General features: G+C 33.3%; 5 protein-coding genes across 11 annotated transcripts; 3 read left to right on the top strand and 2 right to left on the bottom strand.

Moving 5' to 3' along the window:
- Positions 1-3,889: 3,889 nt before the first annotated feature.
- LOC112004028 (serine/threonine-protein kinase ZRK1-like) lies at positions 3,890-8,207 on the top strand. Of its 2 annotated transcripts, XR_010623463.1 has the most exons (3): positions 3,890-4,841; positions 5,463-5,701; positions 8,092-8,207. XR_010623463.1 is itself a non-coding variant. In XM_065759618.1 (2 exons), exons 1-2 carry the CDS (start codon positions 4,140-4,142, stop codon positions 5,478-5,480), a joined length of 720 nt encoding a protein of 239 aa, XP_065615690.1. In that variant the 5' UTR covers positions 3,890-4,139; the 3' UTR covers positions 5,481-5,929. The 2 variants fall into 2 exon arrangements, 1 of the variants encoding a protein (XP_065615690.1); XM_065759618.1 differs by lacking the exon at positions 8,092-8,207 and having other exon boundaries at positions 5,463-5,929.
- A 3,049-nt stretch (positions 8,208-11,256) lies between these two features.
- LOC112004027 (uncharacterized) lies at positions 11,257-12,452 on the top strand. The gene is made up of 3 exons (XM_024036252.1): positions 11,257-11,280; positions 11,400-11,475; positions 11,974-12,452. Exons 1-3 carry the CDS (start codon positions 11,257-11,259, stop codon positions 12,450-12,452), a joined length of 579 nt encoding a protein of 192 aa, XP_023892020.1.
- Positions 12,453-27,193: 14,741 nt separating this feature from the next.
- Positions 27,194-27,919, bottom strand: LOC136061614 (uncharacterized). Its single transcript, XM_065759603.1, has one exon. It carries the CDS (start codon positions 27,917-27,919, stop codon positions 27,194-27,196), a length of 726 nt encoding a protein of 241 aa, XP_065615675.1.
- Positions 27,920-53,177: 25,258 nt separating this feature from the next.
- LOC111999081 (uncharacterized) lies at positions 53,178-55,094 on the bottom strand. The gene is made up of 2 exons (XM_024031198.2): positions 54,920-55,094; positions 53,178-53,789 (listed from the first exon to the last, which is right to left on the bottom strand). Exons 1-2 carry the CDS (start codon positions 54,945-54,947, stop codon positions 53,443-53,445), a joined length of 375 nt encoding a protein of 124 aa, XP_023886966.1. The 5' UTR covers positions 54,948-55,094; the 3' UTR covers positions 53,178-53,442.
- Positions 55,095-55,240: 146 nt separating this feature from the next.
- LOC111999082 (mitochondrial import inner membrane translocase subunit TIM50) lies at positions 55,241-62,806 on the top strand. 6 transcript variants are annotated; one of them, XM_065759617.1, is made up of 11 exons: positions 55,241-55,569; positions 55,660-55,753; positions 56,740-56,828; positions 57,049-57,085; positions 58,234-58,295; positions 58,402-58,515; positions 58,810-58,914; positions 59,033-59,131; positions 61,203-61,362; positions 61,494-61,596; positions 61,723-62,363. In XM_065759617.1, the coding sequence occupies exons 1-11, from the start codon at positions 55,444-55,446 to the stop codon at positions 61,766-61,768; spliced, it is 1,035 nt and encodes a 344-aa protein (XP_065615689.1). In that variant the 5' UTR covers positions 55,241-55,443; the 3' UTR covers positions 61,769-62,363. The 6 variants fall into 6 exon arrangements, 1 of the variants encoding a protein (XP_065615689.1); XR_010623457.1 differs by lacking the exons at positions 55,241-55,569; positions 55,660-55,753 and adding an exon at positions 62,391-62,806 and having other exon boundaries at positions 56,756-56,828; positions 61,723-61,861; XR_010623458.1 differs by lacking the exons at positions 55,241-55,569; positions 55,660-55,753 and having other exon boundaries at positions 56,756-56,828; positions 61,723-61,861; positions 62,071-62,363.
- The last annotated feature ends 1,800 nt before the right edge of the window (positions 62,807-64,606 follow it).

Genomic DNA, 64,606 nt, shown 5'->3' with positions numbered 1-64,606 from the left:
GAAAGTAAAAGTAATACATACAAGGTAAAAATATCTTCTCCATTTCAAATGTTTACAAATCTAAAAGTGAATTTAGTAACATGTTATTTAAATGATGCGTGTTATGTTATGACACTTATTTTGTTGAAACACGGTTTTGATCACCATTGAATCCGAGACCATTCAGTTTTGAATGGCCTTGGATTCAATATGTTATAGACTTCTTCAAAGAAGTCCCCAAACCTCTAAATTAGACTGGCTAATAATTTGTAACTTAGAATATCATGAATGATATTTATTATTGTTCACATGTGTTAGAACTCTTTTTCCTCTCTCTTGTGTGTGTATGTTTGTTTCTAAAAAAAAAAAAAAGATAAAATATTAATACTAACTTTCTATAATCTATCAACAACTAATCATAATTCATACATTGAGAAAATAGTTAGATGCTCTTGTTAATCCGAAGAAAAAAAAAAAAAAAAAAATACCTAATCATAATTCATCATAATCTAAACAAATCTATATCTGTCAATATATATATATATATATCTAAAAACTAAAGCGTAGCATTTATTGTTGTTACAGTCCTGTTAAGCCACATCAACGACCACATCATCCACCAATTTTCAACATTCTTTCTCTTATTTTAATTCTTTTTTTTCTCTATTAATTTCTCAACTTATTGTTATACTTTTTCTAACTTTCTCCCCCCTTTTATCTTTTCATTTTCTCACTACTATCTACCTTAATATCACTTTTCCATTATCCATTTATCTTCCTTTATTTTTTGCATTTCTTATACCTCTCCTCTTACTATAAATTTACATGTCTCTTTTCCATTCTATTCATAGTTTTTCACACACAAAAGGTTATTTCTCTCTCTCTTTCTCTCTCTCATTTTCCACATACAAAAGTTATTTCTCTCTCTCTCTCTCTCTCTCTCTCTCTCTCTCTCTCTCTCTCTCTCTCTCTCTCTCATTTTCCACACACAAAAGGTAATTTCTCTCTCTTTCTCGCACTCATTTTCTTTCTTCATTTTCGGTGGACTTTTTTATATATTTTTCTTTCATCTCTACTTTAGCTTGATGGATTTTTGTATTATTTGGAACTTTACTTTGGGTTGATATGATTAAGTTTTGTGTTTTTAAGTTGTTATCTTTTTTATTCTCTTTGATTTCATAGATGTTATCATATTGCATTATAAAGATAGTATATAAGAATATAAAGTTTTTTATTACATAACACAACTTGGATAATTTGGTGTTTACTACTATATTTTTATTTTTACTTTTTTTTCTTCTCATATTATTTCTTCAAATTTCTTATTATTCTTATCACATTCTCTCTTGAAAAAATGGTTATTCTCTTTCTCTTGATTTTTTATTTTTCTTGCAACTCTACTTTATATTGATGAATCATTTTGACTTTTAAAACCCTATTTTGGGTTCATACATTTTGGTGTTGTATTTTTTTAGTTCCCCATCACAAATACTCTCTCTCTCTCTCTCTCTCTCTCTCTCTCTCTCTCTCTCTCTCATAATATTTAGAGAATAAATTATACATATTCAGTATAAGTTTGATATGAGTTTTGATTATCATGATTATCTCTTTTAAAAGAATGAATAATTTATTTAAATAAAAATTATACATACATACATATGAATGTATTTATTTATTTTGCTTAAATATATAATCAACCTCATGCAATTCATTTAAAAGTAATGACGTTAAAAAAATGAATAATTGCCTTAAAGATTACATTTGTATATTCATAACCTTTATATTTAGAAAGACTTTCATTTAAATTTAGCAGTAGAAGTGGACTGAAATGTTACATTAATGTAACTTAACAAAAACATAGTTACAATAAATGCTATGCATAAGATTTTAGATATTACGAATTTGAGATTTTTATTTTTTATTTTAATAAATTTTGATTTAGATAGGTGTTTTTAACCCAAACATGTCTTTTCCCATTATGTAAGTGCACAAAAATAAATCAAAGTGGACCAAAATGAGCTGAAGTGATCTGAATGGACCAAATGGAACAATGTGGACCAAATGGAGAGAATAAGACTGAATAGGAACAACCTAGACCGAATAGGAACAAATAAGAACAAATAGACTGAATAGGACCAAAGTGGATAGAATGGACCGAACAGAAACAAGTTGGATCGAATCGGACCGAAGTGGACCGAATAAGACCGAAGTGGACAGACTAGACCAAAGTAGACCGAATAGTAGAAATGTGGACTGAACAGGACCGAAGTGGACAGAATGGACTGAATAGAACCAAAGTGGACAAAATCGACCGAATGGGACTAAAGTGGACATACTGGCCCGAATAGGACTGAAGTGGATCAAAGTGGATAGAATGGACCGAATAGGACCAAATAGAACCAAAGTAGATATAATGGACTGAATAGGACCAAAGTGAACAAAATAAGACTAATGTGGACTGAATAGAGCTAATGTGGACTGAATGGACCAAGTTAGACCGAAGTGGACAAAATAAGGCCAATGTGGACTGAATAGACCGATTTAGACCGAAGTGGACTGAATAATACCGAATGGGCCGAATAAAACTTTAGTGGACATAACGAACTAAATAGAACCGAATGGACTAAATAGGACCAAATTGGACCGTATAGGAGAGAATGGACTGAATAGAACCAATGTAAATCGAATAAGACTTTTAAATATTTTAGATTGAAGTGAACTAATGTCTATTTTAGTACTTTTCTTTATATTTTTTAACTCAAGACTAAAGAGTTTAGCCAAAATATAATAAATTTTCATAATTTTCAACCTAAAAATATATGAAACAAAAAAACTTTTAGGCTAAACTTGAAAAGAAAACTTAAAAAAAGAATCAATTTAAAGCTCAATTAGTCTAAAATTGACTGAAGGGGACCGAAATTGACCAAGTGGACCTTATTGGACCGAAGTAGACCTAATTGAACAAAATAGAAATTGTTTCATTTTTGGGAAAAGCAAATTATCCTCAACAAAGTTTAGAGAAAAAATTATACATTATATTATAATACAAAATAATTATTTATTCTCACGTATCACGTGGGTCTGCGACTAGTATATCTAAAAGCTAAAGTATATCATTTATTGTTGCTATTCTCTCATTGTGCCACATCATCCACCTATTTCGCACCCTCTCTCATATTTTAACTCTTCTTCTTGTTATTACTTTCCCAACTTTTTGTTTCACTTTCTTTAACATTTCCTCCTCTCTTTTACCTTTTCATTTCCTCACTACTTTCTATCTTTAACATTTTCTCCTCCCTTTTACATTTTCATTTCCCCACTACTTTCTATCTTAATGTCACTCTTTTATTTTAGCTATTCTTATTCCCATCTTCTTACTATAAATTTGTCATTATCTCTCCCATTCTATTCATACTTTTTCCCAACAAAAAAAATGTTATCTCTCTCTCTCTCTCAAAATTTCTTTTTTCAATTTTTCATGGTCTTTTTTTTTTTCTTGAATCTCTACTTTAGGATGATGTCTTTTCTTTGATTGTTAAATGTTATCCTATTGCATAATAAATATATATATATATATATATAAGAATTCAATGTTTTTCTATTACATAACATGACTTGGATAATTTGGTGCTTATTTCTATATATTTTATTTTTACTATTTTTCTTCTCATCTTATATTCTAGAAATTTTCTTTTCTTTCCCATTCCCTCCTGAAAAAGTGATTATATTCTCTCTCTCTCTCTCTCTCTCTCTCTCTCGATTTTTTTATTCTTTCTTCCAACTCTACTTAATTTAGGTTGATGAATAATTGTGTTTTTAATAACTCTATTTTAGGTTAATACGTTCTGGTATAGTGTTTTTGTGTTCCTAAAATGTAGTCTCTTTCTCTCTCTTATAGCTTTGGTATGGATTGGCGTTGAACGGTTCATATGAAAAGCAAAAGCTACACTTTCCTTTTGAAATTCCGAATAAAGCTAATGAGGAGGAAAGATCCACTTTACTTTTACTTTACTTTCGATGAAATCTCCTGAATGAAATGAATTTACTTTTACTTTATCGTCATTCAGCTGAGCCTCCATCACTCGCTAGCAGAGTAGTAGTATTAGATTTAGAGCACAAACAAAAGAGAGCAAGGAAGGACGTTCCACATTCAAGCTATTATGCGCTGGAGTTGGTTCTTTATTAAGAGAAGACAGGAAAGAGAGGAAAGAGAGAGAGCGTTTTATGAGAATGGAAGCCTGTTACTTGAGAAGCTGATTGCCTCTTGCAATGCCAAGCCTATTCCCATCCCTACCTTCTCCCCTCAACAGCTCCTCCTAGCAACCAACAACTTTTCTTCTGAAAAGCTGGTAATGGAGTTCTCTATTAGGTACAAGGGTTCTCTTGAAGGACGAATTGTTCTCATTAAGTGTAATAATGGTTGGGCCGATTTAGTCATCAATGATTTAGTGATTTCTGCACAAATGAGTGGTCACAGCAATGTATTAAAGCCCATAGGCTGTTGTCTCCACACTCAAATTCCCATTTTGGTGTTTGAATATGCCGCCAATGGTGTCCTTGCAGATCGAATTTATGTCTTCCGTGTTACAGAACGACAACATCAGGCGATGGTGTGGGAGAGAAGGTTAAAGATTGCAAGGCAGATTGCTCATGCTCTTTCTTATCTCCATACTGCCTTCCCAAGACCTGTCATCCACATGTTTATGCATATGGGCAATATCTTATTAGATGAAAATGATGTTCCCAAATTATCCGGCTTTTATTTTTCTGTATCAATTCCCGAAGGTGAAGCTGAAGTGGAAGGTTTTCACGGCTTTCGACATTTTGGTTTCTGCGCCCCTGAGTTTAAAGCAACAGGCAAGGTAACTGAGAAAGCTGATGTATATGATTTTGGTCGGTTTCTTCTAGAACTTTTAACTGGAGAGAATTCTCGTAAAATATCCCCATTGACAATTGGTAAAGATTCTACTTTAGTAGCATACATACATAACCGTGCTCAATGTAGTTGCATAAACAAGATTGTCGATCCTGCAATCTTGGCTGAAGATGGGGAAGGAGGTGCTAGTTTAGAGCATCAATTACAAGCTGTGGTGGACCTTGCCTTGTATAGAGGAAGATCCACAAAGAAGGCCAACTATGGTAGATGTCACCAAACAACTCAGACAAATTGAGAGGCTCGTTCGATCGCTAATTATTTACTCACTTGATTTCATCCAATCATATGTTATAGATAAACAGATTCACATTATTGCATATCCAAATTTTTTAGGCATGACAACAACAAAAATTTACTTGATTTTAAAACTAATGGCCATGGATGGAATTTGGAAAAGTTAAAAAAGCTAATTTGATGGAGAGCCACTTAATGACATTATGAAATCCTCATTGCTACTAAGAAGCAGTCCTAAAAAACTGGTATGCATCTTAAGTAATAAAGGAGAATTCTCTATGAGATCAGCTAATGGTATTTCTCAATCACACAGATTCACACAAACGGGTGAAGTGCTTTTGGAAAATTTGCAGAATTTGAAGATTCATGAGAGTTTTGAAGAACATGCTTCTGCATCATTGAAAAGGAATGCTTCTAGCGATGAAATCCAAGCAGTGAACGAAGCCTCTGAAAGGCCTCTTGAAGTTTAATTGTGATGCAACTGAATGATGACAGAGCTTGTATGGCAGTTTTATTGTGATTGGGAAGTTATCATTATGGCAGACCCTTAAGGTATGTATTGATGCTATAAGAACTGGAGGATAGGTTGTTATTGGCAAAGGAGTTTGATAATTGTTCTTTTGTTTGAAAAAAAGGAAGGCAAACTAAGTAGTTCATGGTCTTAATAACTGACTATGTATAGTGGTTTGTTGAGGGAAAAAAAGACTTTTGTACTGTTTAGTTGGTTTGTAAATTTTCTTTTTCCAGAATATATGTGATTTCTCAGTTTAGTTTGGCAAACCTTTTTCTTTTTGCAAAGTAGTCTTAAATTTTAATCATTCATGTGAATTTGGGTTGAAAATTCGTTAAATAACTTATTGCTCCACAATTGATCTTCTAATTGGTCTAATTGCAGTTAACACCTTCCCTTTGAATGAGATAAATATTGTTGTCCTAAAAAAGTATGAAACAAAAATGTCAGTATCCTAATAGAGATCTGCTTAATCCTTCTCTACTTTTACTGCTCCAGTTCATTGTTATCCTCTTAAATTCAAAAGGCACCTTCTGATGGAACTCTGCTAGAGAAATATAGTTGCATAGGGTTGTTTGAACTGAGTACCCTAGTGGAGAGAAACATCAAAGACAAAACTCTAGGTCACACACCCACACTAACTCATTTGATGTGCAAAAACTCTAATCCAATTGCCTTAGGTATCAATCTATGATATTTGCCATTGTAAAGCATATCCAAATGCCTTGTCCCACAATCACAAAGGATAGTCACAATAACACCAATACAGTTTGCCAAAAAAGCGAGTGTTGTTGGTGCAAACACTAGGCCCCTTGATGATGGAGGATTGGTAATAGGTTTTATTTGATTTGAATTTGATTTCTGATTTGATTTCTGAATTATGGGTAATTGACTGTTTTGTTTCTTTCCTTCTTGATTCTTGCTTTGGAGGTCCTACTTCAAAAGGCTCAAAAAAAAAAAAAAAAAAAAAGAGGCAAGTCATTTTGGCATGGTGAATTTGATAATAGATAATATTGAATTGAAATTTTTCTCTAACTTGGTGGTGATTTCAAGCAGCCTTAAGTGGTGAAGCCCTAGGCTTTTTATGGTCTTTCTTTATAAATCCCTAGACAAGTTTACAAATCTTGTACTGCATCAAATATGGTAGCAGAGCAAAAAATTTGATCCATGTACTGAAATTCACAACCCAAAATGACTGCAACTTTATGCAGCTTTTGAAACCAAACTCATCGAAGCATTCTAACACTACCACCCTCCTCAGTCAATCATACTAATCCACATTAGGATCTCAACTAAAACACCATTGCCAAGTGCAAATCAAGTTGTATTGTTCCTTGCCTTGACATGTACTGAGGAAGATATAGAGAAAATGCTAGTAATGATAGATGTTACCAAAGATTTGGGGCAGATTGAGAGACTTGTTCCATGGTTGATTATTTCTAATTTGGTTCATCAAAGTACCTTTCCAACTAGAATAGCCTCTTAATTAAGCATTGAAAATTCAAATTTTACTACGAAATCAAAGTTTCCAAAAACATAATTTCAATGTAAAATGTGTTTATACTGAAGTTGAGTTTTCAATTTAGTTTGGCAAGCCTTGTTCTCTTTACAAAATGGTCTTAAATTTTAATCATTCATGTGAATTTGGGTCAAAAATTTGTTAAATAACTTATTACAATTGATCGTCTAACTAAAATAATTTTAGTCAACACCTTCCCTTTGAATGAGATAAATATTGTTGTCCTGAAAAATATGAAACCAAAATGTCATTATCCTAACAAACAGAGATTTGCTTTGTCCTTCTCTAGTGTTTCTGCTCTTGTTCATTGCTATCCTCTTAAATTTAGAAGGCACCTTCTAAGGGAACATTGCTGGAGAAATATAGCTGCATAGGGCTGCTTGAACATTGGATAGAAGTGGAGAGAAACAGCCAAGTCAAGACTCTAGATCACACTAACTCATTTGATGCCCAAAAGCTCTAATCCAACCTTGGGTATCAATCTACGCTACCTGAGACAGATATTTGGCATTGCAATACATACACAGATGTCTCATCCCACTATCACAGAGGACAGTCACAAACAATTTCATGAACACACACGCACACACGCAAAGAGTTTAGTTGTTGTGGATGCTAGGCCACTGGATGATGGAGAATCAAGGGTGGACATTAAGAGCCACAATAACAAGTTTTATTTTTAAATTATCATGTGTGTGGTTATAACAATATTCTCAATGTTGAAAAATTCAACTTGCTTTCGCCTGTTGCTTAATAACAACGGAAATTTTGGTTGGTATGTTCATTTAGCCATGCAAAGCATTGTGTCCTTTGTCTTGTCCATTAAAGATGATTTGCATTTGATGAATAATAGGAGAGTGGGACTAGTTAATAATAAACATATTCACATTATCACATATCCAAATGTTTCAGGCATGCCAACAGGTTGATTTCAAGTCTTCCTAGTTCACAATGACTCAAAATTTAAGAGATTAAAAGGAGGAGATTAAAGTTTAGAAGGCAAAGCCAAGGAAGATAAGTAGTATTCATTGTTAATATCCTTCTACAATGATGCTCTAAGAGTCTTATTCATAGTAAAATGAACTAACCACCCAAATTTGTCTGGCAAACTTATTTCCTCATGACATTACCACAGACAATAATAACTGGTACATTGGCATTAATTCATTCAACTTCTCTTGAAAAAATGATTTCAATCATCCTCGTACACAGCTCTAAATGAAATATATATTGTAAACCTCTTAAAGAAAATACATTTTGATGTCCCAATTAGAATGATACAGAAAATTGACAATATCCTAACATAGATGTGTCTTATCCTGCCCTAGTGTTGCTGCTCTAGTGTCTTTTTAACTACAAGAATTCAGATGGATAAACACCAATATGAATTAGAATTAAATACAGAATTTTCTTGGAGAGATATAGTCGCATAGGCCTGCTCAACTTTGGATGGAAGTAACAATAAACATCTAAGTCAAAGCTCTGGATCACACTAACTCATTCGATGTCCAAGAGGCTCTAATCCAGTAGCCTTGGGTGTCAATCCATGCTGAGACAGATATTAAGCACCGTAAAACTTACTCAAATGGCTCATCCCACCATCACAAATAATAGTCACAACTCACAATAGTGTGACCTGGGCCTATGGATTGTGTCATCAAACGTCTGACGGCTCTGACACAATTCATGGCCAATGAACTTCCAAGAAAGAGCCCATCATTCTTCAAAAGAAACCTGATAAAAGTTCAAGAAGCATAGCATTGAAACACACAGAAAGTATTTGTGTTCCAGCAAAGGAAAATGGGTGAAAGAATGGATTTTTATTTTTTATGTTTCATCATCTGACAAATATTATTGGTGGACCAAAAAGGGAAAAAATCCGCAGTAGAATCAACAAAACAACAAACTGGTAGAATTGGCAGAATCTTTTTCCCATTGGTTTCATTCTCATCCTATCAGAAAAATATATCACTTTTAGAAAAAACAAAGGCATGCTCTAACCAAGACATTTCAACACCTTTCAAATCTGTGCCTCTGAAAGTCCCATAAAGTTTTGCCATCATGAAATTCTGTGCTAACCTATATTTTCCAAGTCCTTCTGTTATTGTGTCAAATGGATTCTTCAATCTTCGTCCTTCAGCATCGTCTCTAGTGTGCATCGTCTCTAGTAGAAATTCCACTATAATTCTCATGTAATGGTTTTAAGTAATTTGATAAATATTAATTATAACTTATGACTGCTTTTGTTTACCTCAAAAAATGATTAAATTATAACAATTTACAACCATATAGATATAGAACTATTTATGCATCTAAAACCCTCGAGATTAGCTTGTAACCAATATCAAATTATTAATGCTATATTATTAACAAATTTTATTACAAAACACTCATTTTTATGAAAAATAATAAATTATTACCTAAACTATATGTGGTCTTTGCACTTTTTAAAGTTGACAATACTTTTTAAATATTTTTTCTATTCGATTAAAGCATTTGCTTCTTAATTTTTTTCTTTATTTCTTTTTTGTAGTTTTTGAATTTTTAAAAACATTGATAACATAAGATGAGGCATGACACACAATAAAGACATATATAAAAAATATAAAATGTAGTTAGAAAAGAAAAGAAAAGAATAAAACACCTATGATGGGGGTGGGGTTGTTTTGGGTGAGAGGGGTGTGCACAGGTTAAATTAAGTGGGTGGAGGGCAATATTTTTATAACCCCCTAATGGAAGGTTGGAAAAATTGCAATCGGTTGCCGACACCAATCTATAAATACTACGGATCAGTTGAACATCTTTAACAGTTTTAACTTGGCAGGTTGAGCAAATTAGGCGGGTTGACAAATACAATTATCTAAATGAAATTATTTCAATTAAATTGAATATTAGTTTCCCCCCTCAAATGAAAAAAGGAATGAAAATTTTTCAAATTTTATCAAAATATCACAAATACTACATTATTTTTATAAAAATGATTAAAATTTTATCACACTAAAAATAAAAACATCTAAGAATCTTAAATTGGACATGTACATAGATTAAGAATAATAACAAAATCTTAGAGAGAGCTACTAGAGTTTATTAGGGAAGATAAATGTGGAAATGAAAAAAATAAAAAGATAGAGATGAGAGAAATGAAGTGGATGTGTATGTGAGGTAGAAGTTTGCAACATAACAAAGTTTTATATATATAGGTGGGCGGGTGGGGTTGTGACAGGTTATTCAACCTGATCCACTAAATTATTTGTCAAACCCACGCAACCCGACCTGTCTCACTTAATAGACCTACATGGATTGAGTTGGGTTGGTTCAGGTTGGGCAAGTTAGAAGGTTTATTGCATGGACCTACTTAGAGAGTGCAAATTTTTTCACATACTTGGTTTGGATCCAATTCTCTTGTGCATAGGATTCGTCACATGTCATTATTTGGTCCAATACACGAGAATTGGACCCAATCTTAGCCAATTTCCAACCATTTTGGATTAATGGTCCGAGTATCATAGCCAATCGATGGTTTTGTAGCTAAATTGACATCTATCCATGTACTAAGTGCTTGAGAGTTTAGGACGAAAAATGTTCGAGCTACGATATTAGTAACATATTATAATTATCTCTATGGAGGAAAAAAAAAAAAAAAGTCACAACTGATTTGGCAAATAGATATTAAACGGTAATTAATAATTTTGGGGAAAAAAAAGAAAAAAGAAAAGAAGATTCTTTTGGTTGGATGGAAATGCCTCAATTCAAAATCTCCATGATCCTCACCTTATATAAGATCTCGAGCTCGTTATGGGATTTTAAAGATTCTGCTTAGGTGAATTTATAGAAAGATGAATATAATCATAACTTTTAATTTATAGAGGGAGAGATTTTAGGACAATCTCAACGCATGACAACTCAATATGGTATTGTATATTTAAGGAATATATTTTCATAGTAACCCTTTTTTTTAAGGTCAAGGCACACAATTTTTGAAGCTTAGTCATAGCTAAAAAAATCACTCTCGTTCTCCTTCATTCCAGAAAAACCCATTGGAAAAAAGTTGAAAAAACTCCAACAAAGTTGGTTACAATGGAATACTCCTCCGCAGAAGTGGTTAGATTGGAAACAAAAACCTTTTTCTCGTCTAATTGTTGTTTTATTTTAATAATTAATAATCTTTATTTTTGGTTTTTGTCTTTTTGTTTAAATTTCTTAGATTGTTGTCTTTGTAGACTTGTGTTCTGAAAGTGAATTCACAGTGTGAGACTTGCAAGAGAAAGGTGATGGAAGTCTTGCAGAATGTCGGTGGTATGTATTTTTTTGACGAATTTGTTGCATCTTTATTTGATAATTTATTTTTGATACTCATCTTGTTTAATTTCATAGGGTGTTTTTAAACTACAAGAAAATTGTGTATGAACTTACAATGACAATAATAACAACACTCATTGATATTAATGGGATGATGGGTGGCCATTTTTTTATAATTCCATAGTCAGAAAAAGGGGAATTTAATCCTTGAACTTTTTTTTTAAAATTTAAAAATAATTGGAAGTTTCAGTTTTTTATTTATTTATTTAAATATGAAAAGGAAGTGTCAGTTGAATAATAAAACGCGTGATGATAATATGGCTATTTTAGTTTAAATTACCAAGTTTGTATTAATTTTCAGAACAAATTCTTCACTCATATTTCAATGTTTCTTATTTTCTTTTTCATTAGAAATAAACTATAGGTTGGTTTGTTATTGCAGGACAAGTTGCACATTCCTATAACACTTTTCTTTTAAACCTTTTCTATTGTTAGGAGCGTATAATATTTCTATAGATGCTGAGGAAGGGACAGTGAAAGTTACTGGGAGAGTAAATCCGAATACACTATTGAGGGTGCTAGAAAGGTATGGGAGACATGCAGAGGTCAAATGGATTCGGTTTGATGGTGAGGTTAGGGAAAGAGGTTACTATTATTATGGTGAAAATGGATATGTTCCATCTCCATATGCTCCTGCTCCATATGGAGTGTCATACCATTATCCAGTATCAGGAGGGTATGAATACCCACCATATGGAGGCCTTGATTACCCATGGTATGACAGCTGCCGCCACATTCCGCCATTACCACCTCCAATGTATCCACCAGGGCCTCCACCTATGTTTCGGCCACCAGGGCCACCGCCTATGTTTCCACCACCTTTGTATCCACCAGGGCCACCACCACTACGGCCAATGGCCCCCCAACCAATGCCCAGAAATGGTGGTAATTATGAATCTTGTAGGATGATGTGAGTTACTGGACTATACGGTATATGTACATCATGTATGAATTTCATTGCACAAAAAGTTTACTTGCAAACCGATTTAAAGGAAAATTTCTCCAATTCACTACGTGATGGTTGAAAAAGCTATTCATATATACTTTGTCAAATGACATTTTAAATGTGTCATGTGACTTGTTTAATTAATACATGCCGATGGTCTTATGAATCGTCACATAGTTGGTTGGAGAAATCTTTATCCGACTTGAAAGAATTTCTAAAACAGGATTCTAGGTTAGTGAGAGTTCAAATACAATATGATACTTTGAATTGAATCTCTATGTTTGTTCTTTATTGTCTTTGATTTTTTTTTTTAAGGTCAGGGCCCTAAGTTTGAATTTCTGAAGGTTCAATGACATGCATTGTAATACAGGAATACAATACAAAGATACAATTGCATTTTTTTTGTTGCCTAATTTGACTTATAACTGAAGTAGTGAATTTTTAGTCTGTCTTAATTCTTACTGTAATCTCATTTCAGCGGCTCTTGGAATAGAACAAGTATAGCAGAATAATGTATTTCTTTTATTTTTTTTTATTTTTTTTTTTTGAGATAAGAATAATGTATTTCTATTTCTTAATTTTTCACATCTTTTGTTAGGTAAATAGCTATTATAGTCGATTTTGGACAGTTGAAGAAATTAGAAAATGCAAAATCATTGGACAGCCATTTACCCAGGCTGGTAATAGCAAATTGTGTTGGAGCAGTAGGTGTTAAAGGAGATAACACATTTAACACTTTAAAAAGTTTACAATAATCAGCAGTGTGCTTGAGTAATCACTGTTACGTGCATTTTAGTATAATAATTTGAATAGATTATTTGGCTTAATATCCAATGCCTTTACACACTGGACGTGATATGGATGTGTCATGTGTCCATTTCTTTATATGTGGCACATCTACGTTCAGTGCCTAAGATTTGGCTTGTATCCAATGCCATTGCATAATAGATGCAAGATAGATGGACCATGTATCCATCTCTGTATATGTAGCTCATATAATGTCCATGCAGTGATCAAGATTTGCCTTGAATAATGGACACCAGATGTGTCACATATATGTCCATATCTTTATATGTGGCACATCCAGTGCAGAATTTGGCTTGCTTGTAGTGCTTCTTCGAATTGGACACAATATAGATGTGTCACATATCCCCCCCTTTTTTTTTGTATGTGGCACATTAGTACACAGGATTTGTTTTATATCCAATGTATTTGCAGAGTTTGCACACTCAATCCTGTATCTAAAACGAAAGATTAGTGCCTGATTTTCCAAGAATTTGAGGATAATTTAGAAGGTATTGTAGGTAGGACTTGTCCAAGGTTGCATTGTGGCAACTTTTTCTTACCTGGGAAAAACAAAAGCAGCAAATATTAGGAACTTTTAAAGGTATCAATGAGACAATGACCCCGATTTATGTGGCTATAAAGCATAAATCACTGTGGCTTCATTTCCTACTTCTCACACTTCAAACGCATAAATTGGAAGTATGTCTTAAAAGTGCTAGTTCCCTGTTCCATTCTTTTATTTTTTTATTTTTTATCTTATTATGGTTCATTTCTTATTTACACCTTTCATTGATCTATATTTTTTTGAGTATGTCCACTTATTCTATTTCTCTCCTTGAGTTATAGTTGGAGACTTGCAGTAGTCTTCTCTGGACCATCTCTTCTTCAACTTACTAGAAATGTACATAAAAATACTGCAATTTGAGATGAACTCTGCTGTGACATTTTAATGATTCAAGTACATCATTGAATTCACTTGATGTTGCCCACTGCTCTCTCTATACCAATTCCAACTACGTACGTAATGTTCAGCATTTCGGTTCTTACTAGTGGTTCAGGTTTGAGAAGGCAGATCAAAGCTTTCAAGAATATACTAAGACTTGTACAGATATTTTAAGAACTGACCAGACACACCTTCACATTTGTGGTGTAGTTGTGAAGGATGAAATTGAATAAGCGGTTGCTACCATATCCTGGTCATAAATTTAATCATATGAAAGTGACCGCACATTTAGACAAATCCCTTTGTAGGAGGGTACTGGAAGCTCTGGTTTGAAAATGGTTGAACATATTTTGTATTTCATATCATCACAATTACCTAAACTTCCAAAAACTGCTGCATGTGACAAAGTTTTTTTTTTTTTTTTGTCTTCTTCTATAGAGATTTTCTTTTGGGTTCAGTCATAATACTACTCAGCTCCTTGTGACAAAGCTTTTTTGGCTTTCAATGTAAGAGGTTATGCTTTTATTGCTTTCGTTCCAAATAAAATAAAATAAAATATTTAAAAGAAAAAGGTATAAGGCAACCAGTTGATGGAATACTCTGTTTGAGTGTGATCATCATAGTTCCTACCATCATTTTTGTGACATAACAATGGTCATTCAAATTAAAAACTCTCTCTCTCCCTCTCTGGAAAAAAATAATCTCACTCTGTCTGTATTTTTTTAAAAAATGGTACTGTTGGATTTGGGATTTTTAAGATAAAGGTTAAGTTCAAGGGCTTTAGGTTTACCACTTTTTGGCGGTTGAACTAGTTTAAGATTTTAGGACCTTCTTAAGAGTCTTTAATTTTAAGTGAAAAAGAGCATATATTAAAATCAATATCACCTTCATGCATATGTGATATGTGCATTATAATTAACTTCTTGGTCCCATATCATAATTGACTCTAGAGAAGGGAATAGTAGCTATTGCGCACACACTAGTACAAACAACTTACACGCAAGCGTCACGCGTGTGTATTAGACAGCAATTTATGGAGAATGACTTGTTTTAACTAAATGAACCTTCTTTAATCTTTAGGTTTCTGTCATTGTAGGCATTATAAATACATGTATACGAAAGGGTAGCGTTTATTGGGAAGTGGGGGTGGGGGGTAGCGTTTATTACACATTGCCCAAAATAACTAAAAATGCGACTTTAAGTCGTGATTTCAAATTTGAAAATCACATTTTCAGTTGTTTTGGGCATGGTGTATGTGTGCAACGATTTTTTCTTATGCTAAATGGTTAGTTTCATTCCACCAATTTTATTTTTAGTGTTGTGCTCATTCATGGGTCACCAAAGCACAAATTTAAGCATACAATCAGTCACCTATTGATATCTTGAAAAAAATTAATTATAATGCTACCTAATTTGTGACACATCAATTTATAGCTTTTGTGCAATCATTCAAAGTGGAGAAAAAATTCAATTAGGTTTCAATTGTGGTCTAATTGTGCACCACATGTCTCATATAATATTTGTGCCAAGTGATTTATTAGTGCAAAAGCCGAAGAGTTAAAAAATAAAATAAAATAAAAAGGTTTGGTTTGACAAATAGAGGTTTATTATTATTATTATTATTATGTAAATAGTGGTTGGACAAACTAAAGTTAAGATTGTTTTAAGAAGAATATTGAGAATTTCATGGATAATATTTTAATTAATTTTTTTTTTTCATTTTAGAATTAGTTGTTTTAAATTTTCAAATATACAAACATTATATATATATATATGTATATTATGTATAAACTTAGTAAAATTTTTATAGTCATGTTAATGAGTGCCCTTAGAATAATTATTAATAAATCATATATATCAAGAAAGTTTTGACACTACTTTTTTGAAAAATATAAAAAGCTCTTAACAAAATTAATTGCTTTTTCATTTTCTTATAAAATGTTTCTAAAAATAATTCCTAAATCAATACTTTTAGGGCATTTGATAACATTTCCCAAATTTGAATTTTGTTTATAAATGTATCTTATGTATATGCTTACGGTTACAAGCTAGTAATATATACAGTACCTCTAACATCATTCTAATATCATATATGACACCCTCATGAAAACAATGGCTCATTCTTCTTCTCGGTCGTGGATTTTTTTTCTTTGTATGATTGATATCATATATATTATATGGTACCATCGTTAAAACAATGGCTCATTCTTCTTCTTTGTCGAGGATTTGTTTTCTTCGAATGATTGTTACCATATATGCATGGTACCCTCATCCTCATGAAAACAATGGCTCATTCTTCTTCTTCGTGGGGGATATTTGTTTTCTTTGAATGATTGCTGAACTGTCCAGTGTCCAGTACACAATAATGAAGATACATATAAGACTTAAGTATTTGCTTCCAATTCGAGGCATCTAGAGAGTTACTCCTTCCAATTATGTTATGTCTCTCTCCTCCATTAGTCCCACCAAGCTTAGAGGGGTCCTATTAGATCTCACCGACCCTATTCATTGATGTGCTAAGCCTAAGCCAACGGAGGGTGAGAAATCAACCATGCTTCATTTAAAATGAGACTGACTCTGAAGAAGAGGACCCATTTGGATGGAAGCTGTCTTCTGATGTAAATCTATACATATATGATTATGGGCGGTGAAATGTGAAAATGAAAGCTCCTAAGTTTCTAACCACAATTGTAGAAGGACTCGTGGATTCCTCAGCCATCTCTATTGACCAATGCTAGTAAATGCCAACTTTCATATCTAAGTAGTGAAAAATAAAATATCTAGATAAATGCTAAAATTATTATCAATTTTATTAATAAAGACTACACAAATTAACATGAAAAAAAATGTGATAGATCAATGTCATTTCATTAATATATAGTAATAAATAATATTCCAATTACTATTTTTTTCAATGATTTATGATACATTAATTAGTTTCGATCTCAATGTCTCATGCATTAAACCATGACGGTTCCCAAATCTTTTTCTTAAGAAACTACGTAGTGAAGGTTCTCTCTTTTAATTTTTGAATTGCAATGTCTTTCTAGGTGTTAACAATATAAAGAGAGAGAATGACTGAATAGTCAGTATATTAATATGTGTCAAACAATGTACAAAAGAGAGCCTTTATATAGGCTAGGTATGTGTGCAGTACAAGTAATATAAGTGTAGTACAAGTAATATACTAGGCTAAGCCCAATGGGCTAATTTATACACTAACATCCCCCCTCAAACTCGAGGTGGCAAGGAGGAAGCCAACTGGAGTTTGGATATAAGATCTCGAAGACGACCAGGCGGGTGAGACTTGGTGAAGATATCAGCAGGCTGGTCAGCAGATGAGATGGAGAACAACTTGAGATTGCCTTTCTTGAGATGCTGGCGAGTGATGTGGCAGTCGATCTCAATGTGCTTAGTGCGTTCGTGGAAGACATCATTATGAGCAATGTAGATAGCACTATGATTGTCACAATAAAGAGGAGTAGCAGTGGGCTGTGGAGCATCCATGTCAGCCAAGAGCCAGTGAAGCCAGACAAGCTCGCAGGTGGTGTCGACAAGGGCACGATACTCAGCCTCAGTACTGGAACGGGAAACAACGTCCTGCTTTTTGCTATGCCATGAGACAAGAGAAGTACCCAACAGGAAACAGAAACCTGTGATAGAGCATCGATCAGTCGGATCACCTGCCCAGTCTGCATCTGAATAAGCATGAAGCTCAAGAGAAGACTGAGAGGAGTAGTGTAGACCATGATAAAGTGTACTCTTGACATATCGGAGAATCCGAAGAACAGTAGCATAGTGGACAGAACGAGGGGCATCCATGAATTTACTAACCATACCCACAGCATGTGAAATATCTGGACGAGTAATAGTGAGATAGATCAGACTACCAACCAACTGACGATAGCGAGTAGCATCAGATATAGGTTCACCATCCAAGGGTGTGAGTTTTGCATTGTATTCCAAATGAGTGGAAACAGTCTTGTTGTCAGTGATACCGGCTTTAGAGAGAAGATCAGAAGCATATTTAGCTTAGGAAAGATAGTATCCATCAGAGGATGAGGTAACCTCAAGCCCAAGAAAATAGCTAAGAGTACCCAAATCTTTCATCTCAAAATGCTGACTAAGGAAGTGCTGGAAAGAGCGGATACCTGCAGAGGATCTTCGGACGAAGAGAGCAGTGTCATGAGGACTCGAAGTGAAACCCTGCTGAGCAACAACTGAGCTGAACTTTTCAAACCAAGCTCGAGGAGTCTACTTGAGGCCATAAAGAGCACGACGAAGGCGACAAACTTGACTGCCTGAATGTGGATAGCCAGGGGGTGGTTGCATGTACACTTCTTCTTGAAGGTCTCCATTGAGGAAAGCATTCTTCACATCCATTTGATAAAGAGGCCAACGGCGAACAGCAGCCACAGCAATGAGACATCTGACAGATGTAAGGTGAGCAACAGGAGCAAATGTTTCCTCATAGTCAATGCCATACTCTTGGGTAAAGCCCTTGGCAACTAGGCGAGCCTTGTATCGTTCAACAGATCCATCAGCCTTGGTCTTGATCTTGTAAACCCACCTACAACCTACTACAGACTGACCAGGAGGCAAATCAACCATATCCCAAGTGTGATTTTTATGAAGGGCATCTAGTTCATCATTCATAGCTTGCTGCCAAAGAGGGTCAGTATGGCCTCACGATAGGTGTGAGGTTCATAGAGGGTGGCAAGGGCAAAAGAGCAGTGATAATCAGAGAGATAAGGGGGAGGAATGCTTACCCGAGTGGAACGACGAAGTTCAGGACCATCAGGAGACTCAGGAGAGGGTGGTGCCACAGGATCCAAGACAGGCAGGTCATATGCCGGGACAGAACGGAGATGAGTCGTCTGGAGAGGCAGCCGATGTTGAAGAATCCTCCACAAGTTCAGGATAGAGAGGGAGGAAAAGATCAGTAAAAATGGGAGACTCAGAGGAAGAGGATGTAGGAAACTGCTGAAGACTCGTGAAAGGACGATGTTCCCAAAACTCAACATACGGGAGACACGAAGACGATGAGAAATGGGATCATAGCAGCGAAACCCCTTTTGAGATACACCATAACCAAGGAAACAACAGAGACGAGCACGAGGTTGGAGCTTTGTTCGTTCATGAGGAGGAAGAGAGACAAAGCAAGCACAACCAAAAACCCGAAGAGAGGAGTAGTCAGGGTTTGACCATAGAGAAGCTCAAATGGTGATTTGTTGTGTGTAGTTGGTGAAGGATACGATTAATGGTGTATACAGCAGTGAGTGCAGCCTCACCCCAAAAGCGCTCAGAAGAGAGGCAGAAATGAGAAGGGTGCGGACAACATCAAGAATGTGACGATGTTTTGTTCTGCACGACCATTTTGTTGAGAGGTGTAAGGACAAGACCGCTGAGTAAGTGTACCATGATTGTCTAAAAAGGATAGGAAAGATTTATCATTATATTCTTGAGCATTATCTGATCGAAAAACTTTGACGGTGCGATTGAACTGTGTTTCAATCATTTTATGAAATGTTTGGTAAATAGACACAAGTTCAGACCTATGATGAAGCAGATAAATCCAAGTATATCGAGAAAAATCATCCACAAATATGACAAAATATCTAGATCCCCCCTCAGTAGGAACAGGTGCAGGACCCCAAATATCAGAATGTATAAGATCAAAGGGTGCAGAAGAAAATGAGTCACTATTATTAAAGGGCAATTTTGTTTGTTTGCCAAAATGACAGGAAGTACAATCAAATTTTTGAAACTGAACTGAACCTAAATAACCTTGAGAAGCTAACAACTGAAGACGAGATAAGGATGGATGACCAAGACGAGTATGCCATAGATCAGGTGAGGAGGTGGTAGTGGTAGCAGCTGCAAAAACAACTTATGAAGGAATCTTCAAGTCATGAACCTCAAACATGCGACCAACCTTACGGCCTGTCCCAAGCACTTGACCCGTCCGGGGATCCTGCACATCCACACCATGATTAGTAAAGAGAAGATCTAAGCCTAATTCACAAAGTTGACCAACAGAAAGCAAATTGAGGGATAACTTTGGGATATGAAAAGTGTCACTAAGGGATAAACAAGGAGAAGAGATTGTTCCTTTATGACTAACAGGCATAGGAGTTCCATCAGCAGTGTAAATGGTGATTGGATGTTCTAAGGGTGCCTTATCAGAAAATTGGGATTCATCAGGAGTCATATGGTTACAACATGCAGTATCAAAAAACCAAGGTTGTTTACCTGAGGTGACAAAAAGGGCAGTGGAAGTGCGGGATAAAACCTGTTGAACAACTGCCTCAATATCAGCCGTAGTAAGTGAGGAAGCCAAAGATGGACTTGTAGGAACCGATGGATCGGAAGGACATACAGCAGCTGCCCGAGGAAGAGAAGCTTTATTCTGCTCTTGTATAAATTTCTGCAGTTTGCGACAAACTGAGATGTCATGGCCTTTAGCACGGCAAAACTCGCAGCGAGTACCTTTGGAAGACTGAGAGGTGGAACGCCCAGAGTTTATTCGTGGAGGAGCAGTGAATGCAGCAATGGGAGGCTGTGGAGATGGTGTAGCCAATACATGATCAGATGATGACATGTGATAAGCAGGCCGACGGTTTTCCTCAGAGATGAGCTCCTTGACTGCAGCATCAAGAGAAGGAGTAGGAGACCGGCTAAGCAGGGAAGCCCGAGTAGGCTTAAAATCCTCACGCAAACCCATCATGAAGTGCATAAATTTACGGCGATCTTGATATTTGACAAAGAGCTCAATGTCCTTAGAACACACTAGTGGAGGATCTGCAGCAGAAAGTTGTTCCCACATAGTAGAAGTCTGAGAATAAAAATCAGAAATAGACTGACCTGTCTCTTGGCGCATTTGATAAAGTTTGGATTCAATGTGGAACTCCAAGCTTGAATCATTAGTACAATTATAGCGATCGGCCAAAAACTTCCAAGCAGCCTCAGCAGTCTCAAGACGAGGAAGAAGATTATGAATGGAGGGAATAGGGCTATTAATAAACCAAGACAAGATCTTACTCTGAATACTCTCCCATTCCTCTAGGCGATCTTCATAATCATCTGTTGTAACAGTAGTCGTGGAAGACTCTTCAGCAGCTGTGACTTTGGACTTAGGGTTTGGTACTGGCTTAGGAATTGAACCAGTCACATATCTCCATAGTTTACGACCCTTGAAAAAAACAGTCATATTCTGAGACCATGCATGATAGCTAGTAGGACCATCCAACATAATGGTGATAGGACGTATGATGTCGCATTCATTTTGTTGAGCCATAATGAAGAAAATGACCAAAAAATGAGATTTAGAGACCTCAAATGCAGAAACGGAGCCCAAAATCGGAATCTACGCGAAAAACTAAGCAAGACAGGTCCTGTTGAAAAATTTTGACCTTGGTCAAAGTCAAAGGTCAAAGTCAACGGTCAACGGTCAACGGTCTGGTCAACGGTTAACGGATGTGCTGACGTGGGACGCTGACGTGGGATGATGACGTGGCTGAGTGACGTCACCCTAGGGCTGACGTGGCAAGACGCGATACGGAGCAGGCGCGTGGCCGGCGCGTGAGTAAGGAGGACGGCGCATGGAGGCGCGTGGAGGCGCATGGCAGTGCGTGGAGCGCGTGATCGAGCGGCAGAAACTTCAGCCGGCGCGTGGGGGTGCGTGAGAGGTGATTTCTGGCCGTTCTTTGTTGGGTTTTGCTCGGGACTGTTAGATCTGTCAATATGTGCCTTTACTTTGGCGGCTTGATCAACAAATTGACGAGATCCGAGTGTTCTAGGGTTGTGGGCGTAACGACAGTGACTCGCTTCTAACAGTGACTACTGGATGAAGGCGAGGGCAGCGGAAGAACACTGGAGATGTCCACAGGAACCAAAAAAATCAGAGGAAAGGCTCTGATACCATGTTAACAATATAAAGAGAGAGAATGACTGAATAGTCAGTATATTAATATGTGTCAAACAATGTACAAAAGAGAGCCTTTATATAGGCTAGGTATGTGTGCAGTACAAGTAATATAAGTGTAGTACAAATAATATACTAGGCTAAGCCCAATGGGCTAATCTATACACTAACACTAGGTATGTTGGTTCATTGATGCTATTCAAGCAGGGGTGGTAGTTTATTTTAGGCAAATTTCTTCTCATTGTATTTGCGATTCTTGTATTTATGTTAGTCTCACCAAAGAAAAAGAGGCATTTGTTTCGGCTTAGACAAATGCCTATTTTATCTTTTTCTCATTGTACACATTAATAATATTTAACAAAGTACTACTATTGAATATCAACTCGAATAAAATAATAATAATTTCTTAAAAAAATGACACATTAATTTATAAAGCATATATAATAAAACCAATCACAAACATGGCGAGTATAATGTCTTCTTGTTGTACCATTATTATTTCCACGTTTTCTTTTTTTTAAACTTTTATTGTTCTGCTATGATTTAGATTTTAGACTAAGACTTGATTGCATTATCACTGCATGAACAGTGACATGAATTATTGATTATAGATTGAGACCTGATTGCATTAACAATGCTCGTGAATCTTTAATTGTGGCACTATGCAACAAATCTAGATTGAAATTATATGGAGCTGGGTATTTGACACATGGAATTGGTAATTAGCAATCCTCTTAAGTCTTAATCAAGAAATGGGGGAGATGGAGAGTTTTCACTGTCAGGCCATAAAAAGACAAAGTGTCGGCCTGTTCGATTGACAAATGATTTAATTTTAAAGGGTATTTTTATAGCTGAGTTTCGTTACTATTTTTAGGGAAGTAGATCTTGTTCATGAATATGTGTGGGATCTGGGAATGAAACTATTATGTCACATATTCTCAAAAAAAAAAAAAAACTATTATGTCACATCTGAAGCTTCATTTGTGTTCCCCACAATATGCGGATCAAATAATTTGTGTATTGTCAATATTGGGATATAGGAAAGGGGGTGTTTGGTTTCCATAAAATAGAGCACGTGGAAAGTCTTATCAAGTGAGTATCACTTCTTGTGTATACTATTTTATGCTCTATTAATTATAAGTTACCGTATATTCTTTTTATTTTTCTTATATAATACCTAAATTTTAAAATGACAAAAAAAAAAAATGAAACACAAAAATTTGGTAGAAGATTTGTATTCCACCCAAGTTATGGCCTGTGGATATCAGATGGCTAAGTAAAGTAAATTTGCATAGGAATATATCTGCAAATTATTGTCCTTCATAATTTTGTTACTCTTTTTTTTTTTTTTGAATATTGCCATTCATAATTCACCTAATATGTGTTTATTGTTTTGATTTTGATAGGTGTAAGGCATAGCCATGGATTACATTTAATTAAAAATTGGTATTTGGTTTTTTCCATTAATGGGTCTTTTTCATTTTTTGGAGTCGACACTCACTTATATATCCTTAAAAAAAAAAAGGAAAAAAGGACTAATTACTTGATTTTTTTAGTGACTAATTATTTGATTAAGAAAGGGTTTTATTTCATATAAAATGCATAAAATCTATTGTACATCTTTTTAATTTTTTTAGGAAATCTACTGTACATCTAATTAAAAAAAAATTTACATAAACTTAAATCTAATAAGAATGAAAATTTCACCCAAATGGTATATGGTATGACGAATATAGGTAACCACTCTCTTACATAAAAGTGGATCCTACACTTGTGAGATCCATTCTTATGTAAGAGGATAATTATATGCTTGATACACAATATCATTATTCTTAAACTTAACACAAATGTAATTAAATGGAACTCAACCACGTTGTGATATAAGGTGGGAGTTTCACCAACTATAATGTGCTCAATAAACATATATGGTTGTCTTGACAATTAATCTTAGTTCAAACTTCATACATCCATACCCACCTACCTTTTATTTGACTTGATTCGATAATGAAGAGGAGGATTTTTTAAGTCAAGGATAATTACAAAAGCTTAGATTTCAAGTATTGGAGCTTATAGCACTCATAAATTAATGGAAGAAAAAAGCCCAAGTCAGATTACCTTTGTTTTTTTAGAAGTCGGTAATCTGTGATTTTGTTTTTGTTTTTGGTGACTAGAGTAATCTGTGATATTTAAGTTGGACACATAGAGGGTCATTTTCATATGGGGCCTCTTTGCCTAACATGACATAACGTTATAGGAGATTAAGAGGCAAAGCCCACCCACTCCTTTCAAATCCATCAAAGTTAATTCTAATTAAAGACACTTCATGCGAGCGGAAAAGATATATATGGACACCTCTCATATTGTTTATTTGGAAACAATTTATTTAGTTTTTTGTTAAAAGTGTGTTGAAATATACTTATATCTTAAAAAAAATGTAAGAAAAATTAAGAAAAAGTAAAGTTTTAAAAAACTATAAAAGTTAAATGCTAAAAGTTGATGTCAAACTCATCCTATGTCTCGATCTTTCTTATCAGCCATATAGATCAGATTCTTAACAAAAAACAAAAAAAAAAAAAATCAATCAATGAGTCAGTGAGTAGTTTCTGATTGGTTAACTTGTGCCAATCTGGTTATGAATCAAACGGTGATCTATCTTGATTACCATGACACATTTTAGATATTCAAAAAATTCTGCCAAATTGTTGAGACATTTAAGCCACAGATCACCTAATACTCTTTCCAATCTGAATGCCGTTTGTAATTCTTTGAGATAGATATCACCTTCCATGTGATTCTTAGGGTCTATTTGGTAACGTTGAACAACAGTTTTTATTGTTTAAACAATACAATCATCCATACCCACCTACCTTTTATTTGACTTGATTCGATAATGAAGAGGAGGATTTTTTAAGTCAAGGATAATTACAAAAGCTTAGATTTCAAGTATTGGAGCTTATAGCACTCATAAATTAATGGAAGAAAAAAGCCCAAGTCAGATTACCTTTGTTTTTTTAGAAGTCGGTAATCTGTGATTTTGTTTTTGTTTTTGGTGACTAGAGTAATCTGTGATATTTAAGTTGGACACATAGAGGGTCATTTTCATATGGGGCCTCTTTGCCTAACATGACATAACGTTATAGGAGATTAAGAGGCAAAGCCCACCCACTCCTTTCAAATCCATCAAAGTTAATTCTAATTAAAGACACTTCATGCGAGCGGAAAAGATATATATGGACACCTCTCATATTGTTTATTTGGAAACAATTTATTTAGTTTTTTGTTAAAAGTGTGTTGAAATATACTTATATCTTAAAAAAAATGTAAGAAAAATTAAGAAAAAGTAAAGTTTTAAAAAACTATAAAAGTTAAATGCTAAAAGTTGATGTCAAACTCATCCTATGTCTCGATCTTTCTTATCAGCCATATAGATCAGATTCTCAACAAAAAACAAAAAAAAAAAAAAAAAATCAATCAATCAATGAGTAGTTTCTGATTGGTTAACTTGTGCCAATCTGGTTATGAATCAAACGGTGATCTATCTTGATTACCATGACACATTTTAGATATTCAAAAAATTCTGCCAAATTGTTGAGACATTTAAGCCACAGATCACCTAATACTCTTTCCAATCTGAATGCCGTTTGTAATTCTTTGAGATAGATATCACCTTCCATGTGATTCTTAGGGTCTATTTGGTAACGTTGAACAACAGTTTTTATTGTTTAAACAATACAACACATATTTTTACAATACTTTTTCACCTATACGTATTTTCATAACACTTAAACAACATTACTAGAACAACATTACCAAACGGACCCTTAATTACATGAATACATAAAACTTTTTTTTACAGTAATTTTCACAATTTATTAAGGTAGTAAATTATGAACAAGGTAACATCTCTTTAATAATACAGACTCATTATTGACATTTTGTTTTGTGTGCCAATTACAATAAAACAGGCCAATAATTTTTACAAAAAAAGTAGGTGAAAAAAATGGTATGCCTCTAGATTTATTATTTGAACACATCTTTCTTTCCGCTTCTTTGCTCATATGTATTTTTAAATGAATAAACTGAGTGCGGCCGGAGAAATGGATGGCAATCACCAAACGGACTGTGTCCCACTTCAATTATGAATAAATCTCTTGCACGGTTAACTAGACCATTATTGACATGGTGCATAACGTGCATTGCTTGTTGCAACTTTCAGCCAAATTATTTATTTGTATGGGGTTTGGAAACACCATTATTTAGACATATCTAATGTGCTTTTGGACCTTTTGCTATGTATCGTATGAAAGATTGGCCACAGATTCCAAATGTCGAAACATTTAGTAATGAATGGCATGTTTATTAGGACAAATTGCATTGCTTAGCTATGGATTTTTAACAAATTAGTTAGAGGCGGTCACGTGAATTCTTTTTTTCCATTACTATGTACTTTTTATCATGCTTTATTCTGAGATTAGGCATCACATCATAACATAATTACATGTGCAATGCACTTAGGCCTACACGGACACATCTAATTTTGCTCCCCATGACCAGAGAATTGTTGTGGAGGATGAGATTGCTTTATATGTAAGAAATATAATAACTTAGCTAATAAAACAAAAGAGTAAGATTAGGGATACACATTTTTTTTTTTTTTTTTTTTCCAGATGATTAAATTGTTAAGTTGTAATGGAGTAATATTGTATATGTATAGACTATAGGCAAAAGAAGGTTGTGATATGACTGCAGACTAAATGTTCAAAGAGCACATGTCACAACCTTCTTTTGGCTATAGTCTATACGTATACAATATTACTCCAATTACAATAATGTTCAAAGAGCACATATAGTATATATTACAAGTTTATAACCACGAAAACAAAAAGGACTAAACAATAGAAAGAAAAGTAACAAGGAAGAAAATAGTTTTCCTCGATTATATTTACATATATAGAGGTAGCATAATGGTGAACAAACATTGGAAAGTTAAAATTTACTAGCATGATGATAAGTGGTATAATAATTTTGTGAAATAAAAGATAATTCAAAGGGACTACTAAACCGTGACTAGTTGTTGTTGAGCTTCAATCCTTATTTCTTCCTTCATCCTTCTAATGAAATCATCAAACTTCTTGTTTAATTCTTCTGTGCTCAACGTCCCATTTCCTTCTTCTTCTTCTTCTTCTTCTTCAATTAAAAATTCACTCACAGATTCATTTTGTTCCTTTTTCTCTTCTAAGACAAATGAACCAGTTTCTTCTTCTTCTTCTTCTTCTTCTTCTTCTTGTTTTGAAATAGAAGACCTGCTTTCTTCTCCTCCTCCTGCTTCTCCTTCTTCATCCCCAGCTGACTTTCCAGTTTCTTCTTGTACTTCTTTGACTAAATGGTCAATTTCTCTTCCTTGTTCCATTGAAACATCTTCTGCAGAGGCTTTGTTTTCTGTCACAGCCTCCTTTTGCAAACCATCTTCACTACTTATGAAAGATTCCTCATTATGATAAGCCCCAGACACAGATCTTATTAGACCAGAGTATTGTGCAAGGAAAACTAGGAGTCCATTGCAAAGGAGGAATATGCAGTTTTTGTCTATTGTGTGGCTAAATAATTGGGAAGTAAATGCAGAGAAGTAGAAGTTAAAAGACTGGAAGAAAGAAAGCAAGGAGGAATGAGTAAACCATAAAAACACAGAAACTGAGAGTAGTAGTTGAGTGACCTTTTTTAAAAACACAAAGTTCATCAACTTTGTCAAGGTTTGTAGCTTATGGTACTCAGTTTGATCCATTTTTTTCTGTCTACTCTGGCTGAAAAATAGTAGCTCTTTGGAAGAAGAAGATGTGGGCTTAGAAAGCAGTTTAAATAAACTTTAAAGGGTGTTGATACTTGAAAGAATTTTAGGCTGTTGTGGTTTCAGTATTTCTCATATATATAGGAGTTTGTGGTTTCAGTACTTCTCATATATGTATATATAGGAGTAAATTACTTAAATCTTAATGATTTACATGGTATAGTGGACTTACCCAAAATACCCATGGTGTAAGTTGTGTCAATTCTCAAGTTTGACAAATGGAGGGGCTATTCCTATTTACTTATCTATTTTGAACTTTCTAGCTGTCTCTTATTAGGAAATAATAGTATTCTTTTTATGTTGGTAGCTTTCTATAGAAATGACTGAGAGGTGGCATTTTCTTGTAGGTTGAGAGTTGGGACCATGAATGACTTTTTCTTGGAGTTTGGACAGAGCCATGAATATGAGAGAGTGTTTGTGTTAATTTTTTCTCCCTCTAATTATAGGTATTTAGTATTTAATGTATCCACATACACACACCTATACCATATGGGGTAGGTAATGTTTTATTCATCGGTTACATAAAATAAAAATTTGTATTAAGGGTTCTTAAAGTACTTAATTTTTATAGAGAGGATTTTTTTTGAAAGTACAAAATATTGGCTAAAAGACCTTAATTAAGACCTTATAAATCACATATAGTCTAAAAGCCTCAATACCAACCCCTTAAGTTGAATATGAGTTACCATGTTCACCCCAAAATAGACCCATAAATTGAGAGTGACTGTGAACGCAAGGGTCAAATTTTATGTATCAGTCATGCTCATGCATGGTCCATAGAGCACTCTCACTTTGGCTGAAACACTAAAACTTCTGCTTTGTGGGGGCGGTGGTTGGAAATTAATCAAGTGACACTATAGAATTCTGGTTGGTCTTGATTTTATGTACTAGGCTTGAGCTTCAAGCATGTTAGTTATCCTTTTGTTTATCTTGTCATTATGGAAGCTTTGAAAAAAAACAAAAAATTTCAACTAATGGTAACTTATGCATAAATCATAATTGTAATTACCATCTTATAACTACAATCATATGCACCCTATAGTCATGTTCAGATGGCAAGCCTTCCTTGTTGCATGCTTATGGGCTCACTATGAGCATGTATTCAATTATATACCATTTGATACCTAAACTTTTTTATCCCCAAAAACATTTTTTTTTCAAGATTTTTTTACCATTTGAATAATTAAGCATCCTTGGATAAAGCAAAATGTAATAAAACATTTACAAGTTTCCAATGGATCCTATTTCCTACACACTCCCCACATCATTTGGTGCATTACATTTCTTGGAGCAATACCAAGCATGTGTTAAAAGTAGTCGAAAACTACTTGAGCGCATGAATATATTTTCTTTAATTCCTTTTGGGGGGTAAATGAGTACTGCATGAATCATGAGAGAAGCAATTAATGGCACCCAATTTCTTTTTCTTCTCAAGGAAGCAAAATCAACTTTAGAAAATACTTCACGAAATTAACCCAAAAAAAAAAAAAAGGTGAATAAATTTGGAGTTACTCTTATCTATGAATCTCGAATATTAGTCACTTTTTTTGTGATTTGGATTCTCTTCACTATCATCTTTTTTCTTTACTTTCTGGTGTCCTTGAAACTATCAATTATCAAATCCCCTTTCGTTTTGGTGGGCACAACCTGAAAGTATGTTAGTTCTATGCCTATCAACAAACCTTTAAAAAGGTTTGATTTTTCTCCATCCAATATATATATATATATATATATATTTTTTTTTTTTTGAAAAAGATAGAATATTCTATTTCATTTTCGCCTTTCACCATGAAAAAGCAAATATAAAAGAACATACGTGGATGAGGTTGAGTGGTGGCTGGTAAGTGTTAAGTGATTATGCATCAACAAACTCAGAAATTATGAATGGTTACTTGCAATTAATTATGTTATGTTAAGTGGTTTGGGGTTCAATTCTTGTTTATACCAAAAAATCAATTAGTGTCTTGATCTAATAATAAAAACAATTATCAAAAGCGGACGTTATAAATTAAAACTATCTCTAAAAAAATATGTTTATTTTTTTTTTTCATTTACTCTTTATGCCTCCTTTGGCCTCCCAAACCTTATCACAACAGTGTTGTGCATGCCTAAAACAAAAACATTTAACTTGATAAAATGAAATACGTTTTGCACAACTTAATAAAAGGCAAGGGTTTATAAACAAAGACATTGATTATATATATTCCTATAATTTTAATCTTTGTCAATGAATATGTATTTTGAAGTATTGTTATTATTAATATCCAATTGTTTATACGTTAATGAAACTAAATTTCTTTTTAAACTAATATGCAAATTATTTATAATTTTATTGATTTCTCATCCATAATTTTAGAGTTATGATCTATTCAAAAAAAAAAAATCATAAGATAGAATAAAGATTAATAATATTCCTTTTTAGTTTATGTAGGGTCTCGATTTTTGGACTAGGCCCAAAAATGAATGGGATCCTGGCCTCGTGAACCCAATACAATGAATTTGTAGAGAGTGGCCCAAAGAGCTAGACTTGAGCGCATGGATAATAGTTAGAAAGGGTTCTTACATCGATCAAACAAAAATGAGTTAAGTTTATCGAAGAAAGCTCGTCCTCGGCGCAATCCGAGGAACTCTACTTTTGTATATATTGGCGTGGTAGTGGTTACAAGAGTTCTTGAGATCGCCATGATGCCTTTTTTCCTTCCTTCCACCCTCCTTTCTGCGTGAGTTTCTCCTTTTATATAGTCCTCTTTAAACTATCTTGGTCTTACACCCGTCGATCATCCAAGCCTATACTTGAGTGCCGATCCCATCAGGCGTCCTCTCTAGTGTTCTGTGAGTTGTGGTAACCAAGATAGCACTGTTCGGGAGTCATTTCTTCATTAATGCTGCTAGAACATTAGCTGTGGGCATTTAATGCGGAGGTGACAGTTTCTCCGTGAATTGCTCCTCTACCATGCTCCCATACCTGGTCCATTATATTCGTCCTTCTTTTTGGAATGCTCTGGGAGGCTACCTTAGATGGCATGCCGCTCTTCTCTTCGATAATCTTGGTTGGCCGATGACAGGATTATCCTGGCTATGCTCCTCGACAATTTGGGCCTTCCTCGCTCGTCTTCGGACATTCCTTCTTCCTCGGTGTGGGCCTTGAGCTCAGTATGAAATGGGCCGAGGTCGCCAAATTCTTCTGGCCCCACAATTTATGTTCATGAATTTGACAAATACGTTTTAATAATCCTACTCACTGTCTCTATATGTTCGTGACTAATGTTTATACTAACAAACATATATGTTTATACTTTTTTTAAACATAATATGTTTATACTTATATTATACTTTTAGTTGTGGAGACTTATATTATTCTTCACTTTACATTTTGGCTGAATTTTCTAATCATAAAAAAAAAAAAAAAAAAAAAAAAAACCCTTGTTTAGGTATTCATTGGAGAATGTAGTTCTTCACTAGCTTCTAAGAAAGCCCTCAAAAAATAAATTTATAACACATGCAGCCTGCCTAATTGTAGAACAAATAACAATCACTAATATCTTTTAGTTATAGCATACTAAATTCTAATATCATTATTGAAAGATAGATAACTAAAGCTAATTTGGCCAAATAAATGTTCCAATGACAAATGATCTTTTGCATCAAGTGCACCCTTAACAGTAAGTCCATATTCTTTGAGAACCATGTCCAACTTCCAATCCTCCATCTTTTCATAATCTTCCTTTGTGTACCTTGGGTAATGAAGAGGCATTTCAAACCCATTTGCAGAGTCTTCCTTGCTAACTATAATCTGGGCAATTCCTTCTTCCTTCAAGTCTTTCGATTGAGCCTCCTTTAGCTGAGCTTGCTGATATGTGGTTGCACTGCATGCTACCATTGTCAACAAGCCCAATACATGTGTAAATGCAAAGTTTATAAAACATTTCAAGAAGTCATCCCTAATATCAAAAAAGAGATTAAAAATGAATCAAAATAGCTCATAGAGCTTTTAAGAGGAAAGTGTTCACAACAAGCTAGAGAAACCTACTGCTAGCATGAATATATATAGGTGGCTAATCAAGAACATGCTCTAGAAACTACAATAGATTAGTGATGGCAATTTTTTCCTGTCCCGCTTAACCCGCCCCTCTCCACTTCACCCCACACGGGTTTTCCTCACCTGCAAAGGTGGTAGGGAGAGATGGGGTAAGATTTTAGCCCTGTACTATAGGGCAAGGCAGGGATAGGTTTAGACTTTTTAGACCCTCCCTGCCCGCCCCTCTCCGTCCCCACCCGCCTCGCCCTGCCCCGTGTTACTAAGGTTTATAATTGTAAATTTTTCATGCCCTAAAACCCTACTATATAAACAAACATATTAATATTAACTTATTTTATTCTACCTAATGTGGTTCTCTACCTTTATTTTGTTATGTGTTATACTATGATATATATATATATATATTTTATGATTGTCTTGTTAAACACTTGGATATATTATTCAATTTTTTTCTAAAAATTGATTTGATGGGATACATTTAGTTGTAATTTCAAGTATATATTTATTAATGAAATAGGTTTCATTAAAAAAATTGTATTAGTTGTAGGGCAAATTAACAAAAAGTAGAGTTTTACAGGGTGGGGCGGGGTTTCGCGGGGCCCCAAGGGGAAGTGATGGGGTGAGAAAGTTTTTCTCGTCATGCGGAGTGGGGCGAGGATGGGGCAAGACAAAATCATCCCCATCTTTCGACCCATCCCGTCTTGCCCCATTGCCATCCCTACAATAGATGTTGTAGACAGGGAAAATTCCTGACCTATCACAAGTTGACACGTCACACTACCAAGTCCACAAAATACAACCAATGACAAAGTGCCACATACTGCTGCTAGGTTTTGCTATCACTATTCAGAAACCAATAGAAATTTGCCAAATGTCATGCAGAAACCAATCACACATCAGCGCACGTGTAAGCGATGACATAAGCAATCTCGCATGTGTAAGCGATGACACAACCAGTCCAGCACGTGCAAGCGATGACATAAGCGGACCAATCAAGCTCTGCCACATGTCACTAATCAGACTCTGCCACGTGTCGCTTACCTACCCCCAAACTTCTATAAATAGAAGCCTTCCTAAGGCATTTAGAAGGAGATCTAGAGATTTGGAGAGAGGACACTAAGCCATCTAAAGATTCAGAAGTCCAGAAGCTCTGCTGGAATCAAGCCCTGAAGCCTTCAACAACTTCAAGAACTTCAACCTTCAAATACGAAGAACATTCGAAGCAGAATCATCCAAACTACCTGCCTAGATCTCAAAGTTCACTGGAATTAAGTTCAAAAGCCTCCAGAAACCTCAACAAATCACAAATCAGTGAAGCTCTATGGATTTAAGCCTCTAAAGCCTCGAAGAACTTCCACCACAAACCTTCGAATACAAAGAACATTCGAAGAGGAAACATCCAAATCATATTCCTAGATCTCAAAGTTCACTGGAATCAAGCTCAAAAGCCTCCAGAAACCTAACCAACCATAAATCAACGAAGCTCTACGGATTCAAGCCTCTAAAGCACCGAAGAACTTCTACCACAAACCTTCAAAGACAAAGAACACACGAAGAACACGAAGAACGTGAAGAACAAAGGATTTCTAACAAGCTTATAGCCAGAGATCCATTGTAATTCCGTTTCGAAGATCTTCGATCCATTCTTCAGCCAAATTGAAGGATATCTTGTGTTCAAATCAAAATCACATTACCACAATTCCAATCAACAAATCTTTTAAGGAGATCGAATCAGAGGATCACTCTTTTGTAATCACAGAGAATTGTATCACACAATCATCAATACAAATTCGTATTTGTGCAACTATTTTACTTGTTTGACTTATTTTGAATCAAGAAATTTAGTCGTCCATAGATGTATCAATTATGTGAAGGCCTTGAAAAACATATCTTTGTTGCAACTTGCAAGAGATATCCTTACCATGGAGGCAAGCTCAAGCCATTGTCATATTAATTGCAGTAGTTGCTAGTCGCTTTTGATCTTTAAAACCACTAGCATATATTGAGTCTCACCAAATATTAAAATATTTTAGCTATTGAGATGATTTTCAAATATAGATGCTTCGAGAGGCTTCACATTATGGATTTTGAAGGTATTGTTAAATACAGGTGCTAGTATGAGCATGCTATTTAAGTGATGTGATAGAGAAAAAAATTAAAGTCTAGAATAGATGGTTCTTTAAGATGTGCTAATCAAGAAGTTATGATTTCTAATGAGGAAATTTAGATAAATAAAGCAAAGATAATTGTGGGAGAAAGAACTAGAGTAGACTACTAGAAAACCATGAGTGGATTGCTTATTTAGGCATTGTTGATATATTTTGATTGCCAAATGATATGCCTCATGTCTTTTCAATTAATAAATGCAAGTAATAGTAGCTTTGTTTGTGGAACGATTGATTTTTAAATGCAAGTAATAGTAGCTTTCTTGTGGAATGATTGATTAAGAAAATTCTCAGTAAAGTGCATTAAGACACAATAAATTGCATGAAAATAGTTTTTGATCAACTTAGAAATCTAATTTGTAAAATTCAAAATTAGAGTTATTTCTTTCATATGGTTGCAGTGGAGATGCTAAAGTTGTAACACCCGCCTCACTTAAATTGAATTTAATTGCTTCTAGAGTGGAATTGATGAATTATTTAATTTATTTTGAAGGTGATATTATTTTATAGCATGGTCACTACAAAGAAAATAAATAAAAGAAGATGCAACGTGAGAGTTTTTTTGTGGATTATTCATATTTAACTTTTAGTCTCCTTATCAGTTAAGGAAAAGGATAAGAGATTTCTTATTTGTATTAGGAGTTTAAGTGTTATTGGAATTCTTTAGAGTTTTAGCCTATCTAAACAACCTTAATATGAGTTTTAGTGGGAATTAAAGTCTTGAAAGCTTATTTAAGTTCTAGTAGGTTTTAATCTCAGCCCTAGTGGAAACAGTTTTAACGTGTAAAGCCGAAAAATAAGCTAGGGCTTCCTGCGTGAAAGATTAAGAGTAGGGAATTAGGGTTTCTCAAAATTGAAGGGATAGAAGACCGTGGCACTACTAGGGGCAGCCAGCAAATTTGTTGTATTGAGGTAAGCATCTATTTTATGCAAGCCTTATTGATATCGTTGGACACATTTTTGATTAAGGAACCTTCTTTATAACAGTGGCTTAGGAATAGAAGTTATCTGGAAGTGTATTTTAGACTTGCATTATTTTTATTTGATTGTGAAACGGATCCTCATATATGAACAAGGAGTAACATCACATCCTTTATAGGTTAATCACTTGTAGGTGTCCTACGGGTAGGAATTAATTGGTGAATCTATTGTGTTCTTTCTATGGCTTACAGGTAGGGAGATCATTGAATATTATATATATGTTAGATTAAACTTCTGACACTTAGTACATGCTATAGGTTGCTATGTCCTACGGTTAGAGATTTTATGGATGTTATATATTTGTTTTGGGTTAATATAATCTACAAGCATGTGATTTATTTGGAAGCCAACTTGTACTGGGAGAATTAAATAACATAGAGATTCACATATTCGGCTCATTAGAATTGTCTACTAGGTATTGATTTTGGAGTACTTGATAAAGCAATTGAGTACTAGATAGCTATAGTTTCAGCATAAGTAGTGAGATACAATTTTAAGAGTGAAATTTATATTTTGTTGCTGCCTTAGTGTATCCAATCTTATTGAGTCGTCTTGTGCTTAGGTGAAGCTTTGTTTAACAATTAGAGGTAAGTGGACTTCAGAACATGACGTCTCTCAAGACATGTATATTTATATATATTTTTGGTAAATATATATATATATATATACACATATAATTGCAAAAGTGATGTTTCCAAAAACTTATACCATTGTCAATGCTATTACATACCTAAATTTTATTATTTCTTGTATATTATTATGAAACTGTACATGTCAAGAATGTTTTCAAACAGTCAGTTAGACAGTCTGCAACCTTTGCCAACACAGAGTTCAGTGTTGGCCTTCGACCGATGTAGTGTTATTGTGGTGTGGTGCAATGTTATCGTTTACTCTTCGGAGCCAGTGTTGCCTCTTTGAGGTTAGTGTTATTGTTCCCTATGGGAATTACCCACCGAGTGTTTAGCAGCTTATGTCTTTGCCTGACTAATGTTTAATGTTTTTCATATCAAACTACTGTTATATTGTTATATTGTTATTGATCTTTATAAGTGGAAAAATTGTTTATCGTTATAATATATTGTTTCTACCTATTTAGCGTAATTTTTACTAACTAAAATTATTATTATTTTATTGAATGATTTCAGCGTTATAGTCAAATGTTTTATTCTTGACAGTTTTACAAATTGTATTATATTACTGTTAAAACTATTTGTGAATGTTTGTAAAGTTTATATTTTATCAATGATACTAATGTTTTGTTTTGAAAGATATCCTCATGTTATGTAGTCTCTTATTGGGCTTCTAGCTCTATAGTAGCTTTGTTTGTGGAACGATTGATTTTTAAATGCAAGTAATAGTAGCTTTCTTGTGGAATGATTGATTAAGAAAATTCTCAGTAAAGTGCATTAAGACACAATAAATTGCATGAAAATAGTTTTTGATCAACTTAGAAATCTAATTTGTAAAATTCAAAATTAGAGTTATTTCTTTCATATGGTTGCAGTGGAGATGCTAAAGTTGTAACACCCGCCTCACTTAAATTGAATTTAATTGCTTCTAGAGTGGAATTGATGAATTATTTAATTTATTTTGAAGGTGATATTATTTTATAGTATGGTCACTACAAAGAAAATAAATAAAAGAAGATGCAACGTGAGAGTTATTTTGTAGATTATTCATATTTAACTTTTAGTCTCCTTATCAGTTAAGGAAAAGGATAAGAGATTTCCTATTTGGATTAGGAGTTTAAGTGTTATTGGAATTCTTTAGAGTTTTAGCCTATCTAAACAACCTTAATATGAGTTTTAGTGGGAATTAAAGTCTTGAAAGCTTATTTAAGTTCTAGTAGGTTTTAATTTCAGCCCTAGTGGAAACAGTTTTAACGTGTAAAGCCGAAAAATAAGCTAGGGCTTCCTGCGTGAAAGATTAAGAGTAGGGAATTAGGGTTTCTCAAAATTGAAAGGATAGAAGACCGTGGCACTACTAGGGGCAGCCAGCAAATTTGTTGTATTGAGGTAAGCATCTATTTTATGCAAGCCTTATTGATATCGTTGGACACATTTTTGATTAAGGAACCTTCTTTATAACAGTGGCTTAGGAATAGAAGTTATCATGGAAGTGTATTTTAGACTTGCATTATTTTTATTTGATTGTGAAACGGATCCTCATATATGAACAAGGAGTAACATCACATCCTTTATAGGTTAATCACTTGTAGGTGTCCTACGGGTAGGAATTAATTGGTGAATCTATTGTGTTCTTTCTATGGCTTACAGGCAGGGAGATCATTGAATATTATATATATGTTAGATTAAACTTCTAGCACTCAGTACATGCTATAGGTTGCTATGTCCTACGGTTAGAGATTTTATGGATGTTATATATTTATTTTGGGTTAATATAATCTACAAGCATGTGATTTATTTGGAAGCCAACTTGTACTGGGAGAATTAAATTACATAGAGATTCACATATTCGGCTCATTAGAATTGTCTACTAGGTATTGATTTTGGAGTACTTGATAAAGCAATTGAGTACTAGATAGCTATAGTTTCAGCATAAGTAGTGAGATACAATTTTAAGAGTGAAATTTATATTTTGTTGCTGCCTTAGTGTATCCAATCTTATTGAGTCGTCTTGTGCTTATTTTAGGTTCTAGTTGATACTGTTTCAGACAGTTGAGGTGAAGCTTTGTTTAACAACTAGAGGTAAGTGGACTTCAGAACATGACGTCTCTCAAGACGTGTATATTTATATATATTTTTGGTAAATATATATATATATATATACATATAATTGCAAAAGTGATGTTTCCAAAAACTTATACCATTGTCAATGCTATTACATACCTAAATTTTATTATTTCTTGTATATTATTATGAAACTGTACATGTCAAGAATGTTTTCAAACAGTCAGTTAGACAGTTTGCAACCTTTGCCAACACAGAGTTCAGTGTTGGCCTTTGACCGATGTAGTGTTATTGTGGTGTGGTGCAGTGTTATCGTTTACTCTTCGAAGCCAGTATTGCCTCTTTGAGGTTAGTGTTATTGTTCCCTATGGAAATTACCCACCGAGTGTTTAGCAGCTTACGTCTTTGTCTGACTAATGTTTAATGTTTTTCATAGCAAACTACTGTTATATTGTTATATTGTTATTGATCTTTATAAGTGGAAAAATTGTTTATCGTTATAATATATTGTTTCTACCTATTTAGCATAATTTTTACTAACTAAAATGATTATTATTTTATTGAATGATTTCAACGTTATAGTCAAATGTTTTATTCTTGACAGTTTTACAAATTGTATTATATTACTGTTAAAACTATTTGTGAATGTTTGTAAAGTTTATATTTTATCAATGATACTAATGTTTTGTTTTGAAAGACATCCTCATATTATGTAGTCTCTTATTGGGCTTCTAGCTCACCTCCCCTTTCTCCACCCTTTCAGATTAGAGCAGTAGAATATCTTTTGGTAGTAGATCTTTGGAGACATAGATTGAATACTTCTTTTGGAGCTATGTTAGTTGATGGACTATTTTGGTATATTTTCTTGGGATAATGAGTTTGGCATTTGTGGAACTCTTGAGATTGTATTTGGAGACTTTATTGTTAAAGTTTTTGTTTTATGGATTTCATAGGAAAGATTGAGATTATTTGAAGTTTATTTGTGGATATTTAATTACGCTCTGTTCCGTTATATTAGTGTTGATTATTTATAAGACAGGCTATGCATCTAAAACTTTGGTATGGGTTTGGGGCGTTACAAAAGTGTTGAGCTAAAATATAGCTTTTGATTTTTGAAATTTGGTTGAGATAGAACAAAAATTGAAATTAGAACCGATTAAGAAAACAAAAAGAACTCACTCAAAACTGGCCCAAATGACAACTAATGCAAAACTATGGGACCTAACATGCTGGGTTAGGATTTGGGCTTGTTATATCTCTAAACTAATGAAAAACAAACAATTGCCAGATTAACTTTAAGCAGGCCCTCCATCCAAAAAAAAAAAAAAAAAAAAACTTTATGTAGGCCCTTCTTAATGAATTCTTGAATCGCCTTGAGTTAGTCCAAGTTCTAAACTCTTTTATCAAGCTCTAGTTCCCAGGGTTCCAAAATATTTGTCTTTTTTTATCAGTGGAAACTACGAAATTCCAAGTAAACAATTGCAAACAAATCATGCTTTTATCTCTAACCCAGATTCAATCCTAAAAATCAAATAGAAACAGATTAAGGGCATCACTGAAAAAAAAAAAAAAAAAAAAAAAAAAAAAAAAAAGAGAGAGAGAGAGGATCGAATTTTTCTCCATCAAGGTGTCAAGATTCGATTTTTCTCCATCCTTTTTTTTTTTTTTTTTTAAAGAAGATAGAATATTCTATATTTTTTTTCGCCTTTAGCCATGAAAAAGCAAATAGGTGCCTAAACCTTGTTCGTATGAGGTTGATGGTGGCTTGGTAAGTGTTGAGTGATTATGCATCAGCAAACTCAGATATAATGAATGGCTACACTGCCAATTAATTATGACATGTTAAGTGGGTATATCTAGGGTTCAATTCTCACTTACACAAAAAAAAAAAAAAAAATAATAATAATAATAAATATTTTTAGCTTGTGACAAAGAAATCATTAGAAACAGTTAACAAGATACCATAAGTTAAAACTATATTGAAAAAAAAATTATGACATGTTAATCTTTTTTTCATTTAGTCTTTATGCCTCCTTTGGCCCCAAACCTTATCACAACAATGTTGTAGGGCCTAAACGAAAACATTTAACTTGATCAGATGGAATACGTTTGCACAACTTAGTAGAAGGCAAAGGTTTATTAACAAAACTTTTTTTTTTTTGGGATAACAAACAAAGGAAAGTTCATACATGGTTATATAGGCAGGATTGTACCACTTGTGATACAAGGTCTGTTAATTGCCTATTTAGCAAAACACCATAGAGCCCTAACTACTACATAAGGAACAACTAAGTATTACAAAGTAAAACCATGTGAGAAAGAAAGTCAGATCCTATAACAATAAAGACATATTATATGGTTTTGATATAATTTTATCTTTGTGAGTGAATATGGATTTTGAAGTATTGTTATAATTAATATCCAAATGTTTTTCGTTAATCAACTTAATTTTCTTTTGAACAAATATTCAAATTATTTAAAATNACCTTGTTCGTATGAGGTTGAGTGGTGGCTGGTAAGTGTTGAGTGATTATGCATCAGCAAACTCAGATTAATGAATGGCTACACCTGCAATTAATTATGACATGTTAAGTGGGTATATCTAGGGTCAATTCTCACTTACACCAAAAAAAAAAAAAAAATAATAATAATAATAATAAATTTTTTAGCTTGTGACAAAGACAATCATTAGAAACAGTTAACAAGATACCATAAGTTAAAACTATATTGAAAAAAAAATTATGACATGTTAATCTTTTTTTCATTTAGTCTTTAGCCTCCTTTGGCTCCCAAACCTTATCACAACAATGTTGTAGGTGCCTAAAACGAAAACATTTAACTTGATCAGATGAATACGTTTGCACAACTTAGTAGAAGGCAAAGGTTTATAATAACAAAACTTTTTTTTTTTTGGGATAACAAACAAAGGAAAGTTCATACATGGTTATATAGGCAGGATGTACCACTTGTGATACAAGTCTGTTAATTGCCTATTTAGCAAAACACCATAGAGCCCTAAACTACTACATAAGGAACAACTAAGTATTACAAAGTAAAACCATGTGAGAAAAAAGTTCAGATCCTATAAACAATAAAGACATTATTATATGGTTTTGATATTAATTTTATCTTTGTGAGTGAATATGGATTTTGAAGTATTGTTATAATTAATATCCAAATGTTTTTCGTTAATCAAACTTAATTTTCTTTTGAACAAATATTCAAATTATTTAAAATTTATTGATTTCAAATGAAAAATCATCTATAATTTAGAATTGTGACTTAATAGAAAAAAAAAAATCATAAGATAGTATAAATATTCATATTATTCATTTTATTTGATGTTCATGAATTTTACAAACACATTTTAATAATCTACATGCTGTGTCTCTATATGTTCATGACTATGTTGTACATAACGAACATATATGTTTATACTTCTATTATATGTTATACTTATATTAATTTTTAGTTGCGGAGTCTTATATTACTCTTCACTTTACATTTTGCTGAATTTTCTAATCATAGATCCAAAAAAAAAATTATATATATATATATATATATATAAAAACTTGTAAAGGTATTGATTGGGGCATGTAGTTCTTTCACTAGTTTCTAAGTATGTTATATTTTATAAAATTATAGACAATAAATAAAAATTTCACCATAGGCTATCAATACACAAAAAAAATTATATCAAGTATAATTATAATTATCATACCATTATCAAAACTGAACTACAATTTATATGCCGCTATGAGTCATAAGTAAATACATCTCTAACACACATAAAAAAATCAATTAGAGTATCAAATCTATATCTATATATTACTAAAAGTTGAAGCGTAGCATTTAATGTTGCTACGCTCACGTTGAGTCACGTCAGCAGCCATGTCATTTCCACCATATTTTTTGTAATTTTTTCAACAATTTAAAACTAGATTTTTTCAATTTTAAAATACTAACAAATATAAAATAAATCTCATCCTTATCTCCACCATAAAGCCCACTTCTTATTAATTTAATTCCACCATCTATATATATATATATGTGTGTGTGTGTGTGTGTGTGTGTGTGTATATATAAAGCTGAAGCAATCACATGTTATATATTTTCCTCTCTTCCTTTTCTTTATATTTTCTCTCTTTTTCAAAATATAATTAAATACTGATAAATTGGACAAAACCGTTGATGCACTTGGTAATATTCATTTGTGCCTCAACCATTCAATTGGTTGGCCTCTTGTGCCACATCAAACTACCATCTCTCCCTCTCTCTTTTTCAGCCTAAGCGTTCCGTTTCCCACCTTGCCGTTATAAGTTACAACACAGATAGTGAACCGGTGTAATGTTTGTTTCTAGGATGTATATTGCTCCCCATTACCTTCATTCCACCATTAATGGCAAATCTGCTCCACGCAACCAGGCTTCACTACTTCCTACCTTCTGAAAGCTCAAGGTATCTTTTATTTTCTTCTCTACTTCTTATTCATTAATTTCTTTTCTTTTCTCTCCTGCCCTTGTAATATGTTCAAAAATTAAATATTTTCTATTGAAAAACATGATTGGTGCATAATATCACATAATTTTTATCTATGTTTTGTGGCCGCAATGCTTAATAAAAGGTATCTTGATTTTCATTGAATTATATCGAGCAGTTTTATGCTCCAATGCAAAAAATAAATTGTAAATTCAATGTGGGGTTTACCTTATTAAATTTTAAAAATGATTTTGTATTTTCTTTAAGATACTGAAAGATGCATAATGAGCATATAAAATATATTTAAATGTAAACGTAAATATACCTTAGAGGGTATCAATATTTTAGTAATAATCTACATATCAAAGTTGCATTTTTTGCTAATCATCTACAACATTGGTGGTTCACTTTAGGGTTAGCAATCCAAATTCATGAGTAGCCTTGGCCTCCCTTTTTGTGGACTAAATGGTTTTTGAGATTTCTTGAAAGGTATTTCAAATCTAGGTTTAGGACCATGAATGATGAGAATATATGGTGTTGGGAGGGAAAACGACACAATGCACATTTGAAAGTTTGCCTTTTTTAACTCCTTTCAAAATTGAACTACTAACTTCATATGCATTTTTTATTCAAAGCAAGCTTGCATCATTGTAGTTTCCTCTCTTGGTGTATTAGACCCCAATGAGGCCTGAGGCTCCCAAAATGATTTGGCAAGTGAAGAAATGATGATTAACTGGATTCAAAAAAATTCCCAAATGATTGATATTCTAAATTTTCAATAATGATTCTCTTTGTCTTATGTGATTTATTTGAGTTTGGTCTTCTTCATTCTATGTCAACATGCATATTTTAAGGATAACACAAATTCTAGAAAGTGTCTTATGCATTGAGGTATCAATCTACTATAAATTTTGAAATTACCTTTTCAATTCCCTGATCAACCCCACCTAGAGAAGTTCCAACTTCAAAGAAATGTNTTTTTCTTATTTATAGGATGGTCATGAGAAAAGCAATAGATGGTCAGTTTGACGTTGCAATTTAAAGTAAGGATGTCAATTGCCCTAGTGAGATTAGCAATCTAAAGTAATTAGTTTAAGGTAAATAGCATGATTGACTTAAGAGGCTAAAGGAATCATGAAAACCACAAGAAAACTGTTGAATATATATATATATATATATATATATATATTTTTTTTTAAAAATGAACAAATATTTATGCAAATTATGCAAAAATTAAGATTTAATTTTTATATTTATTAACATATATTACTAAAAAAATAATAGTACTATATAAAGAAAAAAATTAAAGAAACTTAATTTTATTTTACTCAAAAATAGTGGATAATAAACTAAAAAAACTGTTTTCAGTGACTATATGCATCTACATTTACCAAAGCAAGAATAAAGGTTTATAAAAAATGTATAAATTTTAATTTATTTTGTTGAGTTGTTTAAGTTAGTGATATTTTGGTAGTTTAATGAGATTATATAAATAGGTTATAGTAGTGGTTTAGAATTGAAAAATTAAATATTTCTTTATCAAAAAAAATATTGAAATTAGATATCCCGTTAAATGCACACAGTAAAAAATACTATTTCTCTTTTACGAACTCAAATGATAAAGCTAAAAACTGTTCATTCCTAACTAATAGTTACAGAGAAAATCTTTCACAATAAGCATACATTAGACACTCTACCTGTCTCAAATAACAATAGCATTTAGTTTATTATGAGATCTCAAAAATTTTGGACAGGTAACTAATCAGACTACACAATATTATGGCAAATTCAAAGGCTGACATTCATTACCAGAAAATTGTGTTTTACTTTTAACTAAAAAAAAAAAAAAAAAATGTTTTTGTAATGAGAAAAGAAATTTAATATCTTCAATTTTCTACCCTCTATTTTAATGTTCACTTCAACTTTTGAAATGATCACTCCAATAGAAACAATCTTAGTATCTTACTAATTGCCATCTCTTGTCTAGTCAGTTACATGTTTTGGTTCTTGTTTTGAATTTGAAAGTTATTTTAGACATTTACATCTAACATTGTCATCTAATAATTATAGTTCTATCCCTTTGAAGTATGTAAAAAGAATGTGAGCTTGTCATTTGTTTCTAATACAATGCTTTTCTGGGTACATTCAATAATATCTACTAATCAGAAGATTCTAATAGCTTACAACCCAAAAGTACTTAACCACACCTCCATTATATGGTTAGGCTAAAAATAATTATGATTTGGATAATGTCTCCATGATCAGTCTAGGATGAAAAGACAACACCATCACATTAAGGATGTGGGATATAAGATGTCTCACCTTCAATTTGGTTTTTGTAGTGGGGCAGTGGGAGCAAATCAATAGCTTAGCACAATCCCCACAACAAAGAAATCCAACTTAAAATATAACCTTTTTTTTTTTTTGGTAGAACAGATTGTATATAATAGATATAAACTATATGATTGTTACCTGTACGTTACCAATCGTAGAAATACAAAGAGTAGTACAACCCCAACAACCATTATGATTTTAATCAACAATATTGTACACTAACGCATCAAGCATAAACTGTCAATATGATTGGTTAGTATTAGGAAAAGAAGAAAACCTATAAACTAAACATTTCCTAGCTTTGTTTGATGTATGACACATTAAATCAAGGTAGCAAACTTAACAAGTGAACTTGAACTTCTATAAAGGATCTTATATGTAATATAATTGACTTGGGAAGAAAGAATAGTCCCCAAAAATTACTTGTTTACTCAAAAGTAACAGAGTACTCCAAGCCACAAAGATAGCACTACCACCCACACACCAAAGGCAAGTGCTAAACCTAAATAAATTTAAGACAAACTTATTTTTCAAAAATATATATATATATATATATATATATTCAACAGTTTTCTTGTGGTTTTCATGATTCCTTTAGCCTCTTAAGTCAATCATGCTATTTACCTTAAACTAATTACTTTAGATTGCTAATCTCACTAGGGCAATTGACATCCTTACTTTAAATTGCAACGTCAAACTGACCATCTATTGCTTTTCTCATGACCATCCTATAAATAAGAAAAAATTAAGTGATTTTTACTAGATGTGAATGTCCATAGCATATTTATCATTCTTAAACATATTAATGTTCACAACTCAACTATTTATATAGATACAATATGATTTTAAATTTTGTAATTATAAATAGGTATTTTCAATATTGTTAATATTTATATCCAAACAATCGTTAATGAAATTTAATTTCATATTTTAAATAATAATTAAATAATAATATACATATATGTTTATACATAACTAACATGGTATGTTTATACTTATATTATGTTTTCATTTGCAAAATCCAACACTTTTAATTATTTTATTCTTGCGTTTATATTTTTATTAAATTTTTTGATCATAAAATCTAACAAATTATCGAAAAATAAAAACTTGTAAAGGCCTTAGTTGGGCCATGTGGTTCTTTATACTAACTTGTAATTATATTATATATATACAATCAAAGATAGCCAACAATGCCTTCGAGGAGGCCTTTAAGGCTTGTTTCTAAGAAAAACGTTGTGGGTTAACTTCTTCTCCATTATGGTCTGGGTCATTGATCATATGGGTTCTTCCTTTTTTATAACATACATTTTGCCCTAAAAAAAAAGCCCTTATTCATCTTATGGTGCGACTTTGACTTTATTGTGTTAATGCTCATCACTAAGGATAGGTTTGATATACTGTAATAGGCATTATAATTTAATAGCAATTCATTACTAATTACCATTTGATTGTTAAAATTTATTATTTTATTAAAATGAATAATTATTTCTTGGGAATAGGCAAATATTTATTCTTTAACACTCTATTTGTTTCACTGATATTTTACGTATTTTACTATGTTTGTTTCATTGTAAAATTTGGTAAAATTAATAAATATTTTTATTGACCATAAAATCCTTTGTAAGATTTTGTAAAACATTTTACAACAAAAAATTGGTAAAATATTTACATTTTACAAAAAAAAACATAGTAGCTTTTTCCCCGGCCCCCATCTAATGGCTAAGCCACCAGTCCTATGGACTAGGCTTCTAGTCTGGTGGATGGGAAACAATAAACACCAATTTTGGTGGTTTGTGCTTGAAAAATTATTTGTCACACCAAACACTTGAAAGTCTTTTACTAACAATGCTACTAAAAAAATTTTACATTTGAAAGATTTTACAGCACAAAAAACAAAAACAAAAGGAGTGTAAAATGGAGAATAATTATTCCTTACCAAAATGGTCATAAACTCATAATAGCTATCCCTTAATCCAAGCAAAACATCTCTCTCTCTCTCTCTCTCTCTCTCTCTCTCTCTCTCATGAACAATGATGTGAAAATATATGCTAGATGACATTTTTATTTTTTTATAAAAAGAATGGAATATTTCTTTAATACACTTTAGTTTTGTATCTAAGTATCCAAGGTTATTTTTATACTACTTTGTTTATATATACAGTAAGATGTTATCAATTTTTAATAGGGGAAATTGCACTTAACCCACATGTGGTTTGACCCCTTTTAACAGTGCCCACTCGTTGTTTAAAAGTTGTCACTTAACCCACCTGAGGTGGCCTCCGTTAGACCCCCGTCACCCACCTCTATCCTTTCCATTAGAAAATCCTCTTTACTATATAAGCCAAAATTAGAACCCAATTAGAACCCGAAAAAAAGGACTGAGCTCTCTCTCACCGTTTTAGAAATCAAATCTTCAAACCCAAATTCCATTTCATGACCCGAATCTTGTTCAATCAACACAATAATGGTTCCCTCTTGATGTATATACTACCAACAATATACATCAAATCTTGCCGTAAAAAAAAAAAAAAAAAATCAGTTTAAGTTACAAACCCAGATAGCAAGGGAAAATAAAAAGGAACCCATAAATCCACTGTGCTTAGGATATTGCTGCCTAGATTTGTTGGCTTTTGGTAGCTTTACAGCTAAGCACCTCCTATGTAGTGCGCATATATGGTTAGAATTGTGTGACTCTACCTATGGTTCTTTCAGGAAGTCAAGCACAAGATTCTTTTTCTTGTGGAGATGCTAGAGCCTTTTCTTGATCCTACTATAGCCATGTCAAAAAGCACAATAGCTTTTGGAGATCTATCTCCCTCTTTTCCTGAAAAGCAAGAAACCATTTGTGTGACTACCCTCAATGTCATCCGTACAGTAGTAAGAAAGCCAGTCATTCTTCCTTCTTTGGAATCTGAATGGAGGCATGGCTCAATTGCCCCTAGGTAATACACGCCTGTATTGTTTGTTCAATGAGTTGGCTGTGGTGTTGGATTTGCTAGATTGCTGGATTTTTTTTGCAGATTTTTTTTTTTTTTTACTTGCAAATCTGGGTTTTTTTTTTTTTTAGAGAACCCAGCAAAAGAGAAGGGGTTAGAGTTTTAGAGAGAGAAAGCCTAGATTGCTGGGGTTTTTTTTGCAGATTTTTTTTTTACTTGCAAATCTGGGTTTTTTTTTAATTTTTTTTTTAAGAGAACCTAGCAAAAGAGAAGGGGTTAGAGTTTTAGAGAGAGAAAGCCTAGATTGTTGGGGTTTTTTTTGCAGATTTTTTTTTTACTTGCAAATCTGGGGTTTTTTTTTTTAGAGAACCTAGCAAAAGAGAAGGGGTTAGAGTTTTAGAGAGAGAAAGCCTAGATTGCTGGGGGTTTTTTTTTGCAGATTTTTTTTTTTTACTTGCAAATCTGGGTTTTTTTTTTTTACTTGCAAATCTAGGTTTTTAGGGTAAAGATAGAATCTAGCAAACTCGTGGATACCATTTATTCTTAATTTTTGTGTTTTATTTTGTGACTGTTTTAGGAAGAATTAAGTAGTCAATTTTTGGATTTAGCAGTGGAAGGCTAGCGAATCTGTGGGTGTATGTTCACATGGATTTGTGGCTTTATTTTTTTTTTGCTAAACTTCAATGTCATTGCTCGAAACTAAGAACACAAAGAGCAATCCCCCTTACAAACTAACTCAAGAGAACGGGGAAGATTGCTTTTATTGAAACAAAACGATTGGAGGGAGCTTAGAGCAAATCTAGAAGCTGCATGTGCTGCAGAATTGCTGTTTCTCCTAATCCATCTAAACTTGCAAGAAACAAAACAGGAAAGTAAACTACTAATGTTGCTAACTATAGTGCTTATGTTCCAGTCAGGGACGTGTTCTGGTGATGATAGTGCATTGAAGCACACTTGAGCATCCCCTTCAATAATGATAGACATCCATTGTTCTTGAATTGCAAGGTGGACAACTGGCAGAATAGCAGCTACTTCTGCCTGAGAATAACTCATGGATTTGTGGCTTTGTTTGTGACTGTAGGTATATTGGTTTTCTTGTCATTGTAAAAGTATGTTTGGCAATTGCAGTGGGCATTGGGTAAGAACGTTAAACACATCATTCCATATACATTTCTGGGTTTTGACTGTAAAGAAGAAGAAGAAGGAGAGAAAAGAGGAGAGAGACAAAATATAATGAAAAAAACACAATTACCCTTATTTTTAACCGTGAAAAGGGAGAGATGGGTAACGGGGGTCTAACGGAGGCCACCTCAGGTGGGTTAAGTGACAAATTTCAAACCACAGGTGGACACTGTTAAAATGGGCCAAACCACAGGTGGGTAAATTGTAATTTCCCCAAAAAAAAATCAGTTTAAGTTACAAACCTAGATTGCAAAGGAAAACAAAAAGAAACCCATAAATCCACTGTGCTTAGGATATTGCTGCTAGATTTGTTGGCTTTTGGTAGCTTTACAGCTAAGCACCTCCTATGTAGTGGGCATATATGGTTAGAATTGTGTGACTCTACCTGTGGTTCTTTCAAGAAGTCAAGCACAGGATTCTTTTTCTTGTGGAGATGCTAAAGCCTTTTCTTGATCCTGCTATAGCCACGTCAAAAAGTGCAATAGCTTTTGGAGATCTATCTTCCTCTTTTCCTGAAAAGCAGGAAACCACTTGTGTGACTGCCCTCAATGTCATCCATACAGCAATAAAAAAGCCAGTCGTTATTCCTTCTTTGGAATCTGAATGGAGGCAAGGCTCAGTTGCTCCTAGGTAATGCACGCCTGTATTGTTTGTTCAATGAGTTGGCTATGGTGTTGGATTTGCTAGATTGCTGGGGTTTTTTTTTTTTTTTTTTTTTTTTTTTTTTTAGATTTTTNTTTTTTTTTTTTTTTTTTTTAGAGAACCCAGCAAAAGAGAAGGGGTTAGAGTTTTAGAGAGAGAAAGCCTAGGGTAAAGATAGAATCCAGCAAACTCGTGGATACCATTTATTCTTAATTTTTGTATTTTATTTTGTGATTGTTTTAGGAAGAATTAAGTAGTCAATTTTTGGATTTAGCCGTGGAAGGCTAACGAATCTATGGGTGTATGTTCACATGGATTTGTGGCTTTGTTTGTGACTGTAGGTGTATTTGTTTTCTTGTCATTGTAAAGGTATGTTTGGCAATTGCAGTGGGCATTGGGTAACAATGTTAAACGCATCATTCCATATACATTTCTGGGTTTTGACTGTGAAGAAGAAGAAGAAGAAGAAGAAGAAGAAGAAGGAGAGAAAAGAGGACATAAAATATAATGAAAAAGACACATTTACCCCTATTTTTAACAATGAAAAGAGAGAGGTGAGTAACAGAAGTCTAACGGAGGTCACCTCAAGTGGGTTAAGTGATAACTTTTAAACCACAGGTAGGCACTGTTAAAATAGGCCAAACCACAGGTGGGTAAAGTGAAATTTCCTGTTTTTAATATTTATGAAGATTTTATTTTGGAGAAAAAAATTAATTATATAGTTTTTAAAATGGTATTTTAAAGAAATTGATTAAAATATGATGTCATTCTATCATCTTCTCATAGCGGAGCACTAAATAAATGAATAAGAATATTTATTCCATTTCAACTTCTTGTATTCTTTGTAATATTGATTTCTTATTACAGGTACCAAACGATACCCTAAATACTAGCAGGCTAGCAGCAAATAGTTAAATATGCCTTCATAAGTTTCTCATGAAAAGAATGCTGCTACTAGATTGGTACTTAGTTTTGTGAATAGATGCAGCCATTCAGGAATCAAATGACAACCTTTTTTGAGTAGAGCCATATTGAAAACTACTGTAAAAAGTCCAACAAAAATGAATATATTTTTGCACAAGAGGGAGGGATGCTTAATGTTAGAATATAGATGTCATATATTTATTATTTACACAACCAAAGTAAATGTCTTTTAATAACTACTATAATTATTAAATAATTCCTATTTAGAATAAAATAAAAAAGAGAAAAAAATTAAATTTTTGCTTGCATTATATGGATTACCAAATAATTAGTTCTTCATAAATGCTGCCATTATTACAATATGTATATATATATATAATATGACAAAGTTTAGATACAAAATTAGTTTTAGGCTTAGGTTACAACCTTCCTCAATATCTTTTTATTAGGGGTGAATTTTGACAAATCATAGTGATACCATAATGGGGATAGAAGTGCACAATAGATTAAGATATTTAAAGTAAAATACTTGGAAGGCGCTAGTCAGAGGTCTTAGAAAAATATCAGTAATAGGGCCAAATTGTTTCCACCAACAAATGAACCACAAAGGAAGCTGAGAATTGAAATCTTTAACAAACTTAACAAACTAGGAGTGGATCAGAGTAGCATCTTGGTGTAGCATGAACTTGAACCGTGCATGAATATAATCATGGTATGAATATGGAATAGTTGAACCAAGTAAAGGTTTTGTAGAAGCAGGATGGAGTCCTTATTTTTCTTCAGTAACAATTTAAATTTTTGCCATTGTGTTCGGGTATCCAGTGGAAGTTCAGGAGAAAATAATTTGTAGCAAGTTTAAGACGGTCTTTGATCATAGCTCTGTTGGGTTCTATGGAAAATAGGTTTTGGAAGTATTGTTTTTTAATATATTGAGAAGCATTGGAGTTTTTGGAGAAAGTGGCTTTAACATGTTGGTTGGCAAGGACCATAGCATATGGATCATAAGAGGATGCTAACACAGTGGAGTAGTTTGGTCTAGGGATAGTACCTATGGTAGTAAAACGGTTAGCAATGTCAATAAGGGAAGTAGGTTCTTGTTTAACAAGTTGTTTAGTAGTATCTGTAGCAGTGTGTCTATCTTTGGACCTTCTACTTGCCATTGTGGCATTGAAGGAATTCGCAGGTAAGAAATTCAAGGATAGCATTTGGAGAACCTTTAATATATTCAATATCAAAAAAAAAAAAATTTAAAATATCTTGCCATCAGGCAAATATGTTTTGAAGCAATATTTTCAACATCTTTTTCTATAACATATTTAGCACTTTTGCAATCAATGCCTAACAAAAACTTTTGATTTAGTAAATCACTTTGATATTTGGAGATGCATAGCACCACATATATATATATTTTTTTAATAGTACTATAATATATTTGTGCAGTATTCTAGACTCCTGAATGGAAATGAACAATTTGTTCGGATGTGTCTGGTGAAACAAGTTGTTTTAGAATGCCTCCATAACTAATGTTAGAGGCATCAATTTCAACAATTTTGAAAGCATTAATAGTAGGGATACCAAGACAAGGCAAAGTTTTAACATGAGACTTGATTTGTTTAACAAGAGACGTATGAGTATCAGACTAGGGAGGTGGATTATTCTGTAATCAATCAAAGAGAGGTTTACATTATTTCCTCAAGTCCTTATCAAACTCAGCAATGTAGTTCAAAGACCCAAGGAATCTTTGTAATTGCGTTTTATAAATAATGACATTAGAAAATATATCAATAAACTGAATGGCTCTGTCAATGGGACGAATTTGTCCTTCAGAAATTTCATAGCCAAGGAAATAAACTTTTGTTTGAAATAATTTGATTTTCTTTGCAGAGACAACAAGACCATTATGTTTGATGATAACAAGAAATGTATATAAAGTTTCCAAAATGGATTTGGAATAGACAAGGACATCATCAATGTAAACAATGGTGAAATGACTGAAGGAATTAAAGATATCATTTATAATATTTTGGAATTCACTAGGGGCATTCTTAAGGCCAAAAAGGCATAACATTCCACTCATAATGTCCAAAGGGAGTGGTGAAAGCAGTCTTGTACTTATCAGTTTCACATATTTGGACTTGCCAAAACCCAGATTTCATATTGAATTTAGAGAATATGACAACATCACTTAACCTATGTACTAGGTCATTCTTATTAGGGGTAGGATACCTAATCCATTCTAAAACTTTGTTCAAAGGTTTGTAATTGAGACGAGGAGTCCCTCTTTCAATTTCAACATTTTTTTGAACATAGAAGGCAGCACAAGACTTGGGGGATTTGCTATTCCTAATTAGTTTTTTAGCAAGCAAATCATGAACTTCCTTTTTCCAAAATTCAATAGTTTCAGCGTTCATTTGAATGGGACGAGCTTTAGTAGGAATGTTTTTTCATTAAAATCTTTAACATAAGGTAAATTAATAATATGCTTTTTCCTGTGCCAAAAAGCTGGTTGGGAATATCAGAACAAACATCATTAATCAATACCTTATGAAAATTATCAATTTTGGATTGTAATAATTTATTGGAAAGTTGTTCAGCAATCTTTTTATATCTAACTTGGTTTAAAGAATCATCAGTATCAATTTCAAATTATATATATATATATATATATAAAAGCCCACTGCTCACTTAGTCTAATACCTAAATAAAAAATAAAAATGATGTACATCTAGATTGACAAAATTCTTCTAAAAAAATTTGACAAAGAATTACAATATGAAATCTGATTTTAATATTTCTAACTACTGTAATATCCAAAGCATTGAATTGTCGTTTAGCATCAAAATAGCACACCAATTATACGTATAAGATAACTTCTGAATTCTGATTACAGCTTAGAATGCATACTTAAAGAGTCGAAGTACAACAAATTCCAGACTTAACCACCTACAGACTCTGCTACAAAATCTCTCAAAAAATAAATTTATAACACATGCAGCCTAATTGTAGAACAAATAACAATCACTTTCATCTTTTAGTCATAGCATATTGAATTCTAATATCATTAATGAAAGATAGATAACTAAAGCTAATTTGGCCAGACAAATGTTCCAATGGCAAATGACCTCTTTGCATCAAGAGCTCCCTTAACAGCAAGTCCATATTCTTTGAGAACCATGTCCAACTTCCAGTCCTCCATCTTTTCATAATCTTCCTTTGTGTACCTTGGGTAATGAAGAGGCATTTCAAACCCATTTGCAGAGTCTTCCTTGCTAACTATAATCTTGGCAATCCCTTCTTCCTTCAAGTCTTTTGATTGAGTCTGCCCTTCATCTGAGCTTGCTGATATGTGGTTGCACTGCATGCTACCATTGTCCACAAGCCCCAATACTTGTGTAAATGCATAGTTTATAAACCATTTCAAAGAAGTCATCCCTAAGGTCAAAAAAGAGATTAAAAATTAATCAAAATAACTCAATGAGTTTTTAAGAGGAAAGTTTACATAACAAGCTAGAGAAACCTACTGCTAGCATGAATATATATATAGGTGACTAATCAAGAACATGGTCTACAAACTACAATAGATGTATCAATTATGTGAAGGCCTTGAAAAAAATATCTTTGTTGCAACTTGCAAGAGGTATCCTTACCATGGAGGCAAGCTCAAGCCGTTGTCATATTAATTGCAGTAGTTGCTAGTCGCTTTTGATCTTTGAAATCACAACCACATATTGAGGCTAACAAAATACTAGGATATTTTAGCTATTGAGATGGTTTTCAAATATAGTTGCTTCTAGAGGCTTCACATTATGGATTTTGAAGGTATTAAAAAATACAGGTGCTGGTATGAGCATGCTATTTAAGTGATGTGATAGAGGAAATATTGAAGCCTAGAATGGATGGTTCTTTAAGATGCGCCAATCAAAAAGTTATTATGATTTCTAGTGAGGAAATTTTGATAAATAAAGAAGTGATAATTGTGGGAGAAAGAACTAGAGTACATTACTAGAAAACCATAGGTGGATTTCTTATTTAGGCATTGTTGATAGATTTTGATTGCGAAATGATATACCTCATGTCTTTTCAATTATTAAATGAAAGTTATAGTAGCTTTGTTTGTGGAACGATTGATAAGAAAATTCTCAGTAAAGTGCATAATAATAAATTCTGAATAGTTTTTTATCAATTTAGAATTCTAATTTGTAAAATTCAAAATTAGAGTTATTTCTTTCATATAGTTGCAGTGGAGATGTTAAAGTGTTGGGCTAAAACATAGCTTTTGATTTTTGAAATTTGGTTCAGGTTCTTTTCCATTCTCAAATCTAAAAGTTAAAATTCATGTTGAAGAAAAAAAAATTTTGAAATTAGAACCGACTTTATGTAGGGTCCCAAAATATTTGCTTTTTTATCAGTGAAAAACTACAGAAATTCATGTAAAACAATTGCAAACAAATCATGCTTTTAACTCTAACCCAGATTCAATCCTAAAAATCAAATAGCATCAAGAATTAAAGGGCATCATTGAAAAGCAAAAAGAATTTAAAAAAAAAAATCGAAAGTCATACCTGTGTCCATGTAATGTAGAAGTTCCATATTTATTTTTTCTTGTGATTGATGTTGTTAAATCACTCTTGACACAAGGATGTCAAGAGTGATTTGAGAGGTTAGTGAGATCCTGAGAATTAAGCACCTAAAATACAATACACCCTTTTATTATAGTTCTACAAATAAGGAATTCAATTTAAAAAAAAAAAAAAAAAAAAAAAAAAAAAAAAACCTAGCTTGGGGGTAAAGAAATCGAATATTCTATATAGAGAGACATTAACTGTCCGAAAACCCAGCAGCAAGTAATTGAAGTCGGTGGAAACAAGAAAAGCCCAGAACCAAACAAAAACAAACAGTGAAATTCTAAATTCGAAAATTCTACTCTCAACTAGAACAATCTAAAACCGACTTCCAAACGCACCTCCTCAAAACCCTCCAAAACCCCCAGATTCCCAAACACCCCCCATTCTCTCTCTCTCTGAGCCAAAAACCCTAGCTGAACCCTCGAAACCCCCAAATTCGAAACCCTAGGAAATTTCAACCAATGTCGTCGGCGTTGATTCTCAGATCCCGCCTGGCCTCCTCGTTGTCGAAACGGTACATTCGCCTTCTCAGCTCCCGACGTCGTTTCGGGGGCTCCCAAGGAGCCGTGGCGCCTTCTTCTGCTTCCGTTGCTCTGCTACTTCACGGCTTCTTCTAGTGCTGGGAATGGTGGTGAAGGTGCTGGTGCTGGTGCTGTTGCTGATCAAGCTCCTGTGAGTCTTCGAGCAACAGTAAAGGTTGGAGGTTTCTCAAGTACGGTCTCATCGGAGCTCTCACCGGCGCCACCGCCACCGCCGGCTACGCCTCCTACGGTTCGGTTTTTTTTTTTGGATTTACGGTGTCGTTTTAGTGTCTTCTAAGTTTTCGTTTTTGTTTGTTACTATTGTTAGAAAATGGTTAATTAAGTGGTAAATTAGATTTAGTGCTAAGGTGTTGTTTGTAGTGTTGGATGAAAAGAATTGAGAAAAATGGTTATTTGATAATGGGGTGTGGTTTTGATGCCCAAAAGGATTGTTTGGTTGGGCCTTTTTTTTTTTTTTTTTTTGGGAAGTAAAGGTTTTTGCTTTGCCTTGTCTCTGGGTTTTCTTTATTCTTTTATTTTATTCTGATTTAGAGAAATGCTTAAGTTGAAAAATGATTAATTAAAGAATGGAGGAGTTGTTTTAGTCCCAAAATGGTTGTTTGGTTTGTGTTTTGTTAATTTTAGAAGTAAAGATTTTGGTTATGGTTTTGGTTTGGGGAGTTAGGAATGCTAATAATGTAGTGGGTTTTTTATTTATTTATTTTTTAATTAATATATATATATATATATTAATGAGAGGTGATTTGGGTTTTGAATGAAAAAGAGCATGAAATGATGATTAAATAATGGGGTTGTCATTTGGATCCCAAAAGGGTTGTTTGTTTGTTTTTGTTGCTTTTGGAAATAAAGATTTTTCTTTGGTTTTGGGTTAAAGAGCTAGGAAGTGCTTCAAGGATGCTGAAAGTACAGAGTCCCAGTTATTAGAGAGTTTACTAGTTTTTGTTTGATTGGTCTCGCACATGGGTGTTCACTAATAGTACCTTAGTTGTGGAATTCATAGATGTAGCTTTTTGCACAATTTTCCTTTTTTTTTTTTGTTGTGATTATTTAGATTTCATTGTGTCCATCGTACATGAAGTAGTTTTTTTTTTTTTTAAATAAAGCGATTATTACTTATCAAAAAAAGCTGGTAAATGCTAAATATGTACTGGGGTCCATTCATTTGTTGATGAATGAGATAATGAGAAGTATGAAATTTTTGGGTTTATTCCGCAGCATACACTACGGATGAAATAGACGAGAAGACAAAGGCATTACGGGCATCAGCAAATTTGTCCATCACAGAGGATGCGCCTGCTGTTGAAGTAAGTATCTCATGAGTGCTTTGTCCCTTAAAATTGGGTAGCTTCACCATTTACCTATCAAAAAAAAACAAAGAGAAAGGAAAATTGGGTAGCTTCACCATTTGCCTGTTGGTGTGTTCGTTTGGATGCCTGTGCTTATGAGGTTGTTGGGTTCTAGTGTTTACAATTTTACGTGAGATATCAGAGAGTGAAATTTTGTCATCATCTTTTTATTGTGCAGAAATTTCAAAATTTGCTTTACTCTGCTGCAATGACAGGTAGGGTCCCTGAACTACTTTTCAGTTTGTGTTACTTTCAGATTATTACTTCTTCTCCTTGTGTTATGTTTATGTACTCCTCTAGCTGAGGTTTATGTTCTTCTCTGTTATGTTGTCTGTCACTGGATGAGTTAGTTTTCAAATCATGCTGCCAGGAATGTGTTTCTTGATTTATTTGTTCCCTCTCTCTCTCTCTCTCTCTGTCATTTTGATTTTGAGGGTATAAGTCAATTTAGTGCTCTTTGATTCTCTCTTAATAGATTATATTTAATCATTTTATATTATTATTCAAAATTTAATGGTAATATTTTAGGATGGATGCACTTATACATATATAAGCTTAAGATATATTTAGAACAACAAGGCATAAAGATTCTGTGTAGATGATCACAGCTGTCAATAGTCAACTTTTCTTAGCAGTGGCAGAAGCAGCAACAGCAGGAATGCTAGTTTCCTTGTAGGTTTTTGTCATTTGCTATGCTGCGAGATATACTTCATTTGCATGTAGTAGCTTAGCTGGTTGTCTGGGTATGCTTTGCTACCATTGTATCCATAGCAAATGTCAGCCTGTTGAAACTTTATCAAGTGAATCGGTTACACTTCTTTCTCACATTAGAGGAGTCTATTTTCTGTGAAAAGACAAGATTTTTGTGTGGATATTTAACATTTTAGTGGGATTGGAAACTTATTTCTTTTTTTTTTTTGGTTTTAAAGCTATGAAGCAAATCAGTAAACATCATGTTGACAACAATGATGTTACAGAAAGAGTATATTCAGCATGTTGTAGGCACCATTTCATTGTGAGTATAGCTCCCACCCCAAAAAAAAGAGAGAGAGAGAGGAAAATCCTATGAGCTGGATACATTATATCAATAATAATTAGGGGCCTAATCCTGATTAGCTTGTTCTTTGTCTACTTTAATAGCAAGTTAAGAATCCATATGGAACGAATTGAAGTAAATATCATGTGCTGTATGCCCATTCCTACATTGTGAAACTTGATAGAGTTAAGTTGGCACCTTTCACTAGTTGATTTTGAGACTGCAGGACATGAATGAAGACTATTTTGATTGATTTTGAATGCCAAATCTGTCTGATTATAGCTTATGTTTGTATCTGATTGATTCCTTTTATCTCTAACATCTCAGTGCCTGCTAAAGCAATTGAACTTTACCTGGACCTGAGGAGGCTAGTTGAAGAGCAAGTACAGGTTTGTGCCTGGTTTTCATATGTGACTTTGGTCTTGCACATCTTATTCTCATTCTTTTTGTCTCCTTTCTTATTATTAACCACAAATTCTTCATGCTCCATTACAGGGTTTTTCAGAACCATGTGCAGAAAAGCTTCTTCCTGATTTGCATCCCGCAGAGCAACATGTTTTTACTCTTGTTCTAGATCTACAAGAGACCCTAATTCATTATGATTGGACGGTGAGGCCAGTAACCTTTTTATTTTTTAAATTTTTTTATTAAAAAAAATGGAAGCTCTTCAAGAAACCATTAAGATGGGTTAGCAGTATCTTAAAATTATTTGATAGTTTTAGTTACTCTGAATGCAATATAATGATTCATGGGTATTTTTTTTTTTTTTTTTATGCCATACCTCTTTGTATTATATGAAGTGCCTCAACTCTTAAAATCCTTCTCATACTCAATTATGTATAAAAGATTTGTTTGTTAAGTTGCTTAATGCTTATAAGAATTTTATCTTTGTGGTATGTAAAGCGAGAGAAAGGCTGGCAAACTTTCAAAAGACCCGGAGTTGATGCTTTCTTGGAACATCTGGCTCAGTTCTATGAAATTGTTGTGTATTCTGATGAGCAGAGTATGGTAATCTGATTATTCATTCCCTATTGTTGGTCATTACTCTGCTCTTTTGTTATTAATTATTACCATTATTTCTTCTCAAAATATAATTATTTATCTTGCTTTCTATGGGTATGTGCAGTTTGTAGACCCTGTTGTTGAAAGGCTGGATCCCAAGCATTGCATACGATATAGGCTATCTAGGGCTGCTACTAAGTACCAGAATGGGAAGCATTACAGAGTATGGCATTTTCAGCTTTTTGCCTATTTCCTCTTATTTGAAATTATTTGTTTGGAATTTTCAGCTTTTTTCCTATTTCCTCTTATTTTTATACTAAGTTTTTTTCTTTTTCCTTTTTTTTGGGTTTTTTTTTTTTTTTTTTTTTTTTTTTTGAGAGGAGGGAGTTGGGTTGAACCTGGGACACATAGACTGGGTTTGTGGGTAGGTGCCAATTGAGCTACAAGCCTATTGGCTCTTTTTTCCTTTTTATTTGTTGCATTGGAAGTGAAAACTTCCTCTCAACATGTATTCATGGTTAGCCATGAGATACCATATATCACTTAAACAAATTGTAACTGATGAAAAATGAGTAATTCATAGCTTGTTAGTTGTATATTGTCATCAATACAGTTTCTGATGTTGAAATTTTGACTTGATAATGCCTGGTGCTGGGCCTGGGTTTTGCCATGCATATGATATAACCTGGCGAAAGGGGCCTCTGCCGTTTCAATTGGCTGCAACCTTAATAACTTAATTATGAGCCAAATTGGATTTCCATGTAATCAAATTTCTGCCCTTGATTTATCTCAACCATTTTGCTTAACCACATGACCACGTCATTTCTTTGAACTTTAAATTTGGATCTCTCTGTATTTCTAGAGTTGCCTATTGCTGCCATGTGGATGGCAGAGTTGAATATTAGGGGTCTGTTTGGAATCTGTTTATTTTGCTAAAATTGAAAACTTTTTGCAGAAAGTATTGTAGATAAAAGTAAAAGTTAGCTGAAATAGTATAGTAGGACCTATGAATAGTATTAAAAAGTACAATGGGGCCTATGAATAGTTGTAAAAATAAGCTGAATAGTAAAATAAGCTGACTTTTTAATTAGGAGCCAAATGCACACTAGATTTAACATGTAGTTGGGTGGCTTGAACTCTCAAATTCGCATATTGTGTTACTATGGAGGTCCTCAAATGTTAATAGATCATTAATTATCACTTCAAATTCCATTTGTCGTAATCTATCAGTACTAGACATAAAAGTATAGTTGCAAACACAGGTGATTTACAAGTCCTAGAAAATGCTTTTAGTTATATGGGTCCTTACAGCTGCAGATGTAGATTTATGCCAGCTGCTTGTAGTTGGCCTTGGTAAGACAGTTATATACATGTGCGGACCTTTTGAAGCTTAGACTTGTGATGATTTTTTGAGTGATAGCTGTATATAGGTTGGAGGTCAAGATTTCATCTATGAAAGAAGGTGAATTGGGGTTAAGTTTTATCTTAGGGTCTGTTTGAAATTCACTTATTTTGCTAAAACTGAAAATTTTTTGCTGAAAATATTGTAGATAAAGCTTGAAACTAAAACTTTTTGCTGAAAATACTATAAACAAAGATAAAGGGTAGTTGAAATAGTACAGTGGGATCCATGAATAGTAGCAAAAATAAGCTAAATAGTAAAATAAGCTAGCTTTATAATCTGTTTCCAAACGCAACTTTAGGATCCGTTTGGGAACAACTTATTTAGTTAAAATTAAAAACTTTTTACTGAAAGTATTATAAATAAAGATAAAGGGTAGCTGGAATAGTACAGCGGGACTTATGAATAGTACCAATAATGCAGTGAGACTCATGAATAGTAGAAAAAATAAACTAAATAGTAAAATAAGCTGGTTTTATAATCTGTTCCCAAACGCAACTTTAGGGTCCTTTTGGGAACAACTTATTTAGTTAAAACTGAAAACTTTTTGCTAAAATTACTGTAGATAAAGCTAAAACTTAGCTGAAATAGTACAGTGGGACTCATAAATAATACCAAAAGTGCAAAGGAGCCCATGAATAGTAGCAAAAATAAGCTAAATAGTAAAAGAAGTTGCCTAATATAAATTTATCACAAACGCAACCTTAGTTTTTTCTAAGAAAGCAAAATGACTGCAAAAATTGAATATAACATTCATATGGAATTAATTAATAACTAATCCATTGTGTATATTATACTTATAGAGAATCACATTAAGCAGTGAATCAATATTCATTCTGATGCTAGACCAGATAGAGAAATGCAGATAATAAGATGTAATTGCTCTTGGTAGGATCTTTCAAAACTTAACAGAAATCCTGCGAAGATTCTGTATTTGAGTGGCCATGCACTGGAAGGTTGCCTTCAACATGAGAACTGTGTTCCTATTAAGCCATGGAAGAAGAATGATGCAGATGATACAGCTCTTTTGGACTTTATACCATTTCTTGAATGTAAGCATTCTTCAATTTCTGTAATTATAATATATAATGAGACACTCTTATAGTGATTTTTATTATCATGTTTTTTGAATAAACCACTGACCTTGTGGAAATGCATCACCACCTCGTTGGTTTTTGTGCAGTTGTTGCCCGTACTAGTCCATCTGATATCAGACAAGTACTGGCATCATATCAAGGGTGTGAGATCCCATCAGAATTTATTAGGCGTTCTAAAGACTATCAGAGGTGAAAAGTTATCCTTTTTTTTTGGGGGGGGGTGAGGGGGTCAGAGAATTTTTTAACTTGATCTGATGATAAAAGTTATCTGATTTTCACTTATGATGCAAATGACATGTTAATGGTCATATGCAGGCGAATGCAAGAACAGAAACAGCAGGGTCGTTTCTGGAAACGTTGAGGCCAGGATAATGTAAAGACAGGTGAAGGAGAAACTGTAGGACTGGATTCCAGTTTGGGGTAAGAAGAAAAGTATAAGGCACTGTTATTGAAGGTATCAAGCAAATTTTCTTGCAAACCAAAGCCATTTCAGCCAATGATTTTGAACTGCATCACATAAATTCTGACTAGAGAGTATGTATTTTTTTGTTCACAGTAGTTGACCTCACATTTTTTGCATCTATATTCCTTTTCCTTTTGGGGAAACAGAATTTTGGCTTACAGCAATTGAAGTTTCTACTTGCTCATATGGTTATCCTGCAGAAGAGAAGGGTTGTAATTTGGTTGCATGAAAAACGTGGTTTCTATTTACGATGCCTGCCAGCAACAAGGATACCCCAAACATATTTTTTACAGAAATCAACATTGTTTGATGAATTTTACCTATTTGGTATGCTTATTATTTTTGTTTGACTGGAAACCAAGAGATGATCATAATGAGCACCACTTCTATAGGTCATATGAAATATGAGTGCCAACTATATATTGATTTAATGTAATTATTTACTGGATTGGAGCCAAGATATGATCATAATGAGCACCAACTTTATAGGTCATATGAATAATGAGCTCTAACTTTGTAGGCCATGATTGAAACCCTTTTTTTGATGCCCAATTGAGTCTTCAATCCCACTAATTATCATATGCATGGTGGACTTCATGTTGGGAGAGGCTTGTTGCATTTATCGGTAATAGGAGATACTGTCTACACAATATGAGAGGAAGGATGCATATGCTGGAGGAATAAAATATCTTCTCACTCACTCCATGCTGCCATATTGGTTTAGGTTCTCTTTCTTTCCGGTTAAGCCACTCTTTCTCCACATGTTAAAGGCTAATAGTCACTGTCCGAGATGACCTGATATGTTACACTACATGTCTCTTTGGACCAACCAAACCCAGCTTTGGGTCAAAGTTATTGGACGTGGGTTCCATATTGGAATACTTTGTACCTATCAAAAAATGTATGGGGGCTTGATTTGATGAATTTTCCAACAAATTCCTAGTAGTTTTTTACGAGCCTGACATGCTGCATGTGAATATTTGAATTTCCGATGCCAAAACAATGACATCATTAACAACAAAATGGTCCCAAAACTATAGGGTCGGTTATGAATCTTTTTACAAACTAGTCGAAATCTTTTACATGTGCTAAATAAATATTAAAAAAAAAAAGAGGTTATTTATACTCTGCGAACGTATGGATTGAATTCGATTCGTCTAATTTGATTTGAAAAAGTTATACTTTGCCAACAAATGAGGTTGTTATTTAGCTTTTGAGTCAAATTTTCCAAAAAAAACGTGTTCCATATGAACATTCTTTTAATGATCTAGTGTTAACTTTTATTAAAGAATTAAAATTCATGCGGGTGTAAAAGTACAACTTTTTGGAAGAAACCGAATTTGTTCCTACCCCTAATAAGTGGTTGCAATGAAATTAATAATTATGTAGCGTTGCAGACATGTTAACGTTGGGACATTGACTAGCTTTGTATCCGGTCTAGTTGTAATTAGAGCACTAATTGCTTCTTTAGCTGCGTCTTGAACTGGGAATCAGTCACTCATGTTAACCAGCCTGACCCACCTGTCTATTCAACGAGAATGCAAATAGTTGAAATCACTAGTCACACGGGTCAATAGCATGCCGTGCACTCTCAGTTAATGCTTGTTTCGGTAAAATAGAGTTAGTAAGAAATTAAATTAATTAATTAATCAATATTCAATATAAAAATAGAGATTTCATGCAGGGAAGCACATTCTATGTGGCGCACTCGATAAAAAGAATTAAAATACTCTTAAATTACATTAGAGATAAAAACAAATTTAAATACAACTTTTTATTACATTTTTTATTCAATATTTTAAGATTACTATTCGTTTCAATTGAATCAATGTTTCAAGACTTTTCCTCTTTCTCACACATAAAAAATTCTTTGCATTTCCATTCACTATTTTCACTTTTACTCCTTTATATATGCCCACAGCTTTTAATGTTATCCCATCTCAAATACACTTAGACCAAAAACAATGTCATTTATCTTTAATCTTTCAATGACACTTATGTAACTTCAACATTGCAATATTATTTGATCTTAACTCGTATGAGCAGGCTATGCTTAAGGAAGGAAGCTTGCGTTTTTTATTCAGTGATGGTAACTTACAGTTTTGATGTTGCAGTTGAACATAGTGGATTTTGTAAAGGTTATAATTTACTTGAGTTTTTGGGATTTTGGTTTGAGAAAGTTATAAATGCATTTTGTTTTAAATCTAAAGAAAAATAAAATGAAATATTGAAAATAATTATTTAAGAAGTTTTTTTTTTTTATGTATTTATTTTTATTTATTTTATATTTGGTGTTAGAACTTAGAACTCATAATTTGTAGATTTCTTTGTATTTTTTTTTTTTTTGTAGATTTTTTTGTATTTTTTTTTTTTTTACTACTATTTTGTGTGGTATGAGTCATAGTGATAAATGCTTTAAAAAAAAAAAAAAGGATTTTGAAGTCCAACTAAAGACAATTAAATTTTGATAAATGGATGGGTTTTTAGTTAATTTCTCTTTGTTTTTTCACATTCTCTTTATATTGATACTTACAAATAATTTCCTTAATTTCATTGAGATAATGAATTGGGTACTTGCAATTGAGGTCTCCATATTTGGTTGTGAGAATAGAGTGGTTGGGGAAATGTTTGGGAGGTTGCTTAAATTTATGTAATTTTAGGATATAAAAGTATTTTATACTTTAAATTTTTATTTATACGTTTCAAAATTATTTAATTAGTTTAAAAAATAAAATC

Source organism: Quercus suber, unplaced genomic scaffold (genome assembly GCF_002906115.3).
Source record: "Quercus suber isolate HL8 unplaced genomic scaffold, Cork oak 2.0 scaffold_334, whole genome shotgun sequence".
NCBI lineage: Eukaryota > Viridiplantae > Streptophyta > Magnoliopsida > Fagales > Fagaceae > Quercus > Quercus suber.
Note: the sequence above shows the minus strand (reverse complement) of the source record. Positions and strands in the feature narration are given on the sequence as shown.

Excerpts from the sequence above, each read along its gene's own strand:
- LOC136061614 (XM_065759603.1), bottom strand. The coding sequence starts at position 27,919 with ATGGATCAAACTGAGTACCATAAGCTACAAACCTTGACAAAGTTGATG.
- LOC112004028 (XM_065759618.1), top strand. The coding sequence starts at position 4,140 with ATGCGCTGGAGTTGGTTCTTTATTAAGAGAAGACAGGAAAGAGAGGAA.
- LOC111999082 (XM_065759617.1), top strand. The coding sequence starts at position 55,444 with ATGTCGTCGGCGTTGATTCTCAGATCCCGCCTGGCCTCCTCGTTGTCG. Across the intron at positions 55,570-55,659 it reads TGGCGCCTTCTTCTGCTTCC|TCTTCGAGCAACAGTAAAGG; the intron begins GTTGCTCTGCTA and ends AGCTCCTGTGAG. Across the intron at positions 58,296-58,401 it reads TAGTTGAAGAGCAAGTACAG|GGTTTTTCAGAACCATGTGC; the intron begins GTTTGTGCCTGG and ends GCTCCATTACAG.
- LOC111999081 (XM_024031198.2), bottom strand. The coding sequence starts at position 54,947 with ATGGAACTTCTACATTACATGGACACAG. Across the intron at positions 53,790-54,919 it reads TCTACATTACATGGACACAG|GGATGACTTCTTTGAAATGG; the intron begins GTATGACTTTCG and ends TTTTGACCTTAG.
- LOC112004027 (XM_024036252.1), top strand. The coding sequence starts at position 11,257 with ATGGAATACTCCTCCGCAGAAGTG. Across the intron at positions 11,281-11,399 it reads AATACTCCTCCGCAGAAGTG|ACTTGTGTTCTGAAAGTGAA; the intron begins GTTAGATTGGAA and ends TTGTCTTTGTAG. Across the intron at positions 11,476-11,973 it reads AGTCTTGCAGAATGTCGGTG|GAGCGTATAATATTTCTATA; the intron begins GTATGTATTTTT and ends TTCTATTGTTAG.